Source organism: Coffea arabica, chromosome 11c (assembly GCF_036785885.1).
Source record: "Coffea arabica cultivar ET-39 chromosome 11c, Coffea Arabica ET-39 HiFi, whole genome shotgun sequence".
NCBI classification, from domain to species: Eukaryota; Viridiplantae; Streptophyta; class Magnoliopsida; order Gentianales; family Rubiaceae; genus Coffea; species Coffea arabica.
The window spans coordinates 42,883,573-42,953,616 of record NC_092330.1 but is presented as its reverse complement, the minus strand read 5'-3'; the positions used below and the strand labels follow the sequence as shown (position 1 = coordinate 42,953,616).

Genomic DNA, 70,044 nt, shown 5'->3' with positions numbered 1-70,044 from the left:
GTGTGGTTGCAAAAATGTACACAGCCATTCAGGCTTCAATTACAGATGTTAGTCAGAATGATATGTTGGCATTATGAGAATGATTTGATTCGGATACGATTTTATTTCATGTCAATTCTTGTCTGCTAAAAGGAGCATGGGATTAGGATTTTGAGCTGGACAAATACGTTTGATGTGTTCCCTTTTTCTTCTCAGCATTTGGGTGGGTGTGAGGTTGTGGGGTTCCCTGGATTCAGCTGCTGTTTCTGTCCCGTCCACTTGTTTCTCATGGGATTTTGTAAGATGCCTTTGTTTGTGTTTCCCTTTGGTGTCACAAACTCTTACATTGGATTCATCCATCATCAATTCGGCAAATCTATCTGCCCCCTCTGCCTAACAATAACTGCATTTGCGCTACCATCATCGAAATTCCATAGCTTGGGATAGGTTTTTACTAACTAACAAACGAGTGTGTTAGTATGAACAATTTGACCCGCTGGAACTGTTACTTGAAGGCTTCTTGAATGGTCTTTATCAATATGAAAGAACCCAGAAACAAAGAAATCTCCTTGGGATGGTGTTTTCTTGAAAAGGGAAAGTGGCTTAGTTGGAAATATGCACAAATTGGTTTGGGTTGAAATGATCGGTTTCTAGAATGGCGTTTGTGGACCTTCGGCTGCCCGGTTTGTTTGGTGAGTTTGGATTCTAGAAGAGGGATTGGTGGTTGGTTATGCATTGTTTTTCCACGGAGGTGACGAGAAATTTGGACTTTTTTTTATTATTATTTTTACCTTCTCACTCTCCAAATATTAGGCACAGAATTCAAATTCTCAATGCAACGAGAGACGACGACTTTGAGAGTCATCTTTAGCTACAAATTCTTGAAACTTTGCATCCCACAACAAATTTTTTTTTTTTTTTGATAAAAGTGACAATTTTATTCCAATTGCAGCAAGTATATCAAACATGACACAAAATACATAAATTTGACAATCAACTACACAACAGATCTAAAATATAAATTTGATTATGATATTGAAATTTCAGGAGTATCTTCCAACCTAATAATTTCCAACCAAATATATTTGCGTGCATGTCATTTGATAAAAATTGCTTCAAATCAAAGAAAAAAATTTATATTTGAGTCCCAAATTTAGTTTTTGAAATTTATCAAATTTTTTATTTCACCCTTCTAAAAAAAAAATACTCGCATAAGAATATTTTAGGAGAAAATAAAACTCCCACAAAAAAAAAATTAAGGGTGATGACTAGGACTCGTGTGAGAGAATTTATTCAAACAAAGAAAATAAATATAAGGGGATAATTATAGGAAAAGGCTCCCTCTCATTAGAAATGATTGATAATTTGCTCTCTCCCATAGGAGAGTCAAATGAAATTTTAGATGGTAGAGTTTTAGAGAAAAGGAAGAAAGAATGAACTTTGGAGAGAAGGAAGAGAATAGTTGCCACAGATTTTACCGTAGTGTCTAAGTTGAAATTTTTCTAGCAACAGGAATATTGCTACTTTTTTCAACAATCGAAATTATTGGAAATAATATAACAAAGTTAGATTAATACTCAGAGATAATTGAAATCCTAGTGCAAAGCATAATCTAAGGTGGAGCTCACAAATCAACACCATCCAACCAATTAGTAATTGGAAGTGCGGCCGAGAACCTTAAATCCAGGGTAACTACCTCACAATCTTTCGATGTGGGATGGTGTCCCATCCCCTCCCCCCGAGCACACGTCTCACCAAATTTATTGATTTTTTTCAATAATTGAAATTATTGGAAATAACACAACAAATTTAAATTAACACTCAGAGATAATCGAAATCCTGATACCAACAGTAGTATTGCTACTTGCTAAATGTTAAAAGCAGATAAAAGCCAAGCCACTTTAAAAAGTAAAATTGTTAAATAGACTAATTGGGACCTCAAAGGGACCTAGAGTAAAAGGCTATGTCCCTTTCGTTTATTTAATTAATTATTTTTTTTGTTTTTAATTCACTATCCCATTAGTTTAGCTATCACAATTTCTTTTTTAATTCGGGTGAAAGAGCCATCATAATTTTTAAGACTATGCACGTCTTAGGTCAATAATGGCACAACCGTTGACCCCAATAAAGAAAAATGGATTCAACGGCATGATTCGTCAGTTGTCATCCGGATCCATGGCAAACTGCATCACTGCTGTCTAAATTAATTTTAAAAAATTATTTGGATCACTTTAATTTCGATGAGAAAGAACAAGATGAACAATTTCTGTCATTGGGTTTGAAGGAGGACTTTCTAAAACTACTGGCTTCTGAAAAAAGGAAAAAAAGAAGAAATTGAAGTGTTTCTAGAAAACAAAAGGAGTCTAAACGGCTTCCTTCGAACTGCAAATGTGCAAGAGTATCCGTTTATTTTTCTTCGTCCCACTTTCCTACCTTTCCAAAAAAAAAAAAAACCCTACCCCAACCACACACACGGAGAAAAAAATTGAGTGGGTTTGGATTGTAAATTATTTGAGATAATTTTATGAAAAAAAATACTGTAGCACTTTTTTGATATGATGTATGTAACATAAAAAGGTGTTTGAAAAATGTGTTGATGATACAAACAAATCAGTGTATGTAAATAAGGTATTAATAAAGTGAAATAATTGACAATCCAAAAATTGTTTTGAGAGAAGATTGTAATGTAATGTCACCTCATTTCACAATAATTTTAACCATTAAAAAAAGGGATAATTTTAGAAACCTCTCTAAGGTTTTTCAACAATTTCACTCGACTCCTTTAAAATTTACATAATTTCAAGGACCTCCCTTGGTATGATAAAAAGACAATGATGCCCTTCATTAATTGTCAACTCAATGAAAGACTCTATAAAAAATTAAAATTTTTTATCTATTATCAACAAATAATTCAAACTATAGTTTTTTTTTATTTAACTTTATATTCTCTTTCTTCTACATCTATTTTTCTTCCAAACTCATTTATACCAAATATGCTACTAACAAATTATCACACATATCATCCATCAGTGCTTACCTATCTTGTTGCCTATTTCTAATTTTCTCTTTTTCATTATTATTAAATAGTTTCTTTGTATCCACTTTCGTTTCCAATTTTTGATTGACATTAGCAAATTAAAATTGTCAAATGACAAGTCGAGTGACGATTTCATTATCAAATTAGATGGAGATGAAGATAGTGGCAGTGATAAAGAAATAAAAATTTAAAGATAAGAATTAGAATAGAGACTAAACAAAGATTATATTATTAGGGTTGTTATGAAAAAAATGCTCCTTGCATATTTACAATTGCATTGTATTTCTATTTTTAATTTGAAATTTTTCGTGATGTTATTCTTATAGAGAGAATTTGATTGATTTTGATCTATGTGCGAATGAAATTATATTGAATTTTGATATTAGTAGTGGTGGTTTAGACTATTTTGTATTAGGGTGAGTAGTGCGGGCTTCGTGATTTTGATTCCCCATTCCAACTACAGAATTACAAACCAAACACTCGATAAGTATTCTTCCTTTCTGCACGAGATTAATTCGCACCCTTGCCTGATGTTCTTTCTAAAAAATTTTCTCACCCTTTAGATTAGTTGTATATGTAGGATCTGATCATCTCATTTCCGTTACTTTCAACACCAAATGAAGAAAGATAAAAGAATACCTGACCGTCGTACTTGGACTGAGGCCACCGGACGCCAGCATCATAACCACACAAATCTTAGTACGAACAAAAGGTAGAAGACAATGCACCAAATTTTCATCAGCAGTTAGCACAACGGTTTTGGAAAGAAATTACAGCTTCCAGAATGTGAACAGATAGGTGAAAAAGTGGAAATTACACCAGATATCCTTCTCATTAATCATCATGACATGTTTGACAGAAGGGAAAGAATTATTAGGACCGCTGCTGACTTTTCATATCATGACTCATTATTGAACGTTGGGACAACGGATCTATGCCTCAGCCTCACCAGCTCATTTCAGAGCCAAAGGGAATGGAAATCGGGAGGCCGCCGGCGACGAAGTCTGTGTCAATCGGTAGCACCAATGCCTATCGCCTGAGCTGTTTGACCGTTTATTTTGGTCCATCGACCAATCTGGTGACGGCGATAGGTACGTCATCAATTTATTACTCCGAACCACCTCACAAAAGAGTAGATTTCATTCAAGTCCATAGCTAGTATAAGTAAGGTGTAAGGTCGTCTTTTTCAACGGCCTCCTACCCAAAATTTAGTCAGTCTACTGACCAAATATCGTGGCCTACCTTTGGTCTTCTGCATTAAAGCACTTAGGTGAACCACTTTCTTCCTCTTTTCAACACAATTCTTGCACTAATTTCTTATTTACGTTCATTAGAAGTTTCTTTTGTACTGCGAATATTCTTCTGTTTCTTCGGACATAATACCTACTAACACTCTCTTGGCATTTTCGTTAATGAGAACAGAAGAAGCTTGCAAACTTTTTACCCAGATGGCTGTTTCGATTACAGGTTACAATAATGCACTTTCTCCGTCCCACTTTAACAATCCTGTTTTCCTATTTCGTCTGTCTCAAATTATAGTTCATTCTCTAATTAATTGAAAAATATAATTATTTTTTAATTTTTTTAAAAAAATATCTTTATAATTCAACGTAAATAGATTGTTATTAATATAAACTACCTTATTATTTAATATAGTAAGTTATTATTAGTGCGAACTACCTTATTATATTTAATGTAATGCAGGAGTATTAGTTTCGATAGTACAATCTTGGTTCTGACTTTTCCAATATAACGTGTAGGATATCGCAACCCCTTCTTGTTTCCAGACACAAACTAATGATTTTACTTTTGACGCGATCTTGGTTCTGACTTTTTTCGAAATTTGCGTGTAGGATATCGTAATCCCTTCTTGTTTCCACACACAAAATAATGAAAATGATGGTAGTGATAAAGCAGTCAGGTCATATATACACAATTCGACAAGGCAGAGTGCGAAAGTCGTAGTCGTTGGAAAATTCTCCAAATTGGAATCTATCCAAGGCCGGGACAGTGTAACAAATTGGAATCTACCGTCCCCCAGCTGCATAAATTTTCAAAATTTGGACTAATCAACAAATGCCAAGTTCCTTAATTATCAAGATTCCCTTTAATACACAGTCATTAGTTAATTCTGTGATTGATTTTGTCATCTAGTGGGAGCATATTAGTCATTTCACAGCAGGGAAAAAAAACCCGGGAAGTCTTAAAATACCGGAAACACCAACCACTCTCCTTTGAAAGCGTCATCTAAACCAAAAAAAGCCACACACGGTCCACGACGCGGGAGGCATTTACAGTACTCAGCAATGCCCGAATTTAACCAAAATCTACATCCGAACTCATTCGAGCTCTGTTCAATCTGGTTCAAGACATCACATTCATGGCCGCAACTCTTTGTCCATCAAAAATTCTTTATTCATTCTTGCTCATCATCCTTTCTTCCATCCCTCAATCTTCATCCCAATCTGCTTCTCCTCAGAACTTAGAGACTTTCTTTCCATTTCCTCTTACACCGCCACAAAATCAGCCGGTTTTGCCACCGACCAGCCCGGTATCACCGCCGCCGCTGCTTCCACAGCCTCTACCAGCAACGCCAGCAAGCTCACCATCAACATCCAAGAAGACAGTTGGAGCTGCAGTAGGCATAACGGCAGCAAGTACTTTGGTTTTATCAGGGCTGCTCTTCTTTTTATTCCTTCGATACTCGAGGCGTAAGAAGGATGAAACTACTTCTAATCCATATGCAGCCAGCCCTGTTATGCCACAAAATGGATTCACGAGGTTTAATGGAAATCTTAAGGGTGTGATAGTCGACGAAGATGGGTTGGATGTGATTTACTGGAGAGACTTGGAAGGGGAAGATGGCAACAAGGGATTTGGAAAGCAGGTTCCCAAGAATTTAAAGGCAGAAGAAAAGAATGTAATCGCTAAAGATGATCACAAGAAATATGTTCCGCCTGGCACAGAGGTCCCTTTGCTTAGAGGAAAGTCTTCAACCTCCCAGAGTCCTCTTTGGAATGATACAAGTCAAGATAGTGCTTCAACACCCTATGGCGGGGTTTCTCTCATGGCAGTTGGTAAACAGGACTCATCAATTCAACTCGGACCACGTACAAAGCCAATACCATCAGCACCAGAGCCAGCTCCTCCTCCTCCACCACCACCAGCTCCTCCTCCTCCTCCACCACCACCACCACCTACAGTAGCAGCAGCAGCACTGCCACTGGCCGCAGGGGCTGTTCTAAAGGGAAAAGGTCCTTTACAGCCTCCCCCTCCGCCAATCCCTCCTCGGAAGGGTCCTACTCCCCCACCCCCACCACTACCTAAGGCGAGCAGCTTGGGTTCTGTATCAAAACCCCCTCCAATTTCGAAAGGATTCGCAACCGATAGTAAAATGAAGCAGCCCTCAACAGGAGAAGGCGATGGACAAGTGAAACTGAAGCCGTTACGTTGGGATAAGGTGAATCGAAATGTTGATCATTCCATGGTGTGGGACAACATTGAGGGTGGCTCCTTCAAGTAAGGATCAATTATCTTTCTAATAGTGCCAACATTTTAATGGACCAACTTATCTAGTGGATATCAATTTAACCTTGTCTCCGTGCTATATTCAATTTCAGGGTTGATGGTGATCTCATGGAAGCCCTCTTCGGATATGTTGCAACCAACAGAAAGTCTCCTCGAAGTAATGAATCAACCCCAAAGGGAGATAAGCAAGGTCCATCCCCTCAGGTTTTCATCCTTGACACAAGGAAGTCCCAAAATACAGCAATTGTGCTCAGGTCTCTTGCCATTTCGCGCAAAGAGATTATTGATGCTCTCGTGCAGGGAGAAGATTTAAATCTGGAAACTCTAGAGAAGCTCACAAGAATTGCTCCAACAAAAGAAGAGGAATCAGAAATTCTTGCATTTGATGGAGATCCTACAAGACTAGCTGATGCTGAATCTTTCCTATACCATCTCCTTAAATCTGTTCCATCAGCTTTTACTCGATTCAATGCAATGCTTTTCAAATCAAACTTTAAGTCGGAGACTCCTCACCTCAAGGAGTCTTTTCAAACACTTGATTTGGCGTGCAAGGAGCTACGTGCTAGAGGACTTCTATTGAAACTTTTGGAAGCTATCCTTAAGGCCGGTAATCGAATGAATGCAGGGACTTCGAGGGGGAATGCTCAAGCCTTTAATCTCACAGCTCTGAGGAAGCTTTCTGATGTGAAAAGCACTGACGGGAAAACTACATTGCTCCACTTTGTGGTGGAAGAAGTAGTGAGGGCAGAGGGAAAACGTTGTGTTCTTAACCGTATGAACCGAAACAGTAGCCAAAGCAGCAGCACTGACAGCTCAGGTCGCGAAAATTCTCAATCAAGAGAAGAGAGAGAGAAGGAATATATAATGCTCGGTTTGCCAATTGTAGGTGGTCTCAGTGCTGAGTTCTCCAATGTGAAGAAAGCAGCGACCATCGACTATGATGGCCTTGTTAAAACCTCTGCAGCATTAGCAGCTCAAATAGCTGAAATTAGGAAACATGTGCAAGAATGTGACAGAGATGGAGGAGGATTTGCAAAAGAGATGAAAACTTTCCTACATGCAGCCGAAGAAGAACTCAGAAACATAAGAGAAGAGCAGAGCAGAGTGATGGAACACGTGAAGAGAACAACGGAATACTTTCAAGCAGGGGCATCGAAGGATAAGGGGTGGCAGCCACTTCAAATTTTTGTTATAGTTACAGATTTTCTTGGAATGGTGGATAAAGCTTGTGTCGATATTACTAAAAGCCTGCAGAAGGGAAAACCTGCATCAGCTACTAGTGCTGGATCATCGTCCCCTGAATCTCCAAAGACTAGGCCATCTGTTAAGTTTCCAAAATTGCCTGCTAATTTTTTGTCATCTAAAGAGCAGTTCTAGTGATTCAGACGGTGATTGAATAAGCCTTTGAAAAGTTCAAGGAGGATCCAGTTCTGTACATAGTGCATTGACAAACGGACAGCAGGAAGGCACAAGTACATTTAACCATTTATCAGGGAAGTTTCTTCAAATGTGAGATTCTTTTCCATTCGTGTCTTGAATCTTGGTTTCTAGCTAGGAATTCATTTTTTATGATAACAATCATTTGATCCATTTTATTAAGTAAGATTGTCGACAAGGATATGGAGCTTTCCATTTTTCATCGACTTGCCTTTGGTGTGGCTGCAGCCATAGAGCCAGTAAAATGGTGGCATCAGCCATCAAGGGAGACGTTTATTTGTTATTTTTTGTTCCTGCAGAAGGGAAATCCATAGTGTAGTCTGGAATACCTCCTGTGTCTGCTACTTGATTCAGAACAGTGTTTGTATATACCGAAAGATGGAAATAAGAGGAATAGGGTCTCGAATGAGAAATCTGCAATACGAAATTCATCTGACAGGATTAATCCAATTCTGTAACTTAAAGGAAGAAAAGGGAAAACAACAAGGTGAAGGTGCGACCTACGCTTCAATGCTGCAAGTCCCTTTTTTTTTTTTTTTGGGGGCCGCCAAGGGAAAACTTCAAATGTTACACGCCAGGAAATGAGGAACTTTGAAGCTTTTTTGCAAGAATGAATTCCAATTAGAACTATACTTTAATCACTACAGGATTTCGAAAATTGTATAAGAACGAGTTATTCTGGACAAAACAGCCTCTACATCTATCTCTGTACAATTCCTAAACAGCAGCAATACAATACATGTAGTAGCGATACAAACTAAATAGTTTCCCGTCTCCATTTAGTCTGACCAGCATCACCTTTTATCATAAATCCTAGCTGCTGTTTGCATACAGAAAATTGCATTCACTGCCACTGAAAGAGAGCACGCCACAAAAAAATGCTTCACCTCTTCGATGTAGGTCGATGAACAGTCTTACTCTTCTCCTGAAAATTTATCATTGTGTCGAAGAAAGGGAGTGGTGCTTCAGTTCAGCAATTTATGACAGAAAAAAGGAAAATATAGTAACATTTGCTACACGCATAGCTATCCCCCAAAAGTAGGAATCAATTACTCAATCCTTCTCCTCTTATTCAGTTTCAACAGCCTCCCAAGTTGTACAAGGTGCGTCTATCAACCAGAAATCCCACAACCAATAGTTTGGGGGAACGTATTGACACCATAACTTCTATTATACGTCAAACTCAATTCCAAGCAAGCCTATAACTTTTAATAGCACGGTATACTTAAACTTAAAATCCACACTGTATATTAAATTACCAATCTCTCTGCACAGAGCTGAAAGTACCTTTTGGTGGAAAAAATTGCCCCCCTCTTGGTCTGAACCATACATCTATGATGTTTATGGAAAATATCATGTAAACCTAATCTTTGGCAACGAGTTGGCTAAGTAGTTAGTGTTTGCATTTCTCCAAACCTATAATCTCATCTTCTCATCGCTATTTTTATCTGGAAACTTCCCCTTGCTACCTCTGAAACAATTCCCCTTCTTCCCATAAATTTTCCTAACTACCCTTCTTCCCCATTTTATCACATGACATAAAATTGAAAAGCAAACATAGATGAGAACAGGGAATTTTGTTGTTGTTCTTGTCATTCTCCGGGGAAAATAGGAAAAGGACTACAGCCTAAACAGATTCACCAAAATTTGTACACTAACGCAAAATCAAAGCAGCAAAGACAGAGAAGAGGCGCAGCCCTTCACTCCCTAGGGGATCGACATGGGCACCTGGCAATCATTGATACCAGGGACAAAGATGAATATAGGTTAGGTTACATATTCAAGAAGAAAGACATAAAAAAGACAATGGTTCTTTTAGACATCATCCAAAAAATGCAGAGAAAGTCCTTTACAGCCACTCTAAATATCCGAACCAAGACTCTCTAAAATATATGAGCAGTGTGTCTTCTTCCATACCTCCTCCTTATCCTTTTGGGAGAGCCCAGAACTTACCTACTTTACCTTTGAAGTGAAAAATGAAATTCTGACCCAAATTTCATACCGATATCAACTAAGCCACCCTTTCCCATTGTACGCTCTTAAATCATCTTGATTTGCACCATAGTTCTAGTATTTCATGTCTTATTCATTAGAATTATACACTAAAAGAACAGGAAACAAAAGGCTAAAGCGACAAAGAGAAGTCAAGCTCTTCCAAATTACCTTTACTGAGGGAGTCCAGGCACTTCCTTGCCCCCTGTAAGAAACTGGCGCAAGACTGGCCTTGGATCTCAGTCCTTGTCCAGTATTTTTCACTAGGGCCTCCTCCTAAATCAAGTATGTCTTGTTGAGTTATTGTTCACATGTATTTAAAGCAAATAAATCAAGTGATGCTCAAAAAATGAGAAGAAGCATTCGCTTTAATTAGAAACTTAGGTCTACCTTTGTTTTAGAGCTAGAATGTGGTCTTTCAGCCTCTCTGACAAATGACTTTTCCCCAGGTTTCTTCAAAAACATCAGCAAATAAATAAAACACATTGCTCAATGGACACCAATAATGGAAGATGAAAATCATAATTGCTTATTGTGAAAATAATTGTGAATATACATGTGAACTGTGAACAAATTTGGGCTTTAATCCATACCTCTTTCCATTTTTCAGCTCTGGCATCATGTCTCACATTGGTTGAAGATGAGACGGTTGTCACACCATTTTTGTCTACTCCTGAATCTCTAGTAGACCTGTTTATGACAGAGGTTATAATGAAATTCCAAGAAGGGAAACAAAAGCAAAATGGGACCAGACATTGAAAAGATATTTTATGGGAGCATTTATAGAGGTATAGAAAATATTCCTAAAGAAGTTGGACGGCCAAGCATCACTCCACCCAGGACCAGTTGCATAGAATTGTTAGAATTGTGAAGTAGGAGAGGGTGAAGAGGCTAGAAGCATGATCAATTGATAATGTTCGTACCCTCAAACTTCACCGATCAATAGTTTGTATGGGGGCACAGCTGCAGTTTTTATTTCACCAAAGGGTCAAAGCCACAAACTCTCTAGCATGTCCATCTCAATCCAGCTAAATCCTATAGTAGATCATCCTTAATCTTGTTTAATCTATCTTACCTTGTCTGTACCTAATTTTACTACTCAATTTAAAACAATAAATTTGGAAGTGTTTTTGCAGAATATAACATAGTAACAGGTACTTCAAGTAATCATAGTCTTTATAAATATCCACAGAAGCAATGACAGGAAAGGAAGATATGAGATGGTATGTTAAATTTAAACCACATCAAACAATTACAACCACGAATTCTTGTAAATTCTAATTGCAACCTAGCTGTTCACAAGAAAAAAGCCACATGTACCACAGAACATGGAACAAGGGCAGTTAAGAACGCAGCCAAGATACAACGTTGTTTGTATCCATGTAACAAAAGGGCAGCCAGAAAAAGTAGTCATAAAAACTGAGGAATGGTCAGAAATGCAATTTAACACTAAGCACTCAAACTGAGAGCAAATGAGCACGGCATCTTACCAGGATGACACAAGATTTGAGGTGATCCCTGGCCGACCTCTTTGAATAGTCTTCTCTGCAGACTTCCTCAGTCTACAATCAAAGGCAAAAAGAAAAACATTCACTAACCAGATTGAAACTTAAATAGCTCACAACTCTCCAGCGAATGGCAGATTAATTGACATGAATACTAATGAATGTCAATAGAGATAGTAAAAATGCATGAAAAAAGTAGAGATATAAACACCATTGGAGGAAATTAAGGAATCTGCTATCTATGTTTTAGCTAGAAAGCATGATAAAGAATTACCCTTCATTCTCCTTTTGAGGAGTCATAGTAGAAATTTCCTTCACAGGACCCTTATATGACACCTGCCAAAACATATAAAATCAATATTCTATGTAACACACAAGTAAGCAAAACTGAAAAGGTGAAAATCACTCATATGTCTGCGTCATTGCATAGGCTAATATGTCTGTTAAACAAAAAGACTAGCATACTGTATCTATATGAAACAAAAAGATTAGCACGCAGTAAGCAGATCTGTTTCATTCTCTTTTGGGATAACGAAAATAAACTATTGCACCCAGATATCATAAATGACAAACCTGCTTGGACCAACTGGATAACCCATCATTTGGAGATTTTAATTCATTGTAACTATTTTGAAATGTCTTAAATGCCCGCCGAACAATGTCCTTATCCCCCATGCTCTCCATAATCAAGGATTTTCTGGTTGTAGTAAGAGAAGGCCCAGAACTTCTTGGATCCAAACTGAGAGACATATGAAGAGATGCCGGCATTGTTCCCCTTTTTTCTCCAGGAGTATTCTTGGCCCTTGGCAATGATGACCCACTGACTTTCTTTGTTGTGGATATAGACGCAGGTATCATTGTCGATTTTGACAATTTCGGAGTAGAGAGTTGTGGCAACTTGGTAACTGGTGAAGTTCTGGTTGCAGGTGACACTACTTTCTTTTTTGACCCAGCCGAGGTCTGCTCCTTTCGACTTGAAGTCATCTACAAAAAACATGGATTAGTTTCAATATACCAAATTTAGCTTCAATGGAAGTTCAACAAAATTGAAGGACTTAAAAATAGCCATAAGTAGCACTTTTCAATCCTCACCTTCTGAGAGACATTTCCTGAATATAACCTTGGGCCCTTGCTTTTGTTTAGTGGGGCTTTCTTGACCTTATGATCCACCTTCGAAAAAGGTTCTTCCACGACTTCCAGTGAGCCGTTCTGAGAAATATCTGCTTCAGCCAATACTGCTTCTCCTCCAGTGACTTCAGGTTTAGCTTCATTACCTATCAGTTCTTCATTGCCTGTTTCTACATCAATTGTTTCAGGGTTCTCAGTAGTTCCATTCAACTCTTCCATAGCTTCCTCAACTACTAAGCCTTGACAATCTACACCTACAGAAACATGCTCCTTTTCCACCTCAACAGTTGTGCTATTTGATCTATCCGTCCCAGCAACATCTGGCTCAACATCTGCAGCTGAGGTCCCGCCACCAGATAAACCAGATTCACCATTAGCTACAGCTGTGTGTTTGACAGGATCCTTGCTGCTTGGTTCACGTGGACTTGGAGGGACGGATTCCATTAACTTTTCCAGCTCTAATTGCTCAGTCTTTCGAGCAGCAATTTTCTTGTAATGAGCTTCAAAATATGCCTTCTTTTGAGCAACTGATCCAGGAGTAGAACACTTCTCAACTTCTTCCAAATACTTATTTGGTGAAAAAGAAGACCACTTTTCCCAAGAAAGTGAATCACTCTCGAACCTACCAAAGGATACTGATACTTGAAGAGACGCAGAAGAGGACACAGATTCACCCATCTGATTGTTACAACACAAAATCATTACTTCAAACTAAAACGGTTGAAACAAACTTAGATGATAACTCCATCTTGCAATTATGAATGAGAAATCTACCAAAATCTTTAATAAGGAAAAAAAAAAAAAGAAAAGGGAAAAAATTTAAAGCGCAGGAATTAGCAACACAATTACTCAATTGGGGCCATCTTCAATTGATCATCATAGGACAAAAGTTTTTACCTTTTTCTCAAAAGTTGGTCTTTCAATAACTGACTCACCCATCACTTCTCTAATACCAGTGAAGAATGACCCCAATTCTGGCAGAACAAGGTAATGGATTTGCTAACCTAGGCCTGAGAAAAAGCATGGGCAAATTGTGGCTACAGCCAACTGAACCATACCGAAGTGAGCAACCAGAATAAGCAAATCATAATGAAGACAAAAAGAAGACCAGAAAAATTGCAGCCAATTCAGACAGGTCATGTGCCGAGCTTCTACTATTTTGTTTTTGACTAAAGATTATCGACTGAAAATTTTACAGTTAGGAAAATTCTTGTCTGTTTCTGGGACTTCTAGATATCTCCTACAATGATCACCTTAATCACTAACCATGAGTACAAAAGTTGTTGTGACTTTTCACAACAATGGGTCTTTCAAGAAACTTTTTCAAGTTAAAAACAGTTGAAAAAGTAGCAATTTTTGCTGTGCATCACATTGTAAAAGGAAAATTAAGGTTGAAGACTAAAACATTCACCAAATATTTAAATGGGCTTCTTTAGTTTAAACACTATCGGACAAAAGTTTGGAGATTAAACGACACAGAGTGGACTAATAATTCACTGATTGAAAAGAAAAAAAAAAGTGAAAGAACAGGAAAAAGAAGACTACAGCATGTTGTTTACCTGGGGTCTTAGTAGATTTTTTTTCCTTTTTTTTTTTTGTCTCCTAAAGACTGGAAACCCAAGTGGGGATGGAGGAGTTTGGTGATGATGAGCGGTTGATTGAATCGGGCACTTTGATGAGTTTGACGATGGGGATGGGGTACAAGGCCCACTGGCTGGAAGTGTTGTGTGAATTGTGATAGTACATGTACATATTTGCAGTGGGCAAAACTGGGAGTTGAAGGGAAAGACAGGAACAGGATGAGCGAAAGTGTGGGCACGTGACAGTCCTGTTGATCCACAATTATGTTGGTAACTAACATGGGACACGTGTGGACCCTCTGTATTTATTTAATTTAATTAATTGATCAGAAATTTGTTCAGTAATCAATTACAAAATTGCATTTATTCTCAAGAAGAAAAAAAAAAGACATTAAAAATCAAAAATCAAAATTATGCCGTGAGGGATATGTTTAATTTAACCAACTCCTAAGAAGTAATTCTCCCGAGCCAACAACCATTTGATCTCTTGGCCACAACTGGAGAAGTAATTCTCCTAAGCCAACACCCATTCTCTCTCTCTCTCTCTTTTTTTTTTTTTTTTTTTTTGCTGTCACATTTAAATTGATTATCACTAGGTGGAAAAGGCACACCTAATTTCTGTCCTAACTCAAAGAAAAATGTAAGGAAAAAAAAAAAGATGTAAAGTTATTGAAAGTATCACTGGTCCTTGATTTATCCTTTGTATATTTGCAACAACATCCCATCAAGTGTGAAAAAAAAGGAGTAATAAATGTTCAAGAAATAAATGTTGTAGAGACTTTTCTCCATGATAAACTATACCATAATTTCCTTCAAAAAAAAAAAATTTATACCATGATGTATCACACCAACAACTATAAATAACACACACACACTATCTAAGAAAAACCCACAACCAATCCAAAAGATATGCTGACTTTCAGACTACAATGAGAACCTTAAATATGCCATGATGTATCAACGTTACGCTTTTACAAGCATATGGATTAATCAATTGACTGCTTCCAAGTTGCTAACCGCGTTCACTGTCATTGTTATATATATTTAGATCACTGTCAAGAGCCATATACTTCTGGGTCTGTTTATCCTCTTTGATGGGCCAAGACTGACTTAGAAGACAGGGAAGCATGTGGCTAATGGATACACTTGGGCCCTACTGAACAATTTCCTGAGCGAATGCACTTATAGCTCCTCAGTGAACATCAGGAACTGGCCAAGGTGGTGTGGGAGGTCAAGGATTCAAGCCTTACCTCCCACAAAATTTGTCACAAAATGTAACGATTTTCATTGACTAGTTTCGACGGAGTTTCTACTCACATCGAGTCTCCTCCCCTTTCCTCTTAGAATAAGCTAGTTTAGGTTATAAAAATTCTATCGTATCGATAAAAAAAAAAAAGTGAACATCAGGAACCGAAAAGCAAAAATTCATTTCAGTCAGCAACGCAACCAATGAAATTTTTTTTTTGCCCTCCTCCTTGGGGACTCAGGTAATCAGTCCCACTCTGTCAATGCCCAATTGAAAACCTTCTTCAGAGTATCCCATGCATCCTTTTTTTGCCTGATTAAAACCAATCAAAGCAAAGATGAATTAATTCACTAGTCGAACCGGGTGTTCAAATTTTGTTATTTGCACTCTCATCATTTGTTATATCATATATAATCTATCTAATAAATAAAAATTATATAATAAAAATGATGGTTGGAATGCAAATAACAAAAAATGAAGCGAGGATAACATCTTCCTTTTATGGATAAAGATATATCTATGGTCAAAATCACTCGCTGTCATTGCTTTCTTTTCCTAGAAACTGGAATATGCTCAGAAGCTACTCAATCTCTTCCCCAAGGCAGGATACGTGTCCGATTAACAAGTAAACAGTAGTGTATATAAACACAATAATAATGTCACTCGTTTGTCAGACGGGCAGTTCTCCATCGCATAGCAACAAGTGTAAACTTCCTGTTCGTTTCAAGCGAGGAATTCAGCATGAAAATCAGCTTTGTTCTTCTTCAACTAATTTCGGGCCCAATTTTTCTTTTGGCCTTTGTCCGTTCCGACCCAGATCCGCTTCAAGACTATTGCGTCGCATCCGCAGAAAATCCTCCCAACTTCTATGGTAATGGGGTGCCATGCATCAATCCGGACCAAGCAATTGCTTCCCATTTTGCGACGTCTGCTCTATCAACACCCGGTAATACTCACAATGAGTTCGGCTTCAGCACTTCTCTAACCAACCCTAACAATTTGCGGGGGCTCAATACTTTGGGCTTAGCCATGGCCCGACTGGATATTGCACCTGATGCTCTGCTGCCCCTGCATTCACATCCAAGGGCCTCGGAAGTGACCATTTTGCTAAAGGGCTCCCTCTTTGCGGGCTTTGTCGATGCTTCTAATCACCTGTTCACTAGACAATTACGCCCCGGTGATTGTTTTGTATTTCCAAAAGGGCTAATCCATTATCTCTACAACATGGACAAAGAGGAAGCAGCATTAGCGATTTCCGGGTTCAGCAGCCAAAACCCCGGTCTACAAATCTCATCATCTGCCTCATTCACATCAAATCCAGGAATCCCTGATGAAGTTCTTGAGAAAACATTTAAGATACACGGTCCTGATGTGGCTAAGATTAGGAGGAGCCTTGGAGGATGACTTGGCTTTTAATCTAATGCTTCTAGAAATTGTTTGCTTTTGAAGCTTTATTTTGGGTGGTTGGGGATTGAAAAGTGCAGGTTAGGTATTTGGATATTTTTTTTAAAAAAGGACTTCCCAACTACGGCTGTACAATCATATACGGGTACATCTTTTAGATTGCCACTTTCCATGTGTCGCATATGTATAGAAAAGCTTTTTTTGATTCCACTCATCAAATCATCATGGTCCAGTGGCTATCTTCGTATTGGTAAATTCTGGAATTTGGCCTTGCAGCGTACCCGCCAATGGGACAAAAATTGGGGCCTATATTCTTTCTTTCTTTCTTTTTATTGGAGTATTAATTACTGATTTTGTTATACTGTAGTAGTAGTAAATAAATTTGTGGAGATGGACTCAAATTAGCCTCTTTGTTTTGTGGGAGAATTTCATGGTGACGCCTAATGATGGAGTCTATTTTTTTTTGGTTATCAAGGAGAGCTAAGCAGCTCAAAACATAGATACTAAACGCGGGTTGATTATTCCCGTAATATCCAAGTTCATCCATAACCGAACTATATCCGGTGGAGTCTAGTCTATTTATTTGCGGGCGAAGAAAAGTGATTTTTCAGCTGTCTTCGTCTATTCGTTAGTCGGGATGACTAAGCTTCCTGTGTAGAAGTTTCAGTAGCCGCTGATCGTTGACCAGAAATCATAGGAGAACCTTCTTAACAAGGAACAATGATGTGTCAACTTATCAATTTAAGACACCAATCGATGTGGGTTATCAACAGGGTGCGAAAAATCCAAAAAAAGTTTGCCAATGATACACAATTAGACTCGTGGCAAAGGACTAAAAGGCCTCCGGCCAAGTTTTCACTTTTTAACTGTGTGCGGGCTTTTGAGGTTGCTAGCGAAATAAATTTAAAAAACAAATTCGAAAAGGTAGCAATAGTATATAGTTGTTTTTTTTTTTTTTGGTAATATGATAGGGATTAAGTTTTTATTACGCTAATAATTATGAACGTATGGTACATGTACAAAAATTAAATTTCACAACTGTGAACGTATTCCACATATGCATATATATATATATATATATATATATATATATATATATAGGTGTAGTGGGACAAATCCACGCATGACACGTGTCAGCTCGGTAGATTACACACGTCAGTTCGGCGTTAGGGACTACGCAGCTCGCACATGCCAGCTCGGCAGGAGGCAGCCAGCTCGGCCGTTTCAATGGCCCCTGTGCTGGGCCTTGTGGGCCGCCGCCTCCGAACTTTCAGGAGCCGTCATGCGAAGCCCTAAAAAGACTCCGAACCCTAAGGGGACTTTGACTCCCATAAGGAAATTACAACCTATTCAGTCCTATATATACGACGCTACAAAACCACACAAGGTACGTGTAGACCAGTACTCTAAACTATTACTCTGTGGACAAGCTTTACTGACTTGACCGTCGGAGTTATTCCGGGGACGCCAGTCCCGCCATCTTCCTTTCTTTACAGGACCCTCAGCTCGGTTCCCCCTCTCAGGTCGGCTGCGCCTGACCAGCTCGGCTCGCAACAGTTCAGCTCGGATCTGGTTTTTGACTATCGCATCAATAGGTTTACTAAGGTGCTCGTGAGAAGATGGACCAGAAAAGATAGCCTGTGTATGTAAGTTTACTGAGGTTGCTTTCCTGGAAAAAAGAAAAAAACTATAAACAAAAGGTGAATAACAGAATATACATAAGGGTTTATTTTTCAGCAAAGATGGTGATTTTATCAACAATTTATAATAAATACGAGAAATACTACAAATTATGTAACAGGTGCGTGCATATATATGACATCTGTATATATGAGCAAATCATAAAAAGTCAAGTAATAGCATATCCATTCGACGAAGACTACAGATCCAAGATACAAGTATACAAACTAGGAAATTAGCTGTAATTTGTTTTTTTGTGCTTGAAAAAAAAAAGAGGTTTTCAGTGTAATACGAGGCGATAAAATCAACAAAAGTGAGAAGGGCGACAGGGGATGGATAGCATATCTTCCTTTCTTCGGGACAAATTCAATGGAACCCATATCGTAAAAAGTTGGAACCGCCGCTTGGCATTGCCAACAATGCAAGTTATCATACTAATAATACTAATAGATGCATTCATTCTATTAAGTGTAATTAAAAGTATTCCAATCGCCAGAGTCGAATCTGATTCCTCAGATGGCGCATATCTTTACTGTTTAATTTTACTTCCAACCTAGTAAATATCCATGTGATGAAGCGCCAAATTAGGAATTTTATCCACTATCCTCCCCATAAATAAACATAGAACTGATTAACTAAATTCACTAATACCAAGGTTTACAAGTTGTAACATTCATTTTTTGTTTTTTTTATTGTATTGAAGCTACAAGTTGTAGCATGCTAACTCTTGACTTCCTCATAGTTGCAAAATTTTAATAATTGATTCTTCTCAGTGACACAAGGTGGAAGGTCACATGAAGCTTAAGCTTTGAATGGGTCTTTACTTTGATGGAGTATTTATTTATGATGGCTATAGATGGTAGACAATGGAATATGCCCTTGGCATTCATATTGGTAACGTCTCTATGTTGCCAACCACATAATAACTTCCTGTTGAGTTAAGACATCTGCAGTACGATTTTTTTTTTTTTTTTTTTTTTTGTGGGAGAGAAAAATATTATTGAGTTCAAACTCTTGTGTTTGGATTGCATTTTCCGTCATTTTTCATGAAAAAATTACTGTAACGATTTGATATATGTGAGGGAAAAAGGTGATAGGAAAATGTGATCACGGAAAACGACAATATTTTCCGACGGAAACAAGCAATCCAAACAGGACAATCGGCTATTTGCTCCGCGACGATGATCATCGAAATTGAATCTATCCAAATTTTTACTTCAATGATTTTTTTTTGTTAATGACCATGCTCAAAGAATATACATTTGGGCAATCATGTTGAGTTTGCAATTTTCCCTCAGAAGATACAAACTATCAACTTGCTTGTTTTCTGTAATTCCATACAGATATGAGGAAATAATTACTATAGCACTTTTTGTGATGTGATGTATATGAAAATAAAAAAAATAATTAAAAATATAAAAAGATGGATTGCAAAAATGTGTTTATGATACAAGCGAAACATTATTTGGAATAATTTAGCAATCCAAACACGCTTACATCAGTTGTGAAGGATAGTTCTCTCTTGTACATTTCATCTAATAATATAATGCGGTGCATATAATTTTCAAGTCAATTCAACGAGGCTAGAGACGAAGAGCCCCAATACTTCACGAAATTCCCATGTGTAAAGAACTGAATTGCTCCAGCCTGCATTCATCGGATGGTATGGTGTGGAAACTAGGGGTGCAAACGAGTCGAGTCGAGTCGAGTTTTGGCCTTATCGAGTCGAGTCTTAATTTAATTTCATCGAACTCGAGCTCGAACTCGACGAGCTGGTAATTTTCAAGCTCGAGCTCGAGCTCGAAAAAAATAAAAAATAATTATTTTATTTTTAAAAAAATTAATAAAATAATATTTTTTCTTAATAAATAATAAAATATTAAGGATATTTATGTAATTTTACTATTAAAAATAAAAATAAAAAAATAAATATATATATACTCGAGCTCGCGAGCCGGCTCGCGAGCTAACGAGCTTAATGTTTTGAGCTCGAGCTCGAGCTCGAATCGAGCCGCTCGATTCGTTTGCACCCCTAGTGGAAACAAGAGGTTAAGTTGAGCAAGGAAAGAGAACACCGCTTTGAATATGGAGGGGAAGGGCGGGGGGGCCCTAAAGTGATTGAGAACAACTTTGAAGACAAGGTAGGGAGGGAGGGAGACTGTCTCATTGCTTAATAGCTGGACACTTTCTCTCGTGTTCCCATTTCATGTTATCTTGGCTTTAAATTTTTGTCAACATATCCCAATCATGTCGTGCAACAATACCCACCCGCAGCCAAAAAGATTTGATAAAACTAGTCCTCCCATCCCATGTGTCCAACCATACTTTTTTAACTAACGAGGAGAGCTTCTAACGCACAATTGTATGATTTAGAATCGTTGCATCTAATTAATGCACAAAAAAAAAATACCAGATGACGGTAAGCGAGTTCATATTTCCGATGAGGTTACTATTCTTCCGATAGATCGGGGAGGGAGAACCCAAAAAAACAAAAAAAAACACCCCTCTCAAGATCACCAAAGATCTACTAGAGAAAGTTGAGTGGCAACATAAAGAAAACAACTGTTTGTCATTCATCTCGCATTACTAGTCAGAGACTCGCGGCCTTACATACAATAATATCTCAATCACACCCAAAATTGTTCCAATTTAGGAACGAACCCACAACAATATCAAGAAAACATGAACTGTAGAATTGAACCCGAAGAAAAATAGTCTTGTGTATAATATCTATAAAATTCCACCAATATCAATTGATCCCAATATTTTTTTTTTCTTTTTTTTGTTTTCCTCCCAACTAATCAATCTGTACATAGCTATCAAAGAATCTCTGAATCACCATGCTGGAAAAAGGGGAAAAAAAAATCGAAAATGCCAAAAAAAAATGTGGGAAAAAAAATCAAATCAAATAATTGGAATATCCAATCGAATTCATCCCCTGCTGTAGCTGTTGATGTAGCTTCACCCTTCTCTGTTGATTCGGCTTGTATAAATCATGAGGCTCCCATAAATAATCCAAAGGACAAGGTTTCTTCTCATCGAGTCTCGCCCATGGTTTACCCTTCCCACTCCAGTGCAACAGGCTCACCGGACCAGGATGGAGAGGCCTGCAAGAGCCCTTGACATTGTCCCCGCCTAGCCCATGCTGGTTCCACCTGTGATCAATGGGCTCCACATTCCCACCAAACACTAGCAAGAACGGCGGCAATGACCCCAGCTCATATATCCTCTTCTTCTTCTGCACTTCCATCCAGTTCTCTATTTTCCTTCTGTAGTTACCTCCCCTCCATTTGACCAAATCCATCACCATTACCCCCGTGTTAAAATAACACGGGTTCTTGGACCCGAATATCCGGGATAGAACCGGATCGGACCAGAAATAATCCGTGAAATACTTCGTAAAATTCGCGTGGCAGTACTCCGGCGCTCCAATAACCCGAGATTCACTTAGCTGAACGTCCCACAGCTTCTTTACGTCATCCACGACAACCACGTCCGAATCCAAATAAATAACCCGCTTCACACACGGATCGATCATGTCACCCAGGTAGTTTCGGGCGTAATTCAACGGGTTTTCAAGTGCCGATCGTATTGAAGATGATATTAAGTTGACAACGCTATCCTCCCTAAAGATGTAGACTTTGAAGTTGAGAGAAGGGAATACGGACCTGACTATTCGGGTCAGGACCCGAGGACTAGCCGGGTCAAACTCGGCTGCGACGAAGTGGAAGAAAACGTGCTCCGGACAAGACGCGTGGCGGAGAACCGAATGAACAGCGGCCATGGAGCCCCGAAGGTACTCCAAGTCCAAAGTCATCGCTACATGAACCAAAGACGGATTGCAAAACGTCAGCGTTTCGTCGCTAGTCACGGGACACTCCACGCCGTTCCGGTACTCCGGTGCTTCAGTGAACCCAAACTCCGTTTCAGTAGGCCAACCGCCATTATTGGGAAAAGAACGAATAGCAGAAGACATCTTTAACGGCGTGTGAAAAATCATCAAGAAAACAAGCAAAACTGAAACTGAACGAACCCATGAGTTGAGGTGAAAAGGCAAAAGAACCATATTTTCTTGGTGGGTTTTTTCTGGGTTCTTCTTAGTTTTCGGAGACACAGACAGAAAAGAGTGAACGAGATTTGCTATTAATGCAAAGGCATTGTAGTACAGGCCGAGGAGAAAAGGAAACTGTGGTTCTTTTCTTTCTTTGTCTTCTCTAGAAGTTCTAGAGAGGAAACAAAACATGAAAGAATGGTAAGTGAGCACTTATATATGTCAAGGCTGAGGAGAGAGACGTGAAGACGTGTGAAAAAGAAAAGTATACTAGTAATAGGAGGAAGAAAAGAACACGGTGAATTGGCAGGCAGTAGTATAACCTTTTAGGAAAGGAAAAATTCAAAGAATACACGGTTTTCTGTTCCATATATGAGGAAAAAGGAAAGAGAGAGAGAAGAAAAAGAAAAATAAAAGGGTTAATTTCATATACCTCCCTTGAGGTTTTTAACCATTGCAGAAAACTAACATCAATTTCTAAAAATTACACTTACCTCTCCTATTTCACTATTTAAGTAATATTCTAGACCCAAAAGGCTATACTTTTTTCAAAATTTCTATAATGCCCTTGAGTTATAATTTACAACAAAAATGTAAAGGAAAAAAATAGTTTACAGTTTCTATTTCATTTATATTTATTTTCTATCACTATTGCCTATTTATCAACATCCAAATCACCACTAACTAAACATTTATCTTTGTTTAAATGTTTTTCTTTTACTTAAAAATTTCTGATGTAGACCATTGTATCAACTATAAATGTTACATCATATATCAAAAAACTTACCTACAATTTCATAATAATAACATATTTTACTTAACATACTACAATATTCATCAATGTTCTTAAATTTCAATTTCATGGCTGCCACATTTTAATACAATATAATCTAAACCATCACTACTAATATCAATATCCAGTATATTCAATTGGCATATAGTTCAAAATCAATCAAATTCTCTCTATAGAAATAATATTAATAGTTATGAATAAAAAATAGAAACACAATGCAGTTATAAATATATACCAATAACACTTTTTTCATGATAATCATGATAGTATAACATATATTTAGTTTCTATTCCACTTCTTATCCTTAATTTTTATTTTTTATCACTGTTACTATATTCATCTCCGTCTAATTTGATAATGAAATTAACACTGAATTTGTCATTTGACAATTTTAATTTGCTAATACCTATCAAAAATTAGAAACAAAAATGGGCGCAAGAAAACTATGTACTAATAATGAAAAATTGAGGATTTGGAATAAATAACAAGATATATAAGTATTGGTGGTTTAATGCGTATGGTGATTTTATTAATAGCGACAGTACACATTTGGTTGATAATAATAAATAAATGAGTTTAAAAGAAAATATATACATATATATGTATATATATGAGGAAAGGAATAGATAGTTAAATAAAAAAGACAGTGGTTTGAATATTTGATTAATAATATATGAGAGAGTTTTAATATTTCATAGCGTGTTCAATGAGTTGACAATTAATAAAATGTATTATTATTTTTTTATCACAACAAAAGAAGTTTCTGTAATTATGTAAACCTCAAGGGAGTCGAGTGAAATTTCCAAAACCTCAAGGGAGGTTTCTGAAATTATCCCGAAATAAAAATAGGAAGTGGGGAAGGCAAACAATCATCTATCACTGTCAGTATGGGATTGCAAGGAAGAGAGACGATTCTTAGCAATCAATTTTCTTATCGGGGGCCGGGATTTGATTGCAGCCTTTCCTCATTTCAATAATTGTTTTTTACAACTGGAATTGACACGTACTTAAAAGGGTAGAACAAGTTAAATTAAAGGTTAAAAATCAACTTTTCTATATCTATTTTTACATCAAAGGTAATTTTTCACTTTTACTATCAATTTTGATATGGTGGCATTTAATGGTAATTGATACCCGATGATTTCCATACCTAAATACGGTTACCAAACCTTTACTTGAATATTGAGTTTTTTATTACCAAATTTATTGTGCGGTCTTTCTTTCACTCGGTCTTCTAATGCTTTAATGTTTGCAAATGACAATCCTTTAGATATATTCATTGTTTTGGGTTGTTGTACGCTTTCATTATTCTTTGAATATAGACAACTTACCATTGTAAGTAACATTACATAGTACTACATAGGGGTGGCAATTTTCGACACGATCTGAAAACACGACACGAACCTAATACGAAATTAATGGGTTTGGGTTGAGATTTCGGGAATTCGGGTCAGAATTAGGTTGAACCCGAAAAGAAAACTGATCGATTTCGGGTCAACCCGTGGTGACCTGATATGACCCGATATGACTCGTTTACGAATTAAAAATAATTTAATAAACATAAAAATAATTTTATCTAACTAAACTAAGTTATTATTTTTTTCAAAGGCATTAATTACTTAATCCTAAACGAATTTATTTAATTTGTGTGAAGTTGAAATTATTATATTTGGACAAATAATATATTATATTATTTTTTACTTTTATACGGTTTTAATTTATTTTATATTTTGTTTGGGATAAAACACTTTTACGGTGTTTAATTTATTTTATATTTTGTTTGAAATTATTTATTTAAATTTTTATTATTTGATTATGTAATTAGTTTTGTGAGAAATTAATTTTATTAGAAATTACAGTGATAAATTAATAAATTAAAATTAAGTTTCGGGTCGACCCGCCACCCCGTCAACCTGAAATTTTCGGGTTCGGGTCAGGTATATCTGACCCGTCACGGGTTGACATGTCGGGTTTGGATCAACAGATTTTCTGACAGATTGGGTCAGACCCGGCCCGCTAACTTGATTTGGACCCAAATTGCCACCCCTAGTATTACACTAAGGTATAGAAAAATTCATCATTTTCTTTACCATATCAAGTTAGTATTGTGCAGAAGAAAGGCAAACGGATGGTGGAATTAAAAGAAGTACGACAGTCGAATTGAGACATAAATTTAGCCCTTGGAAAATTGTTTGTTTAGATTGAGATGATTTCAAATAAAATAATTTGCTTCACAAATTCTAACCACCTTTTTATCTTTCTAATTATCCTTTTATCTCACATACATCATATCACAAAAAGTACTATAATAATTATTTCAAATAAATCGTCCAAATAAATTCCTATTCAAACAAACATAAAATTGTTTGTCATGGCAAAAATTTTATGAAGAATTAATAGAATATATGTCATAAATTCATAATAAGTGTCGCCGTATGCAATAGAGAAAACAACATCTTTTTATTTAAAAAATATATACAAATTGGGAGTTTACACGGTCGCTATCCTTATACAAATACAAAATTGCAGGTATGCATGACAATTATTAATGTCATCGCTGCAGATTGAAGATTTAAGAAATACATAATAGGTGGGAAGTCATGTTATTGAAGCATTTGAAAGGAGCATGACAGCCAAAAAAAAAAAAACTACTGAGATTTGAAGAGATCATCGAACACTTTTTCTATTTCTATTATTGAGTGATCCCTCAAGTACGTGGAAGTTCATAATACGAAGGAGGACATATATTTATAGTTGGTAGTTGGTATTCTTGTAATCATTTTATGCATTCTAAAATTTATTTTTGTAGAAAAAGACATAAAAAATTTTTTAGGCAGTTAGTTGCAAATTTGGTAGTTGCTTTTTCCTTTTCCTGATTATTGACGTTGAATTAAACATAATGAGCAAACAAAGCCAAGCGGATATGTCTCTTTGCTAGCTATCATCACACGACCACGTTTTATTACGCACTTTAGTTAGCATATTTTGGAGTCCAGAGGGCAAAAGCACAAACTTGCTACCTATGCAAGCTTGGATTCGTTGACTTTGCATAATTTCTGAACAAGTTTTCAGTTTTGAACTCAAGGTTATCGCGGATTGATGTATTTGATTCCAAAACAAATTATCTAATTTTTAAGTTTATTCTGAAACTCAGATGCCAAAATATATTATGCTTTTGCACTAGTAAAAAAAAGTAACACTAACTAATCTCCAAAGTATTTCCTTCGTAAACAACCTCAAACTCATTACTTTGATTGGTACTTGTTTTAATAAATAACCGTAAAAACGAAGTTACCATTTTGTCCATTGCAAAAAAAAAAAAAAAATCCAAATCACTCAGCATCCTCAAAAGATTGAACGCTCCTTTTTTTTTTTATTTTTTTTAATGACAGGTGGAGTTGGTTTTCGAACTGATAGCTAGGCGAAGTCATCAAAAGGAAACTAAACTAGGCATCAAGGTGAGAATTTACCCATCATTTTAATATATGAAAATTTTTTTGGGTAGAATTTGGGAAGTGAGCAGTAATAGTCAAATTGTTTGGATTGAGCTTTATTTCTTAAAATTTATTTGCTTACATCATCATTACAATTTCCAATACACCTTTTTACTTTCCCAATTACCTTTTTATCTCACATACATCACATCACAAAAAGTGCTACAGTAAAAATATCTCTAATAATTCACAATCCAAACAGAGTAATTCTGTCCACAAAAGAAAAAAAAGAGAGAAAGTCAAATGTCAATATTATTATAACAGTACTCCCTCTGTCCCACTTTGATAGTCCTGTATTCTTTTTTTATCTGTCCCAAACTGTAGTCCACTTTCCAATTGAAGAATGTAGTTGTATTTTAATTTTTCTAAAATACCTTTATTCAATGTAAGTAGTTGTTACTATAAACCTACCCTATTTAATGAGAGTTGATTCTTTTTTTATCATCAATTCAAGTTTCCCATAAAGTTGTATTATATTTAATGCGAGGGTATTTTAGAAAAATAGCAATCTAAATTTATTTTACTAATAAAATTAATTATTTTTTTTAAAATTATGTGAAAAAAAAATATGACTATCAAAGTGGTGGGTTGGACGAAGTATTTGAAAAATTTGTGTTGGACCCTGGATCAGGCCAGCTGAGATAAAAAGGGTAGCGAGCTCTACGAGTTCCCATACGGCAAGGAATATTAATGGCTTTGCACTAATGCAATGGCCAGCTGTAAAAAAGGGAATAGTGCCAGCTGGGTTTGGTGTCGTGAGTTGTGAGATGATGTTGACGGCTGCGATCACCCTGGCACATAACATTGTTGCCACGTGATCACGTGTCACCAAGTCTTCCAACACCCCCACCAATCACTCTACAGTCTATATTTGTCCCTTTATTAATTTTCCTATTACCAGAAAAAGAACAACCAAAAAAATATATGTATATATATATGTGCTGGAATGTCATGCTGGTCCTATTGCTTTCAGATTTCTTCTTTTCCATTCCCTTATTAGCCAAAATGTAATGATTGGCAGGGTTTCTATTCTAGAATGTTTGTTGTCCATGGAAAATTGGTTCCAAGAAATTGTGTATTGTTCCTTTTCCCCACTTTCTCTCTTTTATTTTCTTTTACCTTTCGTGCTTCTATTTGGGATTGCTGTGCATTTACAAAAATAAAAAATAAAAAATATTTTTAAAAGCATTTTTAGGATGTTTGGTACCTAATTTTGTGTTATTTAAGGGATCTAACTTTTGATAACTTAAAAGTAATTTTGTTAAAATTACTTGTATTAAAAATGCTTATTCATAAGTCATGCAGCCCAAAATGGTACATTCCATAATATGCTGCCGCGCAAGGATAATGAGCCAAACCCCAATTATTCATTTTAACAAACCCCAACGCCTTTGTGGTTCTTTTAATCTGATACTATACTTTTGTTTCTTGCATTTATATGCCCATAAAAACATAAGTTTAATTATTCCGTAACCATAAAAGCAGAAAATAAATCTCAAGTACGCGATAAGCACATCATCATGTTTGCCCTCCCACATGCAAGTTCAAATTATGATTATTATGCTCCGATAATTATTTTCTGCCAGCTGCAGATTGGGGCCTGCCTTTTAGAGAAAATTAATGAAAATTCGACCAGAGTAACAAAGAAATAATATTCTTCGAAATATACGGCAATCCATATTTATTATTATTATTAATCTGATTCAGCAAAAGCTTCACTACTGAAATTTGAAATAAAAACCGTTTAAACTGCAATGGTTGGTTTATGCTCTGTCTAATTCCCTTCTCGGCTGGAGAAGCAGGACCCACTAATTAAGTATATATGTTTATGGCTCGCCAAACTCAATTTGAGCTAATTGATAAGTGGTAATTTTTGGACAGACTTGTAATCATAAGATTACAAAATGTGGGTGGGATGGTAGTTTTTGGAAGCTATCCGGTTTTTTATTTGGCTTCTTTCAGATTCTGACGCCCAACTTGACATTAATTAATCAAGTAATCCATGTGTAGTAAACTAATCAAATTATCTTTCTTCAAGGCATTGTTTTTTTTTTTTTTTTTTTAAAGTTTGGGGTGCTTAGCTGACTAATCAGGTTTTGTTTCTTGGAGTGCTTTTTATTGTCACAGTTTAGTATATATAGGAAAAAAAATAATTCTTATAATTTGTGGATTAGGCATCGTATCTTTGTTTACCTGACTAATCCAATAAAACTATAAGAGTCAACTTTTTCCTACATATACTAATTGTCACAAAAATAATATCATGGTGTTCGAAATGTAATTAGTATTTTCTTGGAGTGCATTAAAATAAATAACAAAAGAAATTGGAAATTAGCAAACTTGCCATTAAAATGAGGTCGCATGAGAGTCTAAATTGTTGCCACTTTTTTGGCATTTGAAAAGGGAGAAAGGATGAGAATGGCGAGGGGCTTTTCAGCCCTCCAAAGGACTGGGATGCAATGGTCCTAATCCCTGAAAATATTGCAAATTATATGAAATGGTCCTAATAGATACCGTAGAATCAAAATCGCAAACTATAGATGAACGCAGGAAATCATTTCTGGTGGAATTACTTTCACTTCCCTTAGCGGTTTTCTGGAACCAAACAGAGCAAGTGAAAATTATTGGTCATTATTGAGACTGGTTGACTAAATGTTGAGTTTTATCTAATGAGATGAAATGAAGTACCCAACTAATAAAAGATACATCATGTTTGAAAAGCCACATCAGGGGTCGGTTTCATAGAGACCATATAATTGGGCAACTCATAAACTGATTTGTGTTTGAATTTCATCGTCGATGTGGGAGTTATGTTGATGAATAATTTATAAGAATACCTATAAGTAACCTATGCTATCGGAGGTATACTGTGATCTGTGGTAATATTCGGGATCAAATTCATTCAAACTTTTAATTATAAAAAAAAAAAAGGGACCGTATATTTGGGTTTTAATCCTAGATCTATCTCACTGAATATTAGATATATGTATAGGTGAAAAAAGTTCAGAAGAGTGTAAAGAACAATTTTTGGAGTGTCATTAATATTTCTTTATTCTTCTCAGAGTTATAGAATTGGGTTTTTATTCGGCACCCTTAGAACCCAAGCGTTAGTTGTCTGAAAAAGTTTTAAAAATTTTTTGTTTTGTTAAAGTTTTAAAAATTGCTATGCATTAAATTGTCACCTTGAAATTAAGACGACCCGATTATTGAAGCTTATAATACTACTACTTCACCTGTCAAAGAGACAGATCAAACTTGGGCGACCAATCGCTGCCTGCAGGTGATTGTGATATAGAAATATAAATATTATTGTTATGCAATAAATATTAGTCCATAACTAGGAAGAGTCGTGAATGCTCGTCTTCTATCGCGTCTGTGTCACAATCGGACATTGTCATTGACTCAGTCAAAACATTTAACGTGAAAAATACAACATCTGACTCAGCGACTCCAATCACCTTGCCCAGGTTACAAGTAAAAAAAAAAAGGAAAGGTAAAAATATCATCTTAATCAGAATAAAATTTTTTTTTTTTTGGTAATAAAAGGGACTATATATTAAACAAACTTAAGTTATAGGTATAAAAATAGGGAAACAAATTCCCTTAAGATCTGCATCTACTAGACTTCTCAAAGCATAAGGAATGCTTTCATAGCATACAAAATTCAAGTCTTGTTGAACACTCAGTTTTACCAATCTGTCAGTACACTGATTTGCTTCTCGATAAACATGTCTAAGTATGACTTTCGGCAGGGCAGAGATCAGGAACCTGCAATAAGAGATAATTGAAGCATACTCATGAGTTAAGGTATATGCAGATTTAAGCAAGTGTAGAGGTTTGAAGTTTAAAAAAAAGCAAAGCAAACTGCTTAAGGAGTCCAATTTGCTAAAAATTGTATAATTTACCAAAAAAATTGTACTGCATAGAAAAAAAAGGCGCGAAGATATCTTAATCGTAGAGCTGGACCTGGTGTATGATCTTAACTTGGATAAACTTAAATTATTTTGGTCAAACGTCACGTAGGCTGTAGCCAAATTTATAAGCTGGACTCGTTCTAGTGCAGAGATCAATTTCATATATAGCGATGTAGCAAGTCCCAAACTCCTAGTATTGATTTTTGATGTTTTAAATGGTTTCTTATACATTTGCTTCATCAACAGATAAAAGAAAAAAATTTGGGCAACGCTCAGAATTCCAAATTTCAAACTTTCGTGTCAGCCAGTAAAATATCTATACTCTAGGATTACAACAACAACAACAGGAGGTTTAGCAAGACGAGAAGCATGCAGTCTGAATTTGTAGCAATTTTATTGTAAGAATCTGAGGGGTGGGAAAATAGAGATGGAGATGCAGTTAGGAGTGGTGGACCGGTGGTGTGCAGGGTGCAGAGCGCAGAGGTGCATTGGATTCCCTGAGGGCTTGTTTTGGTGCAGAAAATGGCCAAATCAAAATTCAAAACTAGTACTAGTACGTACGAAGTTGCGGTACAAGCAGTAATTTATTTAAGGCTAACAAGGCCCACACACACACACAGAGTTATCATTATTGATGTGCTGCTAATAATAATCTGCTATGCTACAAACAACACAACGCAGGGGTTGAGTCGATCGAGTGCACTGGTGCGGTGCAAACTGCAAACCTGTCGGAGGGTGGTGCAGCATTTCTTGTCCCCATTCGAGTTTTTATATGTGTTCTGACCGCCGGCCCAGAAGGGAATAAATGTAAAACGAGGCGGAGGAACTAACAGGGAAGGAAGTCCAAGCCAGTTTAGCATTGTCGCTTACTTAATTGGTCTGGGTAACCCAAATCCAACTTGCCAGATCATTTCAGGATCCTCCTGGTTTTTCTTGATCCTCTTCCTTTTTTTTCTTTTAATGCCTTGTTGCATTTAAATCGATTCTGTTCCATGATTACTCATACGCACTGGATTATTGTTGTAACCATTAAGCCAGGTGTAACTCCCCATGTATATGACTAATTAATAGCGTGAAAGTAGTAGCAATATTTGGATTGCAGTAATATTTGATCTGGACCTGGGGTGGGTAGACGAATGAAAGGAAAGCACTAGAACATCTACTTCGGTATAATATGACCCGAGACAATAATGTCTCGTATCTAACTCTATTATGGTACGTTTTCGAGTGATTGATTGCATCTAGCCCGTCAACAGGCCGGAATTCATTATTTCGGACCCGCATCCGACATATTATATCGAATTTGAATTCGATCCGTTTATTCGATGGTCCGGATCGAAATACTATATTCCATATTTGATCCATTTTTTTTTGACAAAATGGATTCGAGTCGAATCCAAATCCAAATAATGAAATTAAATCCGTACGTACTTGTACCCCGAAATAATTTGCCGGATCCGGACTTACACCCGGACTGTTGACGGGCCTAATTGCATCCGGTGGAAGTTGAAAAGGCTAAAACAAAAACTCCTTTTCGAATGTGTAAGTTTGGAAGATGGCATGATTCTAACTCGAATAATTTTTCTCTACGCCATAGTACTACGCTGTTAACTCAGGCAGGGACTCTTTTTTTTTGGTCAGCAACGATACGTTTGAGGAGGCTGTAATTTACCATCTCGTACACTGCTGCTGGTTCAATTTCACTCAATCCCGCTGGCTGCGGGGTCTATCAATAAACATTATTAATATATATTTGGCAAAAGATGATATGGCATGTGGACATATTTGCTTTGCTTCGCCTAATTTATTTATTTCGTTTTTAACCACTCCCAATTTTCCATAGATTCTGTCATGCAGAGCCAACTTGTCTGGAGAGACGTGCCTGACTATAGCAGCAGCAGCCAAGGACCAAACTCTGAAAGCTGTTTCGCTGTTGCAAAGGCTTTAAGCGCATCCCCACAAATGTTCCCCCTTTCCGTACTGCATTTTGTGGTACTCCCACATGCTTACCCCAAAAAAAAAAAAAAGTAATAATATTAATTTTATGGTACATACTTGTATAATAATGATGTTATAATAAGTAAAAGGGGGCAGCATATCAGGAGAGAACCTTTTCTCCTCCCTAGAGAAAAATATATTATTATTTTTTTATATAAATTAAAAAGGCCGGACGACCAGCGGAAAAGAGAACGGGTTAACGAGCTTACCATAGCCACATCATCCAAGAATCATTTGGGAGTGCTCAATTTTAGACGAGCGTGTCTCCACGCATATCATTCGCATTTCTTTTTAAAGCGAGTTTGTGAACTAAACAAACATTTATGGCAGCGGCAAAAATGAATAAAATGCATGATTTGTAAGGTCTTCCACAAAGGGCCATAACATAATGCACCTGTAGCGGTCTGGCGGCCACTTCAAAGAGTTGTGAGTGAAACCGTGACAGTAAAGGTGAGTATCCACCGACGACTCTGGTGCAGCAGTGCTTTTAACAGATATAAAATTTCACTTGAAAGTAACAGAGAGACTCTTTTAAGAACCTCACAAAAAGAGACAAAACTCCCCTGCAGAAATGCAAGCGCGACAATTGCTTGATGCATTTATCAATACATCCCACTTCCTCGAAAAAGAAAACAGAACAGAATGAATCTCCTAATCCCTCAGCTTTGCTTTCCAGAAAATCACAACCACTCAGCTGTCAAAAAGAGCACTAGGGAAGAACCGTTCCCATCCAAACAAAGGAGTCGATGAATACTGCACCAGTCCTCCCAAATATAGCGTAAAACTTTCTATTTTTGCAAGTATTATTGTCTAAAAATGTTCTTCTTTTGCTTCACATTGGTCCTAGCAGGTGGTTCCTTCAAATTTTTGCTTCATGGAAGTGCAGCTCTAATTTCTTTCCTGTCCGCTCCAAAAGACTGCAAAAGAACGCCTTCGGTTAATGCAAATACGACCACCATATTGAAACTCTGCCATGCAACCACCAATAGAAAATTCCTCTCTTTTCTTTCTTCTTCACCTTGATTCTCATATATTTTTTCCGCCCAGACAAGGAATAATGATAACAGGTACAACATAACCTATATGATATTGGCTGAAATTGAATAAAAAATCTTTCTACAACAAATTCTGAAATTACATGAAAACATTATTCATAAAATACCAGATCTCCTGTTGAGAAATAAGTCTAACGTTATGGATCATTTTCTGTTTTCATCCATTTCCGTTGCCATATTTCGGAACAAAATAAGATAAAATGTGGCCTATTGTCTTTTAGGGTAAATCATATTACACCAAAAACAAAAGTTATCCAAAGATTCCTTTTCATTTCGTATAATCGTGCAAATTAACATTGATCAAGCACCCAACAAAGAAAAATACCCCAGAAACTCTCATGCTAAGCCAAAAATAAATCAATATTTATGCTCAAATTTGAACAATGAAGACTACAATCAACCAGTAGATGTGAGTCCAAGCAATGAAACCTAAACCGTACTCATAGCTGAAATCTATCATACCTCCACCCCGTATCCTTTGACATATACGTTTGTGAACAGTTCAGAAGGCTCAGGCAGAGGGCTCTCCTGCAAAGAGAGAGACACATCAGCACTAGCTCATCTAAGTTAAAAGTAAGCCGAGTATGAGAAGGTCGAAACCAATGATACACGTTATAGGTGCTCAGTCATGATTCTCACCTTTGCTTTTGCAATGGCTTCATCAACTTGTTTTCTCGCTTCTTTTTCAATATCCTGGGTATGGAAAAATTCAAATACATCAGCAAATAAACCAAAAAAGCAACCGTCAATCATGATATCCCATTATTCCCCAAAACTCTTTATGCATGTATTCTTGAAAAATATATGCAATTAAAAAAAAAAGACAGATTAATTGCCTATAAGAGGTTGAAAATTCTGAAGCCATTAAATCAGCATTAACCAAATTAAATTAACCTTCAGCTCCTTTTCATTGGCTATATCATATGCTAATAAGAGCTTCCTGACTCTTTCAATTGGATCACGCTCCTGCAGTAAAAAGTAGTTGATTTATTAAGTTTGTATGTGAAGCATCAAGGAGAATATATTTCTAACACAATAGGAAACATAACAACCTGTCTCACGCCAGAGATCTCATCACGGGTTCGGTATGTACTTCCAGGATCAGACATAGAGTGACCATGGTATCGATAGGTGTCCATTTCCAGAATCTGGACAATAACCAAGAGGACAAAGGTTAAATAAAATGAAATTTCTTCACATTCTTTAGCATTAGTAGTTTATGGATTGTTGGCAAATGCTCAAAGTAATAGCACAGATTCTACCAAATAAAGTGACAAACTGGCTACATGAAGCAAGTAAACAGACAGTACAAGCTACCAATGATACATGCAAAAGGTTCAAACTGCTTGTCCCATGTATTAACAGCTATATTGCATCAAAAATTTCAACCAAAAGAATAAGCACTTAGTCCAAAATTTTGTTTTCTATAAGCTCCTTATGGCATCACATAATCTTTACTCACATCCATATATAACCTTTTAACCCCATCCAACTTATGCAATAGTGCATGATGATGGGCATTAAGCAGTGTGATTCAGGAGAATGTAAATTTCACGTGCATTAGACAAATATCAACACAACCCTAAAAGTTTTTTGCTCCTCAGTGAACAGAGACAGTATAGTAGATGCGCTTTGAATGCTCGCCAACCAATCCAAGCATCTTTATACTTCATATAATTTAAGTGTGCTCCGTAGTTAAAACACACCCATGGCTGACATGGAAAACAAAATTGACCATTTAAATAGAGAACCACAATATTTACTAAAATACTTGGTCATTGGATGCTAATTCATTAACTTTATCCAGACGATCATCTTGAAATTAAAGTCATCCTAGGTTTAAAATTAAAGTTGTAGGATGTAGAGATTTTGTGCCATGCTGCTGAGTGTGGGAAATTTTGAATTTTCTTTGTTTCCAACTACATTAGCCATTAAATGCATAAATATACTTGACAGGCAGATAATTTACCAAAAGCATGAATGTCGAATAGCACAATTACTGACACAACTGGAGAAAGGAAATAAGCATTATTTTTATGGGTATTCTACATGGTCATTTGTGCTACAAGGATCTTTTGTTTCCTGTTTAAATTACTTGCAGAAATAAAGACATTAAGATGCTAGTAGTGAAAGATGATCAAAATTTCCCAATATGACTTTGCTTCTTGCATCTTATTTGTTATTATAAACCCCCGGTTTGTCAAATAAACCATCACTCAAGCTTTTCTCTTGGTATTCTGACTAAACTACAAAAAATTTCATGTGGGTTGAAGGAAACTCTGTTCTTCTCAGGATACTGTGTCAATTCTAACAGTTGACTGATAAAAGAGTTCATATTGGGATGTTGAATACTAAAAACAAAGAGTGGAAAGGAAACATAATAGTATAATACAAATAATCCAAAAATAATGACTGGCCTTGTGGTAGACACATTAGACACTTTAGTAGGCCAAAGCTTAATCATAGGAAATGGATAATACTCTACTTATTTGTTCTCTTCCAACATATAATGGTTTACGCTTCTATTCAACCATCAAACTTGATATCATTTTCATACATAAGATTCCATGGATACGGCACAGCATTTGATAACTCCAGGATAGGTCAACAGTCATAAAAGCCTCAACAGCACATAAAGAGTAGTCAAGTTTTTCCCTTGCAGCATTTAGGATATGAAAAGTCTAGTTTTAGTATCTAGAACCAAAAGAATTAAGTACTATTTCAAAACTATATCTGCATTCCTTATGTAAATGCTTTCCAACATCAACTCTCTTCACCCTTGCTAGTAAATAAATCAATCAATTACAAGATTGCAACAATAAGATTACAGAGACACAACAACATAGACCAGCAACTAGATCCAATAATAAGTTCCACTATATCATATCTCTTTATCCTCACTTTTGCTTGAAGATGAATTAAATAAACAATGTATGATCTTATTGTCCAGACTTAAGGAAACATCAAAGTATAAATAAAGGAAGAAAGGAAAATGACAAGAGTTATCTAACGAACATCTACTCAATACTTAGAAAAGTACAGGGAATAAGCTATGTAGTTTTACTCACAATTGGCCCATTCTTCAGGGCATGTTCCTTGGCAAATCTGCATGCCTGTTTCACAGCAAGGGCATCCATACCATCTACCTGTTCTTGGACAAATATATAGGATTAACGATAACCGATATGAACAATGGAGAAACAAGAGAGAACAGACATGATTTCATATCATTCCATGACATTCTTAATTTATTTCTTTAACACTTTCAATCGACCAATGTCTTTTGAGATTGTCAAGCACTAAGGCTACTGATTTCCTGGAGTATAATAAACCAAAAGACTATAGGACAGATCTGGAAAAATGTGAACATTCCTGTAGCACACCCCTCCCCCCAAGAAAAAAGCAAAGCAGAAACAAAAAAAGATAAACCTTTTCCAATTCACATGCCTGACTCGGGAGAAATCCCATCACATGCCCGACTCAGGGGAGAAATCCCAAGTACAATCGTCAAACATAAAGAAAACAACAATATCAGAGGAAAGAAAGGTACCATCTATAAGTTAATAATTTTCGCATAAACAAGTCTATTACAGTTTTTTTTCATAGAAACAAGATAAACAAATGATGTGAACCACTATAACTTTCTGTAAGATTCTAAATGAACAGATCAAAACGAAATATTAGTGGAATTAATCCCTTTATTCATTTAAGTGTGCTCATACTACCTTCAATTCAAAATCAATCAACAAGAACATTATATGGCAGTTGAAAAATATCTACCACGTTGAGTGACATTCAATCTATCTGCACAACTCGATATGTAAACCATGCACAACTCGATATGTAAACCACCTACAGCATTTACAAAGAAATTACTTTCCAAGCATCATGTCTTGTTATCAAAGTGAGCCTCCCATTTAAAGGTTAAAGAAAAAAACTTTTTGACATTTCATGTCATGAGTGGGGGATCAACCTAGTTATCAAAGCAAAATCTTTTATTCAATTAATGACTGCCCCACTTTATCTTATGTTGTTGTCAACCAAACTTCAATTGCTTCACATGACAAATGCCATTTCCTCCAAAACAAGGCAAAAACAGGATGGCAATTATCACATTACTTCATAAACTAGTATATTGAAAATGCTGCTGCAATTTGCACCATGGTACTATTGCATTTTATTACAAAAGCATTGAATCAAATTTCAAGAATAACTTTCTTAACAAACTGCTTTGATTCAAAAATACACTCTTACAACTTTAGAACTAAAATATGTTAACTAAAACTAAATGAGTAAGTAGCAATAACAGAAGAAGGCAAAAATTAAACAAGTAACGATGTTAAAGCACCTTCAAACCAGGAACATAATCCCCTCTCTTGTAGTAAGCTGGACTTTTTGCTGCCCTCCATTCTGCTGTCCCCATTCCATCTGTCAACCCAATAACAGATTACTTCCTTCAAATTTTGAAAGCATTCCAAGACATTAACAGATACACAATACCTAACACGTCTTCCTACCCAAAAAACATTCAACAAAAACAAAAACCTCCTCTTTCAAATAGAATGCAGGACAAGAAATTCTCAGAGAAACTCGTACACATGGAAACTCTAACACCAAACAACAAATCAAACTGCATTTTACTTTTCCACAAAAACCCGACAACCACCACTATGAAAGAAAAAACTACATACTAGAAACATAACTTTTCGAGCTATAAATTAACAACCATGAATGCAATAAAAAGAACAAAAGAGGAAAGGTATTTTGGGATGTTTACAGTGATTGTTTTCGCAGACTAAAATGGCAGGCAGATCCCAAAGAGCAGCCATATTCAAAGCCTCAAATAACTGCCCCTGATTCGCGGCGCCATCACCATACAAAGTAAAAGTAACATTCTCATCATTTTTATACTTCTGAGCAAACGCCAATCCGCACCCCAAAGGAATCTGAGCCCCAACAATCCCGTGTCCTCCGTAAAATCCCCCTTCCTTCTTATAGAAATGCATCGAACCCCCTTTCCCCTTGGAACACCCATCTTTCCTCCCCATTAATTCAGAAAACGATTCCAATAGAGTTCCCCCGCGGCCTAGAAAGATACAATGGTCTCTGTAGGCAGTGATGATACAATCCTTTCTCGTGATGGCGGCTTCCATGCCGACCGCCACCGCTTCCTGGCCGTCGTAGAGGTGGCAGAAACCGCGGATGAGTTTGGCTTTGTAGAGAGAGTCGGCGGCAATTTCCATCCGGCGCATCAAGGCCATGTCGCGGAAGAACGACATGAGTTCTTGTGCTGTGGTATCGACGGAACGGGAGGGCGGCTCGATCTTGTGGCCGGTGAAGGGAACGCTGGTTTCGACGGTGATTGTGGAGGTGGAGTCGGTGGAGATGTGGCGGAGGTAGGAGACAGCAGGCGTTAGGTGGCGTAGGAGAGCGGTCGTGGTCCGGTGAGTCGAGAGGGCCATCTTCAGCTGTTGGTTTGCTTGACTTTTTTTTTTTTTGTGTTTTATTCTTTTTAAGGATGGGCTGACGGGAAATTTATATGGTGAACAGGGAAATTATGACGGGCGTCTGTTTGGTTTGGTGGGAGCGTTGGAGAAGAAATGTGAATTAACTATATATTCCCTATAAATAACAAAATGAGAATTTCAGCTGTAACCTATAGGTAGTATTCGATGGGACGGACGAGAGAGACACAGTCCACTTGCAAAGATTGAATGCTACAAATATAAACTTTTGGGAAAAAAAAAAAGAGAGGAAATGTCCAAGTAAAATACTACCATTAGAATCGAATCAGACCGGAGAAAAGCAAAATAAATGAGAGAAAAAAAAAAGCATATATAAATCCATAAAGCAAATATAGTGTAGTGATATATCCCACTGTCAGGCCCGCCGTAATATATGGTATTAGTTGGACCTTCCTTTAGTTTTTACAAACAATAATTAAATCGTCCACCCAAGGCTGAGTGGGGCTTCAATAATTGCATAAGACGCAATTCAATTTTAAGATTATTATTTTCTTTGTTGGTAATTCGTTTGCATTGCAGACAATTGGTAATAAAGTTAAGGGCAAAATATAAAAAAACTCCCTCCGGTTAAATTAACCTATGAAAAAGACTCTTATGATTTTAAATCATATATTTTCGATCCCTCATAATTGAACTAATTTGAAACAGCAATAGCAATCATCAAAACTAATAAAGGTGGACTAAATGACACAATTAGCCTAATATATATATATATATATATATATAGGCAATAAAAGACTTTTTTACAACGATCTTATTAAGCAAACCTACGGAAAAGCCTTCTATGATTAAACCAATCTACGGAAAAAGGCCCTTTATGATTACATGTTTCTTTTATTTATTTATTTTATGCACAAGAATAAGGTAAGTTATATTTAAAAGTTTTTATTTATTTATTTTGTGTATATAAATTTATTTTGGAGTATTTGTTTATTGTATGTATTGAAATAAAGAGAGTTGTATTTGAAAGTTTTGGGGAGTTTTTGAATATTTTATGAGTTCTAGGGGGTTTGATAGGTATATTAGCTAAAATATTGATTTAAAAAACAATTTTCCACGTCAAATAACCTCAAACTCTTTAATTTAAATGATTGTTGTCAATTTTTCACATTAATTCAAACCACAAGACATTAGATTGTATGATTTAAAATTATAAGGGACATTTTTGTAGGTTTGTTTAACCATATGGGTTTTTTGATATTATAACTCTAACGGTATAATAGGTATATCAATTAAAAATTGTTTGTTTTTGCTACAAATACTCTCAAAAGAAGCACGTGTATTTCAAAACCATTACTTTAGATGATTTCCGCTGCTTTTGTAAATTAGTTCAAATCACAAGATATTAAATATTAGTGTCTATCTTTTGAAATTATAGGAAATTTTTTTATATGCTCACTTAATCTCAAGGGGTTTCTCGTATTTTACCCTAAAGTTAATTATCAACTTGTTTGGATGGTGTGTATAAATTGTTATATAATCAAATGTGACGACAGAATATACATTATGAAAACAATTTTGCTTGTAGCCTTGGTTCAATTTTCATGAACATATTTAGCTATCATTTTTTTTATATATACTAAATTATTACATTATATATATATTTTTATAAAGATTCCTAAAAATAGCAGTTCACACGAGAAACTATAGCTATGCCATGCTATTATATTATAGTCTTTTTTTTTTGATAATGATTATATTATAGTCTTTGTTTTAGGAAGTTGAATTAAATCAATTACTATTAGTTTAGTTTTGGTAAAATCAAGTGGTGTGGTGCCTTGAGTCCGTCGAACCATTGTGTCACTCTTTTTTACTAATTAACCTTATACTTAATTGGGGTCTAGCAACGTCAAAACGAGCCGAGATTCGAACTCCGGGCACATTACCGAAAGAAGAAATTCATAATATAAATATCCTTACAATTATCTGTTTCAATAGAGACGATAATAAACACAACAGCTCATTTTCTCTCCCGCCATGCCCGCACCCTGCTGCATCTTCTCCCCTCCCCTTCTCTCACTCACCACACCGAAGTCCTCCCCATTTCTACCCTACCAGACTCTCCCCCATTTCCGAGCCTTCAATTTCTGCTCGCCCAAGACTCTTCACACCTCAAAAAACCCTCTCAAATTCGGCAAAACCTTTTATAAACTCCCTAAATCAATTTTCCCTGCCGAGTCTCAAGTCTCCGACGAAGAAGACGAAGACGAAGGCGAAGAGCAACTAGAGGAGGATGATAATGAATATGCGGACGACGATGAAGATATTGCGGCTGATGAATACGACGGCGTGCGACACGAGGTGAGCGAAGAAGAGGAAGAAGAGGAAATTGAGAGTTTTTCCGTGGTGGCCGAGAGTAAGGAGTCCAAGCATGAGGAATTCAAGTGGCAGAGAATCGCGAGGATTTGTAACGAAGTTAAAGTGTTCGGCGATGAAATTCTCGATGTTGATGAGCTCGCTTCCATTTACTCTTTCAGAATTGATAAATTTCAGGTTCCTTTTTTTTTTTCTTTTGTCTTCTTCCTGTTTAACTTCCTTAAAAATTTAAGCTAAATTAAGCAATTGAGAGAAAAACTAATTCATCTTAAAATTGCGTTTGACGATTATTATTTGAGCTGAGCTCAAACGTAGTATATTTTGCTTAAACTTGTGTTGGACGATTATTACTTGAGCTGAGCTCGAATGATATCTTGTTGAGGTAAGCACTCGTGTTGAGTTCGCGTAGCTCGATTTCTCATACGTGAACTTTAAGCTTTCTGCTTCTGGAGTTTAGTTGGAGCAGAGCCTAAAAGCTTTTAAAAATCTGAACTTTGTTCGGATTTGTTTGGTCAATAAAGAACTCTCGTACCAACTTGATTTGAGTTTCTAGTCGCTTGTTTACCTTTAGCCTCACATAAATGTTTAGAGATGAAGCAAAATGGAAAATAAATCGAGAATTTTGTGAATCTTTTGCAGCTATATGCTATTTAAGTGCATAATTCTTGGTATTCACGGTTATATATTGATAGATGCACACACCACTTTATTTTGCATTTACACTTTTACAGTAAACTGTATCACTGTGTGCGAATTTATTAGCACATTTTGTGTGATTCAAGAACATATTTTGCAGATGAACATCTGGTCGTCATCTACTTGTTTACGTGTTATCTAATTGTAGAAGTATAAAGTTTTGGAACCTGTTTGCAGCGATCGGCAATTCAAGCATTCCTGAGAGGATCATCAGTGGTGGTTTCTGCACCAACCAGTAGTGGGAAAACTCTAATAGCAGAAGCTGCAGCAGTTGCCACAGTAGCCAAAGAAAGAAGATTGTTCTACACAACTCCCTTAAAGGCTCTATCTAATCAGAAATTCCGTGAATTCCGGTCTGGAATTTGATTAAAGTAATAGTTTAACAATCAATTTATATTTTTATCGTTAATTTTGTATATTCTTGTCTGAGACATGTATATCAATTATTGTGGGCCTATTTGAAGTGAAGCATTTGGTGATAGTAATATTGGGCTCATTACTGGAGATTCAGCTATTAACAAAGATGCCCAAGTTGTAATTATGACTACAGAGATTTTGCGCAACATGCTGTATCAGAGGTAAATCATACTCCTACACTGGCTAGTGTTCTATTGTTTCCACATACCATGCGAGAAAAGTTTGTCAAAACTAATTAAGATTCATTTAGTTAGAAAGATGATATGCTTTTCTTTAGTTAACATTCTCGCCTTCCAGTGTAGGAGTTGTTTCATCTGAAAGTGGACTTCTCCATGTTGATGTGATTGTTCTGGATGAAGTGCATTATTTGAGTGACATATCTCGGGGTACAGTTTGGGAAGAGATTGTGCGTGCTTCTCTCCCATCAGAAACTCTTTATGGTTTTAGTTATAGTATATCACATGAATTGTTCCAAAACTCTTTCAGGTTATATATTGCCCAAAAGAAGTGCAACTCATATGCCTCTCAGCAACTGTTGCTAATCCAGATGAACTGGCTGGTTGGATTAATCAGGTAAATGAATTACCCTTGGCAGATGTAGGTGCGGTCATAATTTTAATAAGGACTCATTTGACAATGGAGCGATTGACTTTGATCCTTATCTTTTCTTTTACATTTTCTACTGTAAGATTCATGGTAAAACCGAGTTGGTGACGTCATCCAAGCGTCCAGTTCCTTTGACTTGGCACTTCTCAACAAAGACAGCTTTGCTACCTCTTCTTAATGAGAAAGGCACTGGCATGAATAGGTAGCCTCATCTTCTTTTGCTGGTCCATCAAAAGGGCCCTGCAGTCTTCTTGTGCTGATTGTTGTTGCTTTTGTGTACATATCTCATGTTTCTGAGATATTGAACTTCATCCTGCTGTATTTCATTTTTACAAATTTCTGTGCCCCTATTTACTGTGTGTCTGGGCATTGTTGGGGGCCTTTTTGGTTTATGATCCATTATTAGTTAATCATTTATTTAGTGATAAAAAATGCATACGATGAGGCAATTTGGTTACTCACCCACCTGTATATGCAAGTTTCTTATTGTCATAGAGGGTCTTTTATCGATTTCTTGTAAAAATAAGGGTCCCATTCTCCAACCTTGCCATGGGAGCCAAGATCTTCCTCCTATTTGATCTTCCTCAGAACTTTTGTCATGGGATCCGCACCAGAATTGAGTTTGATATAAGACAGAACAGTTGGTGATCAGAGTTCTCAAGTTAGCATTACTTCCTCTGTCTATTCACTGAACGTATTTCATGCATCTAAAATGTGTTTTTCAAATGTCTCTTTCTTGATATCCTCAAAAAATGGGAAAAAAGGAATAATAAATTTATACTAATTATTTTCTGTGTTGCTGGTACTTTCTTTCTTTTGATTGGGACAGGAGGCTCTCACTAAATCGCATGGAACCTGATTCTTCTGGAACTGATTTCTCCAAGGATGAAAGGCCCAGGAGAAGGAACTCAAGAAAACATGAAAATGATGTAACTACACTTTCAAAGAATGGTGTAAACACCACTCGCCGCTCACAAGTATGGACTGAACCTTAGCTATGCAACTTTTAGTTGGCAACAATACTGTTGCCATCTTATTCCGTGCACATAACACATACTCGTTTTTGAAAATGGACATATTAGTGTTACTATCATTACTTCTCTCTCTCTCTCATTCCACTATCATCCTCATTTCATAATTTTTTTCTTCCCTGGTCCATGGTTTTACTTTTCTTCTTTTAGGTCCCTCAAGTTGTAGACACGTTATGGCAGCTTAAGGGATGGGATATGCTTCCTGCAATTTGGTTTATCTTTAGCAGGAAAGGATGTGATGCAGCGGTGCAGTATCTTGAAGACTGCAAGTTACTTGATGAGTGTGAGATCAGTGAAGTTGAACTGGCACTGAAGAAGTTTCGTGTTCAATATCCTGATGCTGTCAGAGAATCTTCCGTGAAAGGTCTTCTCCGAGGGGCTGCAGCTCATCATGCTGGCTGCCTTCCCTTATGGAAATCTTTCATAGAGGAGCTGTTTCAAAGAGGGCTAGTTAAGGTTGTTTTTGCCACGGAAACACTTGCTGCTGGGATTAACATGCCAGCGAGGACAGCTGTAATTTCGTGTCTTAGCAAAAGGGGTGAAAGTGGACGTATCCAGTTAAGCTCAAATGACTTGATGCAAATGGCTGGCCGTGCTGGTCGTAGGGGCATTGATGATAGAGGTCATGCAGTTCTTGTTCAAACGCCATATGAAGGCCCTGAAGAGGGCTTCAAGCTTCTTTTTTCTGGCCTCAAGCCTCTTGTATCACAGTTTACTGCTTCTTATGGAATGGTTCTGAATCTTCTAGCGGTACGTTATTTAATGCAACATCATATTAATCCAGCTATCTTCATGTGATGTACTTCATTAAACGTGACTATGCAGGGTACAAAAGTTAGAAGTAGAATGAGTGAATCAGATGACATAAAAGTCTTACAAGCAGGCCGGACTTTAGAAGAAGCGAGGAAGTTAGTCGAGCAGAGTTTTGGAAATTATGTTGGGAGCAATGTTATGCTTGCTGCCAAAGAAGAACTTGCTAGGATACAAAATGATATAGAGATGCTGACTGCAGAAATTACTGATGAAGCTATTGATAGGAAAAGCCAGAAACTGTTGTCTCAATCAGCATATAAAGAGATTGCCACCCTCCAGGAAGAACTAAGGGTATGTCAGGCTTCCGTACATTGCTTATGCTTCCAGTTTTAATGAACCTCTACGGTCTGTTAATAAGAATGCTTTGACAGACTCTGTGTATGGTCTCTGGTTGACCATTTTCCATTAAGTTAACACTCATTCAGTCATTGCACTATAAGTACTAAATTTGTCTTCTTTGTCCAGTGGATTACTTTTAGCACTTGAATAATCTTTTGCTGTCCTTCTCAGCAAGTTCAAGAATTCTCAGATGGTTCTCCTGTCACAAATTTCATTAGTTTTTTTTTTTTTTGGTTAGTTTAGGTTTTGAATTTAATTGTGGCACTTTTTCCTCAGGCAGAAAAATGTAGGCGGACTGATCTACAAAGAAAAATGGAATTGGAGAGACTCTTTTCTTTGAAACCTCTGTTGAAGGAGCTTGAAGATGGGCACTTACCCTTTATGTGCTTACAGTATAATGATACTGATGGGGTTCAACATCTGCTTCCTGCTGTCTATCTGGGGCAGCTTGATTCTCTGAATGCTTCCAAACTTAAAAAAATGGCAAGTGTGTTTAACCTTTTTTTTTGTCTTTTCCTTTCTAAAGAGCCAGTATTCAATTATGTCTTGCTGCTTGTACGCAGGTCAGCAGTTCAGATTCTTTTGCACTAAGTTTAGACAGACAAATTTATCAATCAGGTTATACTGGATGCAAACATGAAGTTGCACTATCTTATCATGTGGCTCTTGGTTCGGATAATTCTTGGTATCTTTTCACGGAAAAGTGGATAAGAACAGTTTACAGGACTGGCTTTCCTAATGTTCCCCTGGCTCAAGGTGATACTTTGCCTCGGGTAATCATGTCAGAACTTCTTGACAAGGGGGACATGCAGTGGCAGAAGCTTGTCGAATCTGAGCTTGGGGGTTTGTGGTGCATGGAAGGATCTCTTGAGACGTGGTCTTGGAGTTTAAACGTGCCAGTCTCAAGTAGTCTTTCACAAGATGATGAGGTAACTGTGATAGTAAAATGCTGCAAACTTTGTTGAATTCCAACTACCAAGGAAATTTCTCTTCATGCATTTGTGATGTTGTTTGGTAGGGGATTCATTGTTATAACTTTAACATCTAACTTTACCTGAAAATACTTCACTTGCATCATTTAATTGTTTCAAAGATGTATCTGCAGTTATATTTCTGCTTAAAGCACTTTGTCCCATCTAGAATCCTCACCCTAGCTTATTTGCCCCAACAATAATCTGGTTACTGACCTTCATGATATGTGGCTCACAGTCTAGGATGAAAACAGTGTATCTGGTTGAGACTTTCACTTGAGCTAGGTTTCCTGCATATTTTTGTAATCGTGATTCATTCATCAAAGAGTTTCTCTTGCACTTTTTAATGAATACAAGCTTGACAAGTTTAACTTTTAATGTATTGCTAGGTACTAAAACTATCTCAAGCATACTATGATGCAGTACAAAGCTACAAGGATCAGAGAAATAGAGTCTCCCGTTTAAAGAAAAAAATTGCACGTAGCGAAGGCTTTAAAGAATATAAGAAGATAACTGATTTTGCCAAGTTTACTGAAGAAAAGATTCGACGTTTAATGGCCAGATCAAAGCGTCTGACTAACAGAATCAAGCAGATTGAACCTTCTGGTTGGAAGGAATTTCTGCAGGTAATATGAGGAGTTATCCATGATTTGCTTTGCATTCTGGTCATAATTGGAGTTATTCATCGTTAGTTGTGATTTCCTCTGCATTTCCTAGGGAATATATATATGTAACAAGCTATACCCAGGTGCTGTGTGCTGGTTATGTTTCTTCATATCTTTGTCACTGACAGGCTTATCCTTCTTCTGACGGCAATACGCTAATTTCTTAGCTTAGTCTTTGTGGTTATGATCTACTTCCTCCAAACCCAGACCTTTGTTTGATGTTGGGAAAAGAAATTTGCATGATATTAAGGGTTCTCTATCTTCTTGTTTCATCATTCTATTTGACTTTTTTGTAGAATGGTTTTGAATTTGAGTGTCTACCCAGCTATCTTTGGAGTGGTATCCATTTCTTGACATTGCTCTGTCATCCAAAGTTTCCAGTTCTCCTGTATTTCGTGTCATTTCTGATTTTCAGTGGTAGAAATAGTGCACTTGATTTTTGATATGTTTTGACAAAGATAAGAATGTAAGAATTCTTCCACACTTAAATAGGCACCAGAGTTGGGCAGTGAAACTCAGTACTTTACAATCGAAATGCATTCACTAGCACATTCTGGATAATTCATTTTGTAAATTGATATAGAATTACTCTAGAAGTTATTGCTCATTTTCCAACATGTTTTGAGGAGTAAAGGATGCAATTCATAGATGTTTCCTGTCTATTAAGAGTGCAGGAAAGCTGTTTCATTCAGAATAGTTGACCTGATTTCTGTTTGTAAAACGGTAGCTGTTCAAAAAGTTGTACTGCAAGACCTAGAAATCTTTTGCTTCAACTTTTGAGAATAGATAACTGAAATTTCCTCTTAAAGTTCCATTTTATTTATTCATCTGTATTTGATTGGTCAGTTACTTGATAAAGATAATTATATTACCAAATATTTTCTGCCAAGGATTACTTGTCAACTTTATCAGAATATCCTTGGACAGCTAAAACTATGTTTTTCCCGCCTAAACAAGTTCTTGACATCTTTCAGGTCAGCAATGTCATACATGAAGCTAGGGCCTTGGATATAAACACACACGTCATATTCCCCCTGGGTGAAACTGCAGCTGCAATTCGGGGAGAAAATGAACTCTGGCTTGCTATGGTTCTTCGAAACAAGATATTGCTGGATCTAAAACCTGCACAGTTTGCTGCTGTCTGTGGAAGCCTAGTTTCTGAAGGGATTAAGATCAGGCCCTGGAAAAATAACAGGTATCTTTGTTACTCTCAGATGAGTATGTAATCTCTTAGAATTCTGACTAGTTTAAGATCTCTGGGATGATGTGAGAGTCCAGAATAATGGTTTCCTATTTGATTCAGTAAGTAATTATCTTATAAGTGGAGATTTGCATGGTTAGTAACAAAAATAATAATGCATGTATAACATTTTGTCTGGTCTGCAGCTATATATATGAAGCTTCCTCCACTGTGACCAACGTAATCGAATTTTTGGCAGATCAAAGAAGCTCACTCTTAGAACTTCAGGAAAAGCATGGAGTAATGGTGAGTTGCTAAATCAAGAGCTGTCTCAGTTGCTACATGAATATTTGCTTAAAAGCCTGCACCAAAGCCTGCACCATCCTTTCTTTGCTGCTCTTTCCTGAATTACACTTTTATTACTGGACCATGTTTTTGGCTTACAGATACCTTGCTGCTTGGATAGCCAATTTTCTGGTATGGTTGAAGCCTGGGCTTCTGGTCTAACTTGGAGAGAGATTATGATGGATTGTGCGATGGATGAAGGTGATCTAGCTCGTCTCTTACGTCGAACAATTGATTTATTAGCACAGGTATGTTGCTATTGACACACTGTACTTACACAAATAGTGTATGTATCAAATTCCTGGCTCGGCCGCTAAGTATTGATTTTTCACGATTGGCAGATTCCCAAGTTGCCTGACATTGACCCACTACTGCAAAGCAACGCCAAGGGTGCATCTGATATCATGGACCGTCCCCCAATAAGTGAGCTGGCGGGGTGAGCTATGACGAGGACATTAATTGGAGAAAATTATCTAATTGTGGGTGATGGTGTCCATTTCTACAAATTTCAAGGGACTGTTGATGATGGCAGACAAAAGCTACAAGAACATGCAGGTGAGGTGTGTGGCAAATTATTGGAAGGAAATGAAAAAGTTCCATACTTAGTTGCATCAGTAGAGGTCCTGAAGGAGACTACATAGCATAAATTGGTTGATGTTTGAGACTTCAATTGAAGTTTTTTGAACTCACACGTTACATCCTGCCACTAATTTGACTAAAATGGAAAACGTTACATTTGCCACTTACTATTGTAAGAGGAGAAACCATTATCATCATCAAGGGGTAGGTGGGGAACCATTGTTGATCCCTTTTAAAAAGGAAAAGAATAGGAGAAACCATTATTCTTACATAAGAGACGTGTTTACATTTATTTCGATGATTTTTTCTTACTCTTTTTTTATCAATTGTTGCGACTTTTGAACAGAGATCTTTAAGAAGATCTGTGAAGAGCATTGAGGTGTGTGAGTTTACCTGCTTTGAGCAGGCAGAATGACATGGTAAAGTATCAACTGCCAAGATAAAGTATTTTGGTGTTCATTTATCTGGTCACCTGAAATTGCCTTTAAGACGCAGAAATTGGCGTGGAATCCTATTTATTGCGAATATGCAGTTACTCCTTAGACATGGTGGTGAAACCGATGCATGTTTGCAATCGACAAATGTGCATTCTACTGTCACTTTTATCCCTATGCCATGCTGTTCGGGGGGGTGGGGAGGTGGTTGGGTGGTTGCTGCTAATTAGTTACTTCCGTTATTTAGTCTGAAAACCAGATTCTCAGGAATGATATTCGTATAGATAAGTAGGCTATAATTATAGGTTTTTGCGCTTTGTTAGATTCGTGAACAACAAGAAGCCGATGCTTCTTGGTTTGTGGCTGCCTAACCGTACTTCTTCGGTTGAAATATACTGAATTCAAACCTGTCAATGGGAGAAAAGAGGAGCTATGAATATTGATGGGGGCCGGTGTGGTTGGCAGGTCCGCTGCACCGTCCAGTGCAAGGCCCCAAGATCCGGCCCATCCAGCCCAATCTTAGGCCATTTACTGCATGGGCCCGTTGGCCCTGCAACCGCAGAGACCCTGGATCCTGTCAATACAAAATCAGGCCCAGCAGTTGACTTTCATAATTGAATAGTGCACAAATTCTTTGTGCATTTTTCTGCTGCGCTGCTCCTGTTATTATCATATATCAAAAGGCAATAATTCTGTAGGCCTTTTCTTTTTGTATTTAGGTGTTGAAGAAGGCAACATAGCTGCCTATCAAGTTCCACAGCCACCAATAAAAGGGGCTTCCAGTTATTGACGTACATTTTATGTTGTGCTGCAAGAATGTTCAGGTGAAAATTAGCGACAACTGCAGAAGTTGGTATAAGAAGAAAAGCACTATCTGGCTACAAAAGGTTCCTATAATATATAATGCTCTTTGCTAAAAAGCGTTGATTTCTTGGTGGTGAGGGGCGTCATAATTGTCACAAAAAATTATACCATATGAGCTATGCACTGAAATAACAAATTTATACAATCAAACAAATGCATAAATTCAAACTACTGCAAAGCAACATTAACTTGCACGTTTTAGGGGTTAAAAGTACCTAAAATTGTTTTATACCAACATTCATTACATTAATTGCATTAGCATACACATTAGTTTTGTTTGTGCATATACATTTTAGAGTACAATTGTGGCAGGTAACTATAGAGGTTATGGATCTTGCTTGACGCCTGAACATGTAACTTACCGTCGAATTGGCTATCACTCACTTATCCAATTACCCCTTCAGCTAGTCCGATCTCCTAGATCAATAACTTGGACCATAGATGTTTTTATCTTAGGGCCGTAGCCACAAATATTTTTTTATTATTTCCCCGCAGTCTGCTGGCATGCGAAGCGAATTCAGCTCCCGTAGCCATGCAGTTTTCGTTGTATCTCACCCCTTAAAACTCCAGTTCTCATGAAATAGTCATCTTAAAGAAAATTAAAACTAAAGGCAAAAACAATGTACTTTACTGAATAAAGAGTTGTTTTAGTCGAAAAGAAACCAGGACATGTTTTTCCTACACATGCGTTCTGAAAGCAACTTGAAAAGAAAAGGCCTGAATGGTCACCAACAAAAGGTATGTATCACGGTGCCAATATATACACATCATTGCTATCTCCAAGATTTGAACAGAAAATGTAACTCCTAAGCCACTAGTATCTCTTTAGCTCATCCTTATTCATTTAATGAGAGCTAGATTACATGACAAAGCAGAGGTCAAGTAGTATATCCACTTCTGGTGTAAACTAATTTCGAACACCTCTACCTAATGTGCATGGTTCACCACTGAAGAATACACTGACAGAAATATCAGGAGCTCTATATTCTGTACTCTGTATTGAAACCAAGAGAAAGGAGTCAAAAGAGAAAGAAAGATACCGATGTCTGAGGTTTCAGATCATGCAAGATACTAGGCATAGCTAACTCGAAAGTTCTGTAGTACATAAACATGAAGTTATTAGCATATATAAAGGCTAAATACTGTGAGAGATGCACATTCCGGAGTAAAGGACGAAGATACACCTATCAACTGTTACTCCTGCAGAACTGCATATTGACTAAACAGCAATTTGTCCCAAATTTTATTGAAAAAACCATTTGAAGACTTTGCATGCCCATTGCATGAGCCATTCTCATGCGAAATTCTCCTCTTCTTCCTCCTCCTTAACAAAAGGTCTTCAGTGTCTAAAACATAAAATACCTACAAACACAAAGAGGACACATAACAACCACTTTTAAGTTTCTACGAATCAATAGATTGCACTTGTTATTTTGTGCTTGAACTCAATGAGTAAAATAGAATACCTTTGATGTGTTGCAATTAATCTTACACTCCAGACCATTACGCATCACAAGTCCCTTACTAGCCTCCATGAAAGCATCATTTTCATCTAAATGCATATATTTCCGCTTATTTCTAACAAAATAAGAGTCATCAGTGTAAGCATAATTCATTCTACAAGTTACAATGTGTTGAAGTAGTACCTTCTCAAGTACAACCCAGGATTGACCTTTCTCTCAGGAACAACAACAGACAGAAACTCTGTCAGATAAGCTGCAAAGTTTGGATCCATAGAAACAGCATTTGAATCTGGTTTATCAAACGAACAGTCCATGAGCTGTATAGACAATCTTGTTGGCACAGATGACTGCAGTAGAATCATACAGATTACTTTAGAAGTATAACCTTATGAGGAAGAGATCATCCTGAAAGAGAAAACCAGGTAAAAGTTGCAATAACTTACACATTCTATTCGATAAATGTTCTCATCATTAAGAAAGACGTGGACGTTTTCATTGTAGTAGCAATCAACAAATTTTCCCGGTTTTCTTGATCTCTCGTATGCTTGTAGTTGAAGAAGTTTGTTGTTCATCTCCTCGGTTGCAATAGTTTGTAGCTAAAGGAGACATCAGAGGCATTTAACTTCAGCTTACAGAGTACAGAAGGTCATAAATTAAGGTCACAAAGATAGATTACCAGTAGCATGCCACTCACCTGTTTGACAAGTTTATATATAAGCTTGTCCAATGTAAAAAGAAGATAAGATTGAGTTCCAATAATAGCCCGGCAGTCATCCTCAAACTTGGCATTATCAGCAGAACCATCTAGTAAACTGTAAAGAGCATTCATAAACCTGTAAACACGAGAGCTTTCAATTATAAGAATGGTGGTGGCCAGAAAGTCTGTCATAATGATTACCATGTAAATGAACTACCTAGCATAGGAGTCTGTTGGATTTGTATCATTTGAAACCCTCCATTTATTTTCAGCAGAAGAAGAATGCAACTTTGCCTTGTGTATTCTTTCATACAGTATCTGTCATATATCAAAGAACAACATTCATGTGAGTGAAAAAAAATTGCATGTAAAAGCCCAGAAACTGATCCAGTCACACAGGAAGCTGGCATTTGCTCTCAAATAACAAAGTACTTACATGGTGAAGCCTGAAAAGCACATAGAAGGAATCATTCCCGTAGAAGATCTGATAACCCTTATCCCCTTCAGGTGATCCTGGAGGAATTAACTTTGTTAGAGGTTTAGCTGCCTGCAGAAATCGTTCTGAGTGTGGCAAAACAGCTCCATCCCCTTCAACATCATGAGCATCTGCTATTCCTTCTGCCTCACCCTCACTTTCAGCCTTGTTATCATTTGCATCATTCTCTCCATCTTCATCAGGCTCTTCAGGAGAGCACTCCTCTCCATCAGCAGATTCACTTGCTGAAACATCACCATTTCCAGAAGCGTTCTCACTGTCCTCTGATGACCTACGAGCACTTTCTTCACCTTCATCATCACCATCGGCATCATTTTCTCCGACTGCATCTCCGCCACAAGTTTCTCCTCCTCCAGTTACATCTTGATGCTGCGTCTTATGAGCATTAACCTTTGCATCACGTTCCACCTCTTTACATTCTGCAAAATTATCCTCCTCAAAATCACCAGTAGGAGATAATTCCCCTTCCTCTCTCTCCATTTTGAAGTGGGCTACAGATTCTTCTTGGAATTTCTGAATTTTGAAGCCTTCTGGAGCAGTAACAGCTGAAGATGACTCAGGTTGAGTACAATCAGCATTCTGTGAAATACACAGTGTCCAAAACTAAGATTAAAAAACAAGAAGTGTCAACAGATGCTTACAAAATTCAAAAAAAAAAAGATCCATTGACAGATCAAACTCAAGTCAAGAGCCATGTGAGCCACGGCTGAGCTCAAAATATTGCAATCACAAAAGATCATCTCCGATATGGACTTTTAAACCCCACAAATTCACAACACAAACCAGCTCAGCTTCTAATCTTGCAGCATTAACAGCTCCAATTACTAAAATTGAGAGGCATCAGATGTTTCAAGGTTAGGAATTTATGAAAGAAGCAGTTTGTTACAATTCATGTAGATTGTGAAGTGACTGAAGCTTCTTCTTCTTTGCCTTTTTTCTATTTCACCTAAACTGTATCCACAGCAACTTAAAACCAGATTGATTGAGCCATATTGAGTCCTCAAAGATGCAGTCAAATTGGTGTGTAATCAGCTGGATCAGGCACATACCCCCACCCGCCGGGTTTTTACTGAACCCTGGGTCTCATTGTTGCATTTTAAGTTTTATATTCTAAAGGTTTACAGATGTTCTTAATTGGTGTGTGTATGTCGGAAGGAAGGGATGCTTAAGTGAGGTCACGGGCTTTAAAATAAGAACAAAAATTGCAAAGATATCTTTTTATCGGTCTGCAACAATACTTGTCCCTTAATATGGTAAAGAAAATACTTGTCTGTTTTACTTGAGAAAGTAAGTTCAGCCCATAAAATGAGTAACCGACATAGTGAATGATTTTTCAAAGGCTATTCACAAGTGAAAGGCTTTTTTTTTTTTTGTGGCTATTTTCACTTGGATACAAGTATAGAAATATAACTTTTTTGACCAATTAGTAAATAAAATATTCCTGCAATGTATAGGCCTGCAAACCATCAAGAAGCACAGATGAACTAAAATATAAGTATGCTAACTACAGTGATCTATCCACCCATGAAAGACAGCTGGCTTGTGTAGCAGTATTTACCAGGTGTGGAAGAGAGACGTCTAACCCACAGAGAACATGCTGAGACCATATCTACTTCCCAAAAGAAACTATTGATTAACTTGTAAAAAGAATAGCCAAATATGAGGAAGGATTAGTTCCCCAGCGAGAAGTCAATTTGAAGCACTATTGGGTTTCACTATAGATTCTACATGAGCAACAACAGATGCAACTCAAAAGTTTTAAAAGCATGCAACTTGTTTCTTAAAAGCATGCAACTCCTGTCCTGTGTGAAAATATTTTCTCCTTTTTCCAATTATTTCAAACATAATTTTCTATCCCACCACTTTAAAAGACCACCTTATTAATCAGGTGAAGATGTTTGGTGGACAGATGGGGGAAGGGGAGCACAGACTAAGTTCCTAAACAGACAAAAAAAAGAGTGTCTATTTATCAACTGGATTATTCATTCCTAGCTAAATACACTACAGGTCATACCTGAGATTCATTACTAGCTCTCATCTGAAGCTCAATTTCAGCAGTGACATCACCAGGTTTGCCAGGAGTAGCACAGGATCCTAGAAGTAAAAAATGCATCACAATTTCGATTATGAGAATTTAAATGATGAAAGCAATTAGAAATGCCACAATGATTATAGGGAAGAAGCAAAGCGTCCTAAGTTGATACATCATAAGAATTTTTGTACCTGAAGCATTTTCTGCATTAGCTCTTTCATGTCCATCAGCACTAGAACTCGTTAGCTGCTCGCCAAGAGAAGCTAGCTTGCTGATCTGAGAAAATTCATCTGCCACAATGCCATCATTGCAGATCTTTGCAGGTTGTGAAGCATTGCCTAAACTGTCACTCTTATGTGCTGCATCATGTGAGTCATCATCTTTAACTTCATTACCACCATTTCTTGAAGTTGAGCGTTCAGAGGGAATACTTTCCTCTGTAATTTTAGAAGCATCTGACTGTTTGCAAGCAATGGCAGATGCACTGCCAGGAGGACTACCATCACTCCCACAAACAGTATTGGTAATAGTTCTAACAGAACAATTGCTAGCCTTTCGAACAATCTCAGTGTCCTCACGCTGAGGCCTGGAGCGAACACCAAGCATTGGTTCCAGGAAAGTGGTCCAAATCTTCATAACTTTATCCAACTGTTCGGAGGTACAAACTTCCCCACAAGAATATTTGATCAGTTGATATAGGTCTTCATGGATATCAGGATCAGGATACTCAAATTTCAAGTGAGGAACTAAAGGCTGTCTCCTTCCAGAAATTGTAGACAACAGCATATCATCTTCTTGGCTCCTTTTATCAAAGATTTCTCTGATCTCAGCTAATAGTGCTGCATCAAGAAGAGCAACATCAGTGAAAGGAAATAACGAAAGAGACAATTTGGTCCCAGTCATTAGCTAAACTGAAATTTGGGAGATCTGAAACAACTTCTTTGGCTGTGTCTCTACTTTCTGTGATCAATACTTCTCCAGAAAAATTAGCCAAAGAAACATAAATCAGATGTTAGAAAAATCAATGCCATCTTTTATATCCATCAAATAAAGCAACGACTTTTAAAACCAAGGACTTCTATTAGATTTAGAATCTAATACAAGAATTTTCAGAGGCAGAAGAATCCAAAAAGTTGGAGCAAGAACACTGAGTTTCACATCAAATTTGCATGTTTTAGGTAGCAAAAAATGAGGATTAAAGAAAAGGGGCAAAGGGTAAAAATTTTCTCTTGTCATATGCAGAGTTACAGGCAGCGTTAAGGATACCAGAAATGAGATCACAACAAGAGCTAGATGGTGTTCTGGCAAAGCAAGAAGAGATTAGGATCTAATCAGCAGAGAACATTGTTGGTGGTAGTGAGTAAACTCTAGACCATGCTGTAGGGTAGAGAAGTGAGCGGCGTTTAAGATAGTAGCACCTGACCTAAGCACATCTATGCAAAAAGTACATAGTAATTGAAATAGTGTACTGGGATATTATAGGAAAATAGTAGATAATGATGTTAGGATGTTTTAATTAACCTAGTTCTTTTCTCTCACTTGAATTACACTTCACCTGTATGCCTTCTCACTATAACTTATAATAAATGCTTAACAAGAAAATGGTAAGAAATTTAAAGATGAAACTCGATAATGAGTCACGGCGGTTAGGACTGCATATGGAAACACAGACCCATTTGCAAACTGAGATGTACAGCTATATGAAAGAATATAGAAGAACTGATTGCAACAACGACGTGAACCCTGTTTCCACGGCTATTAGATATACCAGCTCTATTCGAGAAAAGTTTATTGATTCTTCCCTTCTTGTGTTGCACCAAATAAATTTCCATACAAAGTTAGGCATATTTGTTAATACATTTGTAACGGAAAAGGTAGTGACACGTTTCTTGCTTGTCTGTTAAAGTTAATACTGACTAGCTTATTGGCTACACATGTTTCATGCTCTCTTTTGTTTTGTTGAAAATCTCACTTTTTTTTTATTAGGCATATCTATGTTGTCAAAATAGAACATTCATTCCCCAAAAAAAAAAAGAAGATATGTGAAAAACTATATTACCTTAGTTACATATATTAACTCGCAAGACTTCCTGTGATATCTTTGTTCTTGTAATAATTTGCAACAAGAACTACTAGCTTAAAGAATGAGCATGGCATGGTTAAAGTATGGAAATAAATTATCCTAAACCCAAATAAAGTCAATTTAAGTTACCTTTAGTGCTCAAGCTTTTCGTGTCCTGCTGTTTAAAATAGAAGCTGCGATGATCAAGTGATTTATGATAGTTCTTCGCATAGATTTCAGCCCATACTTTGTTAAAGTCAGAACGACACTTTGCCCACTCCTCTTGTTTTTGTTTTAAGCGAGTTAATATAACTGGCAATGCAAGAGGGGCATTCTTCCTCAGCACATCCATCACGTCAAGCCCATGGTCACCATACAGACGTTCAATGCACCTAAGATTTAGAGCTACAACAAAATGAAGAGATGAGCACTAAGACTGACAGCATCGTTCTTGCTTACTGCAGCATTTAACAGCTGATTACCAGTAAAGTGGTCTTCAACACATATTGGACTCGAGTCATCATTCATCTTGTCTAACAAATCTTCAACACGTTTTGTTGTCGTATTCACCGACTCTATCAACATATCCAATTCAAACCTGTCAACAATAGTTCTTTACAGATTACTAAACCTTATGTGAGAAATATATAATGGAAGCACGAAAGGTATATCCAGGAATATTTGTATATAGTAATAGACAAGGGAAAGTAGAAGCTTAACCAATGAAAAATTGCACAAAAGAAGAGATAAATGATAACAGTGATGAGTAATCAATGCATATTTAAGTGAATGCAATGACGAGGTAAGTTGACGCCTATTGCAGATGAAACCTCAAGAGGCAAAAATCAGACAGAAACAAAATGACTGGACTGATGAAAAAGAAGAGGCAAATAATGAGAAATTTTTGCATAAAAGAATAACGTAATGAAAATGTCAAGACAGTTTCTAACCGGTCATCTTCACAACGGAACAAGCTTTCCTCGTATTGGTTCTTGCGCATGTGTTTGAAAGAGTAATCCTCACTTCCAGAAGTGACAGATACCCAATGATCATTTAGTACTTGAGCGCCAATTTCAGTTCTGTGGCTTGCTGAAGGAATTGGATACTGTACAAAGGTAGAATCAAATAAAGAATGAGCAGAAATGCTTCTTAAGTGAAACATCTTTGACATAAATAAACATTACTGAATGATGCATACATTCTTTGGAAGAAGTCGATAACTGGGAGTGCAGCGCTCACAGTTAGAAAGGTCAAGTTCTTGAATTGGTTTTGCCAAAAACTTATCCTTGGTTGCATATGAGGAGATCCTGGGCCCAGCAACATCTTTAAAACCAAAGGCCAACCCTCTGTCAGATCTGTCCCTTTCTCTATTACTATGATCTTTATCTCTCTCTTCCCTGTCCCATTCTCTGTCTGTTACTCTATCCTCTACCTTCACTGATCTAGAAATTTGTCCATCATTCCACAAGGATCCTGCAATGTACTAAATTAGATGGAGCTTATGAACCTTCCACGAATCCATCAAATTATTAGACACACAAAGAAAAGGGTTCAACATTTCAGTGATTTCAGAATTCTACCAAGGGCAACTGTGGTTACAATTCTACTATATCTGTTGTGGCACTTATCCTAGGTAAGTAACTGAGCACTAAGCCAAAAATTATGTTTACTCATAACAGCAGCAAGACAACCATCTGCTAAAAAGGTTTGATCAGATAAATGCAGGCAAAAAAATCAAGGGAAGACGATTGAACAGTTTTACAAAAGAATATAATACTGTCAATAAGGAAAAAAAACAAAGAAAATGTGGAAATCATATATTACCAGTTTTATCATGAGCTACAAATTCATTGAATTCTTCCATAAGGTCTGGATGTCCTTCAAGCAAATTAGCCACCTGAAACAATGAAAAGTTTTCATCCAAATTCATGATCATACAAGCACAGGTATGTTCTGGGGTTTACTCAGTTTCAGAATATTTACAAAAGCCACAGACTGAATGATTAACATTTGTACTTTAAGAATCCATATATAACTTTGACTGAAAAAAGTCAATTGCTAAAAGATTTTCAAGCCTTTTGAAGTTTGTTAACTATGAATCCACTAAAAAGACATCCATTATAGGCATCATATCAAGACAGACTTCCAACAACTTTAAACTTGGACAATGATAGAAAAACTAAACGTAAAATGGAAGGGAAAAAGAGTGATACCTGATTTTCCAACTGGGATTTTGTGATTATTTCATTGCTGTAGTTGTGAAGGCACCTCAAAAATTCCCGGTGATAATCAGAATTCAGTAATCTCTCCTTCACCTTCTCACGGAAAGCAAGCGCTTGGCCTTGCATGCCTGGCACGGTATAGTAGGATCATAAAAGTGATAAGCATTGATAGTAATTATAGTTGGCCAAAAGCAAGCGATGGAAACATCTAGTTAAAATAAAATGCACGGGTTTATAATACATATTTCCCCACTTGTCACTCTGAAAACAACAAAGAAGTATTATTAAACCTTGTTTTCTATAGATTACTACAGTTACATAGCATATACGTCCATGAAAATTGTTCTCCTTCTTTCAGTTGGAGGGAGAGATGACGATGTTTTACAAGTTTGTAAGAGATTTTTACTGTTTTTTGTAGTGCTGATCTTACTCTGATGGTGTAGTAACAAATGCATAGAGCCAAAAAAAAGTTTTTTATTTTTTAATTACAAAAAAAGGAAGAAGAAGAAGAAGTAAGGACACCTTCACGCTAATGTAAGAACTACCTACTCTTACAATATTATGCTCAGTATCTACTATACCTTGATGATAGTAAGCGCCATCAGAATCTTCCTTGAGACCAGATTTCCTCCTGTGAGAAAAATGATGTGTCCCATCATCTAAATCCCTAGCATCATACTCTTGTTCTCTTAGCTCTCTGCCTTCTCGTCTCTTCTCCTCTTCTTTGAAACGCCTCCTCTGCTCCTTGTCAGATCGCATCAGTACTTTCTCAGGATCCCGATCAGGTCGATCAACACTTGGGTCATAGTCCCCATGTGCTGAAGAAGGTTTCTGTAGAGAACAGCATTAACAACTATGCACACTGAGAAGAAATAAGAAACTGTATCATTATTTGCAACTACCTTATCAAAATGCATAGGCGTTGCCATTGTCATGGGAGAGCCTCTGTCATCACGACGCAGGGAAGAATTCCGACCAAGCTGAGCATTACGGGCAGATGCTGCAGCTTGGGTCTCAGGTAAAAAATGAGTGAACTCAACAAGAAGGTCACTGTGGTCACGAAAAAGAGCAGCAACCTGAAAAGCAATGAAGTATAGATCATACCATCTTCATTGATGACAATCTTAACAGAGAAAAATTGTGTTACTTAAAATTTAAAATCAAATGAATGGGAGCAGGCACACAAGGAAACATTAAAGGTTACAAAATAAGTAAATTGGGCAAAAAAAAAAAAGAAGAGAAACAAAAGAAACATACCTCCTCATAAACCTCTGTGATTTTTTTATTCTCCTTTCTGTACATATTCAAAATGTCAAGAAAAGATTTATACACATGGTCATCACCTTGAAATCTAGTCTGTAAAACAAAGACCTTCAGATGTAAGAACATCAAATGTTAAGACTACAGTTTGAAGTTCAACCAAAGCACAAAACTTTCACCTTAATTTTGTTCACAAAACTGATTGCTTCTTCAAATTCAACCGGCTTCTTCAAAGGAGGTGGTTCATTCTCAGGTGGAAGGGTAATTTCATATCCCTTTGGTAAAAAGGTATTGAAACCCAAAATCAGGTCTCTGTGTCCTTTAAATAATTCCTTCACTCTCGATATGACACCAGATGTGTCAGTCCTACAAGCAAGCCATTCAGGAGTATAATACAAGAATAATCAATTAGCAAGCATCAAGGAAGGAACAAGAATGTAAAGAAAAGTGGCACAAACCCAATAAAGTCCCAAACCTTTGAGCTTTAAAATCCTTCATGACTTCAAGAAACTCATCATATTTGTCTCGTCTGTCTTGAAAGATGTCCTTTACAGCCTTGAGATATGCCAATGCATCATTAGTCGTTAGCTTCTGTGCGCCACTTCCGCCCATCAATTGTGATTGCCCAGAGCTTCATTATCAGAAAACACAAATTGGTAAATCAATCACTTGCAATTATAAAGATTCCCAAATTATGTCCACACAAAAGCAAGGAAGCTTTATAATTATTACCAACGAAATTCGATTTGAGCTTTACTTCTTCATAAATGTTACGCATATTAAAGAACAGTTCCCATTTCTACTATGAGCTGCTAATCTTTCTATAAAGATCTGATCTTTTACCTACTAGTAACATTGCATTCACCACGTGGACATTATAAAAAGAGCATTCCAAAGAAATAGAAGATGAAACAGTGATTGCTAAAACAGGTAATATAACGAGCACTGACACGGTATTGAAGACTTACTAATAAAACCATAATTAGCTTAGAAGAGCTACAAACTTCAATGTCGATAGACAGTTACATCTTCTTACAAGGAAAAAAAATGGTTATTTGAGAATCTAATCATCAAAACACAACCACTAAACCCAATAGTCACATATAATTTCATGTAAATGAAAAGCGAAAAAAATCCAAAATATAATTCAAGTGAAAAGATGATGAAACAGCTTACGGTTCAGCACGAGAAGACATCACAGGGCGCTTAAGTTGAGAACTCGTATACGTATCATCTCTTGACCGCTTCATCTCTCCGTTAATTATTCATCAATTTCGTCAAAAAATTTTATTCTTTTATTCACTCCAATTCCAGGAAAAAAAATCAAAATTCCTGCAACATTGAAATAAAACAATTGAGAAACATACTCATTCAGCAAACAGATCTAACAAACCACGTAAAAAACACAATCACTCAACGTAACAGCCATTATCCATACCGTTACAGAGATCACTCACGAAATATCGACAAATCCTGCAAAATTCTGTTCACAAGTTTCTCATTACTTGAAATTCACGAAAAGCATAATTAAACAATCATCCAAAACAAAAAATGTGGGAAAAAGAGTTAAAAATTTACGCTGAGATCCTTCAACTTCTGAAAAAAAAAATCAACAATAAAGCTTTCCGGCTCTGTAATCGTCACCTGTTTTTAATGAATTTCAATTTATCACTGTTCAAAAGAATAATATTTTTGCATATATTTATTCATATATTCAAGAATTTGAGCTGGTTTTCTGGGAGGGAGGGAGGGAGGGAGATAAAGCTATGTTTTAGTGTGTGTTGTGTGCGAAAATTTTTTTTGTGTGCTTTGGTGTGGTGTTGTAGTATGGGAAGGATATAAAAAAAAAAGTATGGCAACGGAAGCATACAGGGGGAACCTTGGGGGAGACGAGGGTAGAAGTGTCAATTCGTAGGTACTGTTTCTAGTAAGTTGTTGACTGGAAACCGGCGGTAGGCAGTGGCGGGAGTCCTAGGTGGAGGTGGAGGGGTATAAGAGAAAGGAACGTGGTAATTAAAGGAGGTTATGAAGGGTGTTTTAAGAATTGGAAGATTATTATTTTTTTTTTAGAGGCAAGAATTGGAAGATTATTTAGTGTGGATAAATATTGAGGTGATGTGGTTCAATAGGAGACTATTTGAGGTGGTGCTTAGGTAAGTTTTGGTATTATCGGGGTTTCTTTTTTTTTTTTTTTTTTATCTTTTGTTCTGGGAAATAAAAATTAAGGAAATTAAGGCGGTGATTTTTTCAATTTTGGGCAATGCTAAGGGGTAGAATTGTCTGAGTTAGGAAATAGAATTGTTTGGCAATCGTGCATGTTGGGCTTTCTTAATTTACTTTATGGGGAATCTAGGACTCCAATTGGCGGGGGATGGTATAATTTTGGTTAGATTAGGAGTTTTAGTAAAAAAAAAAATATACTGTAAAAATGTGATATATATAAAGTAGAAAATAATAAAAAAGTATGTTTGCAAAAAAAGTAAAAATATTTCTACAAAAAACTACTATTCAAACAAGGCCAAAATGTCCCAACTTTTGTTTAGTACGAGGTAATGAGTGGACTAATCATCAAATTGCTTTCCAAAGACTAATAAAATTTGGATTTAACCCGTGTAATATGAGTTGGGTTGGAATAAAAGAGTATCTAAGTTTTCGTTCTTTAATTAAACATTGTAGATTCTTCGCAATATTTTGTTTTAGTACGGGCATATAGAACAGGTGTTCATTAGTACTTGTTAAAATATATTTAAAACATCATATTTTCTAAAATGTAAGATTAATTAGAAAAAAATAAATAAATACAAAGGAGGATATATAAGATTAAATAAGAAAATTATATAAATGCAATGAAAAATAATTATTATTAATCTACGTATATACATAGTAGAGTAATTGAATTTTATGTGTATTAATAAGTGTTCAATGGACACCAGCTAAAAAAACTCTTTTAGTATGAATAGAAAATTAAAATGGTAAAAGCAATCTATACCATGTCAATCTGGATCAGCATCAAACTGCATAGAGGTTTTAATTAGTTGTGAGGGCAATTTTTTTCCAGCAATATGTCATAAGTAATAACTGAAAATTCTAAAACTTTTTCCATGGCAAGCTGAATTTTGATCCATTCTAAAAAGTGTAAGAAGAAAAATTGGGGCAACATCACATGAGCTTCCCCACATTTTTAGCGCCTGTTAAAAGCAAGGGCCTATCTATTCCTATTTGCGGATCTTAATTCTCAAGGAATAACCAAGTTGCCTCCTACTGGCTTTCCTTTGGATGGGCCTCAGTCTGCTTTGCTGGAGAAGCTCGACAAGAATGTGCTCCTGCATCTGCATGAAATGGGGTTCATTGGGCTTGTTCAACAAACCATGTGATTGGATCAACTGCAAAGGCCAGCCCATGAGATGGGGTCAGCTTGTTTGTGAGATCTTAGGTTTGTGTACCCAAGACTCCACGATTTACTTTCGTTGGTGTGCATGTTCTCAAACTCTGCCTTTTATCCTTGCGGCTTTCTTATCGCAAGGATTGCAGCCTCCCGTTAGGCCCAAAAAAAAAGAAAAGAAAAGAGAGAGAGAGACTAACGAGCTTAGGCAAATGCAACCTATTCTTCCCATTAATTACAACTAATTAGGATAGAGAGACAGTGAAGAAAGTCAACTGTCTCGCAGTATAGGCATCTGATTTTTTTTTTTTCCCTTTAATGAGCTAATGTGAATGAAGTTTTTCTTCTATCAATTGATCATGTTACGTTTTTCAGATATTAATCGCTTTGTTTGTATTAGCTATTTTTTAGGATGTTTTTAAAATATTTTGCTATAACAACGTATATGAAAAAATTTTACTATAGATGTACATATTATAGATGAAAAAATTTTACTATATCAAGAGATACGCCGTACATATGATAGTTTCATTATACAGAAAAGGAAACCATGAGAAGATTTTTTTTTTTTTTTTCTTGTCTGAAGATGTTAATGCTTATACAATTTTTGAATGCATGATCCTCTGTAAAATGGATATATCCAATAAGTATCCCCTTGGATCTAAGCAACTATAATGTAGTCGTTACTTGGTCCCGCCAAAAAAATAAACATCGCGTCGATATTAGGTGAAATGTTGATTCATTAACCTTGAATTAGTGGTTTTTCTTTTCTTAGGTGAAATGTTGATTCAGTAACCTTGAATTGGTGGTTTTTTTTTTTTTTTCTTTTTCTGTTTTCCCCCTCATGATGAACCATTCATTGCATTTTGTAATAGAACCAATCAAAGCGTAATTGCTTGCGACGGAAGGTTCCTGTTGGTGTCGGGTACGAACAACCAACCGTGAAACTAATATCTCAGCTTCCCAAAAGTTCTAAAAGAGTGCTGCAGGGATTTTACTCTTCCACGACGACAGCCTCTTGCGTATGGCATGGAGAATTTAAGGGTTTGATTATATGTACGATTGGAATATGTATTTCTCGGTAACACTTTTAGTAAAAGCTGTATGAAGCAAATGATTGGGGTACGGTGAGTAGTTTGTTAATCTTATTCAGCTAAAACTCTAAACAAATTTTTAGTGATAATAAGACTTTGTTGCCCCAAATCAAACAGCATCCACGATCATTGATGTACAAAGTACTGCGATTCTGTAATCCCTCAAGTTTGCAAGCTGATAGCCTTAACGAGTAGTATAATCTTGCTCAATCAATGTTGCTTTACCCCTTAGAATTAAGATGCCTATCTCAGAGAAACTATTATTATCTATCTTCAGAAAAGCAGGTATTTAAGTATACATAAACGAACATATCCATTACCAGGAAATTTTTAATGGGCTAGATTGTTTTCTGAAAACTGTGTACATTGTTTGTGGTTAAACTGATCCATGCAAGCAAGCCTTGGCGCTTAAGATGAGAAAGAATGTGCATTACCTCAGAAATTTACGCATGCATTGATGAATGAATATGATTTCAAATTCATCACGTGTTCAACAAGCCAAGAAAATGCAACATGGTGTATATATATATATATATATGAAATGGATTCAATCAAGAAAGGTTAATGTTATGCAATTGTATATCATTAAAATATATGCATGCCCAGATTGCTGTATAAAACTCTCAAACGATTGGTAGAGACTGGCGACAAATGGGACAATTAGGCCTCTTGATTAGCCAAGGTTTGATACAAGATGAATGGAATGCATGTTGACAATCAGGAAGAGCCTGGCATAATTCTCCATCCTTCAAATCTTCCAAGCAAATTGCACAGCTAACTATTGAATGGTTTCGGTTTCTCTTGTACGTTGCAGGGGCTGGGATGATCTCCAAGACCTTCACGGCCTCCTCCACCTCCTTCCTTTGAACATTAGCGGTCACAGACGGCGACGGCGCTGGCGGTGTTGCTCCATTGTTGCCCAGATGCCACCTCTCGCACACGACAGCGAAGAGTTTGTCGAAAGCCAATTTGATTCCAAGAGTTATGTAAAAGGCGCTGAAAATGGCGATGGTACAGAAGAATGCCAAAAGGGCTGGGTAGATGATCCAGTCTGTTATCAACTCAAGGGATTTAATCATGCTGAAAATTGATGTACCAGTATAATTATATATGGAGATTGTCCTACCATCTATATCACCTAGGGTGGAAAAATCTCTTGCGTTGTTTTCCGGCCATTGTTTTGGTTTTTTTACCTTGTAAGTTTTAACCTCCCATTTGTGATCATCGCATATTGACTTGGAAATTCTAGACGTCCTGGCTGGCTATACAGAATTCTTGACCAATTACGGTGCATCGAGTCTCAGCCAATGGCTGGCTTCCACCTGGTTCCTCCTCTAGTTAAACTTTTTTTTAACACACGGAATGGAATCCTTAATGTCACTTTTTCGATGGCAATTCAGTGTCACTTTTATATTTATATCAAATATTCTGTTTATTTAAATTTCTTCTACCATCACGTGATAAGTGGGATTGACACTGAATTTGACACCGAATAGTGACATAGAGGATCCCAACTGACATGATTAGACCTTGTTGGAAGGTCATTTTCCATCAAAAATTTTTTACATTTTTTGTGAATATATTTTTTAATTATTTTTTAGTTTATATATATATATATATATATATCAAAACGATATAGTATAATATTTAGGTTTTTGTTTCTTTTTCCTTTTTGCTCATTGTTCTCTTTTTCTTTTTTTTTTTTTCCTTTTTTGGGGGGTTGGGGGTGGCTACCTAAAACTTAGAACTCCTCTTACAACACTTGTACGAAAATTTCAAGTCAAAATTTGTTCAACATCCTTTTTTTTTCTCTTAAGATGAATACAGATTTATAATGCGGAAAAGGATTCATTTATTAATGGCTGTACGGTACGATTACGAAAAATGGATACATACTAAATTCTCCCCCCAACACCAAAAATAAAAAAAAAATAATAATAATGTTCACTTCCTGCCTAGAGTCTCATGGAAGACAACTCCACTAGCATTGAAACATGAAGTTAAAAGTTCATAGTATTCGAGGTTTAAGACGACCCTCACCCTGTTTTTAATTATGGTGCTCAAACAAAAGATCCAATGTAGAAGGTTGGTAGCTGATATTGATATGAATATTTGTACTAGGCCCACAAAACTCAAAACCAAAGAAACAAGCAATCATATAGCCATATACAGTACAACATAGACATCGCATCCGATTGAATTGAATGGAGGGAGCATAGGAAATGCCAGCTCCACGTGACAACGAGGCAAACAACAACCAAAGAGAAGAGAAAGGAAGAAGAATGTCTTCTTCGTCATTGAAAATTTTCCTCAAACCAATAAATATAGCATTATAGCCCCATATGTACCCTTCTATGAATCCTGCATCTGCCTAGCTTTCATCAATAAACTCTGCATGTGTTAATGTCGCCTAGATATATAGTAGTAATTCATTATGCAACAGCCGAAACAGCGGGAACTCGACACGAATCCAAGAGGGTTTTGGTCTCATTTGCTGAAGTTCCCATGTGAATGCATGCGCGCACCTTTGAATCGATGGTGGGTACCTTAATTGAATAGGGGACTGTCTAGGAGTCAAGCAGCATCTAGTAGGAGAAATAGGCCCTTCGCCCACCAACGTTCCTGTCGAACTTCATCACTGATTGGTTCTCCTTTTGTACGTCTCCCTTGATCTAAGCACATCTTCATCATGCATGAGACATCGACCATTCGTAGTGTCGATGTTTGTGAGACTTGCGTGAAGGGAATAAAAAAAAAACAAAGAATTCTCGACATTAACCAAAAGTTTGACTGATGAATTGCTAATTGTATTCTTCTCGGTTACCAGAAAGGTGAAAAATGATGTCTGAACTTTAATGGCTTTCAAAATGCAGTACTGAAGGATCAGTTCTTTATTTTTCCCCCTCCTTAAGCCTGTCATTGCTTAATTAGCTGCAATGTATTTATTTATTTTTTTGATACGTAAGAACTTAAGAACTAGATTCTGACAATTATATATAAATCTTCGGATTAAGCATATTCCATGGATGTCCTCTTTCTTTTTCCTTTTTTTTTTTTTTTTTTTTTTTTCTTGTGTAGGCTTCAACCATTGTGAACAAATCCTGGCTCCGCAGAGCTGTGCCTGCGGCGAACATTCTTCCTGCGCATATAATGCTAGTATAGTTATCTTAATGTTTTCTGATGAGAAAATAATTAATGGAGATTTTCTCTGTCAACAATAATGTCTTTTATTCTACATCTAATCGTAATGATTTGAGGGGACAGCTGGAATCATTGGGGTTAACAACTAAACACATGTCATTAACTAATATTCGTTATAAAACTGCAATTTGATAAAGAATACTTCTTTTCTTTACGCCCTACTAGACCTGGCAATTATACCCTAAACCCAACAATCCACCCAACCCACCCGCTAATTTGAGAGGTTGGGTTTTGGGTCAATTTTGGATTGGGTAATAAAAGCCACATATATTTTGGGCGATTTGGGTATTTGTGTTGGGTACCCATTACCCAACTTAAGTTAAAAAAACAAATTAAAAAATTAAAATAAAGAAACAAGAAAAGACCTGGAATCATGTAATGAAGCCAAATGTTGGATCAAACAAAATATCTCCTAGCCAAAGTTTTATTCGACAGACTTGTTCAAGTCTTATATATAGTTCGAAATATAGTTTGAAATGTGTTGGGGAAAAAATGCAAAATAATATAGGAAAAAAAAACTTTGTATCCAATCTCTTTTCGGTGTGTGACTTCAATGTATTGACGCATGAGAAATTGCCAATTAATTGAAGTTCACTAATTAAGGATTCAGTAAATATTAAGTTGATACCTTCAGATCAAAGGATTTGAGCATAATCGAATTTAACTTCTTTAGTGAAAGTTCCGTCCATTTAGGATGCTTAAAATGTAGTACTGCAAATTTCTTTGTCACAAATCTACCATGTAGGTTCTCCAGACTGCCGAAGGGAAATCCAACTAATAAGTTCATTTTGCATTGTAGAATTTTTCTAGGTCATGATGCAATTCGTATATAATTGGGTTAAATCCACACAGTCTATACTGGATTCAGGCAATTGTTAATCAATTAGACATGAATGCTCGGGACACGACAGATTATCCAAATGAATATATACAGGTTATTAGGTCGATCATAACAAGATAACTGGAGCTTTAATATGAAGCTAGTGCTAAATTTATTTCTTTTAGTTGCAAATTATATATTCTAGGAATGGCTATGGACAACAATTAGTGAAATTTTTTTATTGTATGCGAAAAATGTATTTGAGAGAGTTTATGATCAAAATCTATTAATTAATATATTGGGTCATGGGTTTGAGTTGACCCAATATGACCCAACCCAAAATTAATCCAATTTAAAGTTGGACGGGTTAGGTGTAACCCATTTAAATGAAAACCCAATATTAATCCGCCCAAAACTCGTTCAACCTGCCTAATTGCCAGGTATACGCCCTAGCTATCACTTATCCATTTTCCAGTCCGTAAAAAAAAAACACTCGAGTACTATTAATCTCTTTTTGTCGAGCAAAGACAAGAATGCACATCATGCAATCAGTCTTCTGTAAGCTAGCAAGAAATGCCCGCAGACCTTAGGCAACCAAAGGCCAAAAAAAAAAAAAAAAAAAAAGAGGGAAAAATAGAAGAAAGAGTCAACTTATGTCTTCATCCTCATTTGACATTTTGCTAAATAGATGAGATCATGAAAATATAATATTT

The 70,044-nt window shown here is 36.7% G+C and overlaps 7 protein-coding genes and 1 pseudogene across 13 annotated transcripts in view; 4 read left to right on the top strand and 4 right to left on the bottom strand.

Annotated features, from left to right (window-relative positions):
• LOC113717414 (two-component response regulator ARR5) overlaps window positions 1-80 on the top strand; it is a 3,263-nt gene extending 3,183 nt beyond the window's left edge. Inside the window, exon 5 of the mRNA XM_027242254.2 lies at window positions 1-80. This exon is cut by the window's left edge and continues 677 nt beyond it. The gene's annotated coding sequence lies outside the window, so the exon portion shown is untranslated.
• A 5,168-nt stretch (window positions 81-5,248) lies between these two features.
• LOC140016972 (formin-like protein 4) lies at window positions 5,249-8,394 on the top strand (annotated as a pseudogene).
• A 169-nt stretch (window positions 8,395-8,563) lies between these two features.
• Window positions 8,564-14,415, bottom strand: LOC113716956 (uncharacterized). Of its 3 annotated transcripts, none has more exons than XM_072071299.1 (10): window positions 14,166-14,415; window positions 13,504-13,653; window positions 12,571-13,284; window positions 12,052-12,462; window positions 11,753-11,814; window positions 11,464-11,535; window positions 10,567-10,663; window positions 10,364-10,426; window positions 10,145-10,249; window positions 8,564-8,906 (listed from the first exon to the last, which is right to left on the bottom strand). In XM_072071299.1, exons 2-10 carry the CDS (start codon window positions 13,543-13,545, stop codon window positions 8,865-8,867), a joined length of 1,608 nt encoding a protein of 535 aa, XP_071927400.1. In that variant the 5' UTR covers window positions 13,546-13,653; window positions 14,166-14,415; the 3' UTR covers window positions 8,564-8,864. The 3 variants fall into 3 exon arrangements, with proteins under 3 accessions (XP_071927400.1, XP_071927401.1, XP_027097324.1); XM_072071300.1 differs by having other exon boundaries at window positions 13,504-13,616; XM_027241523.2 differs by lacking the exon at window positions 13,504-13,653.
• A 1,694-nt stretch (window positions 14,416-16,109) lies between these two features.
• Window positions 16,110-17,237, top strand: LOC140016974 (germin-like protein subfamily 1 member 1). Its single transcript, XM_072071302.1, has one exon. The coding sequence runs from the start codon at window positions 16,174-16,176 to the stop codon at window positions 16,834-16,836; it is 663 nt and encodes a 220-aa protein (XP_071927403.1). The 5' UTR covers window positions 16,110-16,173; the 3' UTR covers window positions 16,837-17,237.
• A 3,974-nt stretch (window positions 17,238-21,211) lies between these two features.
• LOC140016973 (probable galacturonosyltransferase-like 9) lies at window positions 21,212-22,770 on the bottom strand. The gene has a single exon (XM_072071301.1). It carries the CDS (start codon window positions 22,757-22,759, stop codon window positions 21,416-21,418), a length of 1,344 nt encoding a protein of 447 aa, XP_071927402.1. The 5' UTR covers window positions 22,760-22,770; the 3' UTR covers window positions 21,212-21,415.
• Window positions 22,771-33,248: 10,478 nt separating this feature from the next.
• On the bottom strand, window positions 33,249-39,433 carry LOC140016910 (pyruvate dehydrogenase E1 component subunit alpha, mitochondrial-like). The gene is made up of 8 exons (XM_072071081.1): window positions 38,599-39,433; window positions 38,170-38,249; window positions 36,890-36,967; window positions 34,874-34,969; window positions 34,716-34,787; window positions 34,461-34,514; window positions 34,284-34,349; window positions 33,249-33,683 (listed from the first exon to the last, which is right to left on the bottom strand). The coding sequence occupies exons 1-8, from the start codon at window positions 39,281-39,283 to the stop codon at window positions 33,639-33,641; spliced, it is 1,176 nt and encodes a 391-aa protein (XP_071927182.1). The 5' UTR covers window positions 39,284-39,433; the 3' UTR covers window positions 33,249-33,638.
• A 1,834-nt stretch (window positions 39,434-41,267) lies between these two features.
• On the top strand, window positions 41,268-50,175 carry LOC113716908 (DExH-box ATP-dependent RNA helicase DExH15 chloroplastic). Of its 3 annotated transcripts, XR_003454247.2 has the most exons (17): window positions 41,268-41,839; window positions 42,536-42,711; window positions 42,823-42,936; window positions 43,073-43,181; window positions 43,262-43,348; window positions 43,465-43,583; window positions 44,211-44,358; window positions 44,563-45,162; window positions 45,238-45,516; window positions 45,841-46,047; window positions 46,128-46,493; window positions 46,925-47,161; window positions 48,175-48,395; window positions 48,587-48,686; window positions 48,827-48,973; window positions 49,067-49,280; window positions 49,651-50,175. XR_003454247.2 is itself a non-coding variant. In XM_027241460.2 (16 exons), the coding sequence occupies exons 1-16, from the start codon at window positions 41,324-41,326 to the stop codon at window positions 49,163-49,165; spliced, it is 3,525 nt and encodes a 1,174-aa protein (XP_027097261.2). In that variant the 5' UTR covers window positions 41,268-41,323; the 3' UTR covers window positions 49,166-49,578. The 3 variants fall into 3 exon arrangements, 1 of the variants encoding a protein (XP_027097261.2); XR_003454249.2 differs by lacking the exon at window positions 49,651-50,175 and having other exon boundaries at window positions 48,640-48,686; window positions 49,067-49,297; XM_027241460.2 differs by lacking the exon at window positions 49,651-50,175 and having other exon boundaries at window positions 49,067-49,578.
• A 1,033-nt stretch (window positions 50,176-51,208) lies between these two features.
• Window positions 51,209-62,674, bottom strand: LOC113716257 (paired amphipathic helix protein Sin3-like 3). 3 transcript variants are annotated; one of them, XM_072071079.1, is made up of 24 exons: window positions 62,413-62,672; window positions 62,273-62,317; window positions 62,011-62,166; window positions 61,310-61,465; window positions 61,014-61,200; window positions 60,832-60,930; window positions 60,477-60,650; window positions 60,156-60,405; window positions 59,566-59,702; window positions 59,177-59,249; window positions 58,551-58,825; window positions 58,303-58,457; window positions 57,835-57,950; window positions 57,503-57,757; window positions 55,482-56,129; window positions 55,273-55,352; window positions 53,199-53,837; window positions 52,980-53,080; window positions 52,760-52,898; window positions 52,509-52,661; window positions 52,249-52,412; window positions 52,069-52,180; window positions 51,787-51,964; window positions 51,209-51,697 (listed from the first exon to the last, which is right to left on the bottom strand). In XM_072071079.1, the coding sequence occupies exons 3-23, from the start codon at window positions 62,082-62,084 to the stop codon at window positions 51,797-51,799; spliced, it is 4,155 nt and encodes a 1,384-aa protein (XP_071927180.1). In that variant the 5' UTR covers window positions 62,085-62,166; window positions 62,273-62,317; window positions 62,413-62,672; the 3' UTR covers window positions 51,209-51,697; window positions 51,787-51,796. The 3 variants fall into 3 exon arrangements, with proteins under 3 accessions (XP_071927180.1, XP_071927181.1, XP_071927179.1); XM_072071080.1 differs by having other exon boundaries at window positions 51,209-51,596; window positions 62,413-62,650; XM_072071078.1 differs by having other exon boundaries at window positions 51,209-51,964; window positions 62,413-62,674.
• Window positions 62,675-70,044: the final 7,370 nt, after the last annotated feature.

What these genes read in the sequence shown, in the direction of transcription:
- LOC113716956 (XM_072071299.1), bottom strand. Translation starts at nt 13,545, where the DNA reads ATGGGTGAGTCAGTTATTGAAAGACCAACTTTTGAGAAAAAG. An exon ending in GAGCTGAAAAATGGAAAGAG is followed by an intron (nt 10,427 to 10,566) that starts GTATGGATTAAA and finishes ATGTTTTTGAAG; the next exon opens with AAACCTGGGGAAAAGTCATT. An exon ending in CCTGGACTCCCTCAGTAAAG is followed by an intron (nt 8,907 to 10,144) that starts GTAATTTGGAAG and finishes ATAAATTTTCAG; the next exon opens with GAGAAGAGTAAGACTGTTCA.
- LOC140016974 (XM_072071302.1), top strand. Translation starts at nt 16,174, where the DNA reads ATGAAAATCAGCTTTGTTCTTCTTCAACTAATTTCGGGCCCAATTTTT.
- LOC140016973 (XM_072071301.1), bottom strand. Translation starts at nt 22,759, where the DNA reads ATGTTTTGTTTCCTCTCTAGAACTTCTAGAGAAGACAAAGAAAGAAAA.
- LOC140016910 (XM_072071081.1), bottom strand. Translation starts at nt 39,283, where the DNA reads ATGGCCCTCTCGACTCACCGGACCACGACCGCTCTCCTACGCCACCTA. An exon ending in AGTCTGCGAAAACAATCACT is followed by an intron (nt 38,250 to 38,598) that starts GTAAACATCCCA and finishes TTGGGTTGACAG; the next exon opens with ATGGAATGGGGACAGCAGAA. An exon ending in TCAAAGGATACGGGGTGGAG is followed by an intron (nt 33,684 to 34,283) that starts GTATGATAGATT and finishes GTTCTTTTGCAG; the next exon opens with TCTTTTGGAGCGGACAGGAA.
- LOC113716908 (XM_027241460.2), top strand. Translation starts at nt 41,324, where the DNA reads ATGCCCGCACCCTGCTGCATCTTCTCCCCTCCCCTTCTCTCACTCACC. An exon ending in TGGCTGGTTGGATTAATCAG is followed by an intron (nt 43,349 to 43,464) that starts GTAAATGAATTA and finishes TTCTACTGTAAG; the next exon opens with ATTCATGGTAAAACCGAGTT. An exon ending in TGGTTCTGAATCTTCTAGCG is followed by an intron (nt 45,163 to 45,237) that starts GTACGTTATTTA and finishes GTGACTATGCAG; the next exon opens with GGTACAAAAGTTAGAAGTAG.
- LOC113716257 (XM_072071078.1), bottom strand. Translation starts at nt 62,084, where the DNA reads ATGAAGCGGTCAAGAGATGATACGTATACGAGTTCTCAACTTAAGCGC. An exon ending in TCACAGAGGTTTATGAGGAG is followed by an intron (nt 60,651 to 60,831) that starts GTATGTTTCTTT and finishes ATTGCTTTTCAG; the next exon opens with GTTGCTGCTCTTTTTCGTGA. An exon ending in TTAATTGCAACACATCAAAG is followed by an intron (nt 51,965 to 52,068) that starts GTATTCTATTTT and finishes TTGTGTTTGTAG; the next exon opens with GTATTTTATGTTTTAGACAC.